The sequence below is a fragment of the Coptis chinensis genome, chromosome 2 (assembly GCF_015680905.1).
Source record: "Coptis chinensis isolate HL-2020 chromosome 2, ASM1568090v1, whole genome shotgun sequence".
Taxonomy (NCBI): Eukaryota; Viridiplantae; Streptophyta; class Magnoliopsida; order Ranunculales; family Ranunculaceae; genus Coptis; species Coptis chinensis.
This window is the reverse complement of record NC_141457.1, coordinates 45,850,992-45,923,080: the sequence shown is the minus strand read 5'-3', so window position 1 is coordinate 45,923,080 and position 72,089 is coordinate 45,850,992. Positions and strand designations below refer to the sequence as shown.

At 37.6% G+C, this 72,089-nt stretch overlaps 3 protein-coding genes and 1 long non-coding RNA gene across 7 annotated transcripts; 2 read left to right on the top strand and 2 right to left on the bottom strand.

Moving 5' to 3' along the window:
- Positions 1-30,926: 30,926 nt before the first annotated feature.
- On the top strand, positions 30,927-36,178 carry LOC147516239 (gibberellin 2-beta-dioxygenase 2-like). 2 transcript variants are annotated; one of them, XM_086594560.1, is made up of 3 exons: positions 30,927-31,545; positions 32,733-33,096; positions 35,712-36,178. In XM_086594560.1, the coding sequence occupies exons 1-3, from the start codon at positions 31,163-31,165 to the stop codon at positions 35,970-35,972; spliced, it is 1,008 nt and encodes a 335-aa protein (XP_086450686.1). In that variant the 5' UTR covers positions 30,927-31,162; the 3' UTR covers positions 35,973-36,178. The 2 variants fall into 2 exon arrangements, with proteins under 2 accessions (XP_086450686.1, XP_086450687.1); XM_086594561.1 differs by having other exon boundaries at positions 30,928-31,545; positions 32,736-33,096.
- A 2,091-nt stretch (positions 36,179-38,269) lies between these two features.
- On the top strand, positions 38,270-39,948 carry LOC147516238 (uncharacterized). Its single transcript, XR_015210985.1, has 2 exons — positions 38,270-38,978; positions 39,057-39,948. It is a non-coding gene; the product is annotated as an uncharacterized LOC147516238 (long non-coding RNA).
- A/N-INVA (Plant neutral invertase family protein) lies at positions 39,231-46,989 on the bottom strand. 2 transcript variants are annotated; one of them, XM_086588919.1, is made up of 7 exons: positions 46,605-46,989; positions 45,779-46,137; positions 44,569-44,734; positions 44,162-44,373; positions 40,805-41,298; positions 40,591-40,639; positions 39,231-39,971 (listed from the first exon to the last, which is right to left on the bottom strand). In XM_086588919.1, exons 2-7 carry the CDS (start codon positions 45,956-45,958, stop codon positions 39,645-39,647), a joined length of 1,428 nt encoding a protein of 475 aa, XP_086445045.1. In that variant the 5' UTR covers positions 45,959-46,137; positions 46,605-46,989; the 3' UTR covers positions 39,231-39,644. The 2 variants fall into 2 exon arrangements, with proteins under 2 accessions (XP_086445045.1, XP_086445046.1); XM_086588920.1 differs by lacking the exons at positions 45,779-46,137; positions 46,605-46,989 and adding an exon at positions 44,846-44,996.
- A 134-nt stretch (positions 46,990-47,123) lies between these two features.
- Positions 47,124-64,474, bottom strand: ZIP4 (Clathrin adaptor complexes medium subunit family protein). Of its 2 annotated transcripts, none has more exons than XM_086588923.1 (8): positions 63,590-64,474; positions 63,434-63,521; positions 63,249-63,359; positions 63,091-63,180; positions 62,621-62,868; positions 54,437-54,646; positions 54,135-54,342; positions 47,124-47,979 (listed from the first exon to the last, which is right to left on the bottom strand). In XM_086588923.1, exons 1-8 carry the CDS (start codon positions 63,622-63,624, stop codon positions 47,944-47,946), a joined length of 1,026 nt encoding a protein of 341 aa, XP_086445049.1. In that variant the 5' UTR covers positions 63,625-64,474; the 3' UTR covers positions 47,124-47,943. The 2 variants fall into 2 exon arrangements, with proteins under 2 accessions (XP_086445049.1, XP_086445047.1); XM_086588921.1 differs by having other exon boundaries at positions 47,124-47,913; positions 63,590-64,467.
- Between the last annotated feature and the right edge of the window lie 7,615 nt (positions 64,475-72,089).

Below are 72,089 nucleotides of genomic sequence, written 5' to 3'. Positions count from 1 at the left end.
AAGGAATTTGAATGTTTCATTAGTGCCTTTATCCAAGAAATTACCACCATTCATGATATCGAGCGTTTCTTGTTGATGATCAGAAAGACCATTATAGAAGGAACGAACGAGGACACCAGTGTCGAGTTGGTGCTTGGGACATTCGAGAAGAAGATCATTGAATCTTTCCCAAGCTTCTGTAAAGGATTCTTAAGGATGTTGACGAAAGAATTGAATCTTTTGAAGTATCTCTTTGGTTTTCTTCTGAGTGTAGAATTTAATCATGAATGATTGTACTAATTTTTCCCATGTGTCGTAAGAATGAGGTGGTTCACCTACTAGCCAGACCGAAGCTTTATCAGCTAGGGTAAAATAAAACAACCGTAGCAAGACTTGTTCGTCGGAAACGTTGGGATGATGGAAAGTATTTAGGACTGTCTGGATCCGACGAAGATGATTATATGGTTTCTCATGTTCCAAACCATGGTAAACGGGTAACAAATTGAAGACGTTTGGCGGGATTCGAAAGTCCAGATTAAGGTATGCAAGTTTGATACAGGAAGAATGTCCTTCCTTTAAAGCAGTGTAGAAGTCCGAAAGGGGCTTCTCGACTATAGTAGTCGTTTCAGCCATAACTAGAGGAGTTAATGGCAACAGATTCACTTTTTGAGGTTAGTGTCAGAGGAAGAGCTTGTTTGAGGTGATAATTTACGTAATTGCTTATCGTATTTTCTTCTACGATATGTCTGTTCAAATTCTTTATTAGTACCAGACTTTAATCTTATGTAAGCATAAAATTAGCTAAGGCATACAAGGAATGAATTTTTACATGATTAATTCAATTACGTGAGGATGAAGATGGACAACGTAAGTTTGAGCCTCTACTAATGATAACATTTGAACAATGATTACGTTGGCATAGACAAACAACCAGGTCACTTGACAGATTGAGAACCTCGATTTTTGCAAGCTTCCTAGACACTGTTTGAATATGAAATATTTTATGATTTTTTTTACTATTCACGAATAATACAAACAAATATTGCAATACAACACATACTAAAACACAAGTTATACAAAGGTACAAAAATACGTAGCTGATAAAACGTTGATTGACGTTATTGGTTTTATACTTAAGTCCGAGGTCCACAGTCCAAAGTCCGTATAGTCGTTCGTTTAGTCAAGTTATCTTACTCATGTGGGTTTGGTAGGATAGGTCGAGTAAGGGATCGTCCAAACCTTAGGGCTCGGTAAGGTGTACAACTGGATTTACAACTTTTGGTGAGTAGGATTTTAGGTTTTTTAGTTGGTTTAAGTAAATTAACGGTAATGCAAATAAAATATGGTGATTTCGACGTAAATAAACAAGATAGAGAAACAGGGAGAGGGTTAATCATACTCATGCAAGAATCATTTTTTAACAGTTTATATTACCACATCACTACAGCTCTAATTCGTCTCGAATTCATAGACAAACCCGAGATGACATCGAGTATTGATCCCTAGCGAAATGCCCACATCTGTGAGTCGCATCGCACTAGCATAAGGAGTTGAACTAATATTTCATCTCTGGAATATCATTTCAGCTCCTGGTTTGATTCTACATTAGTTGGACAAATTAAAGAGCTGTCTGACACCAGAGAGTCACGCGCGAGACATTTTGGGTCTCTTGCGAGACTGTTCTGGAGCATCAGCACTCCAAATTTGTACAGTCTCAATCATTTTGGGACCGGATGTATAATCTACACCTAATTCCTAAGCAGTGATTCTAGAACATTAAAGTGTCAATCCGGATTCTCACACGAGTAGCATAACCCTCCCCCTGAAGGGGAGGGGGGGGAGGGGATTAGCTCATGGTCATTGCTGTATACATTAAATAAATAAATGTAGGACAGGAATTAAATTTGAAAATAAATGACTTTTATTAAGAAGAAACAACTTACAGTATTGAAGCTGCTGGAAGAGAAAATGACGGAATATAAAGTACTGGAATGAAGCTACATACGATAAATTAAAGCTAACTAATTACTGAGCAAGGCTAAAGCATAAAATGCTGAAGGACAAATATTGAAGACCCCCCCTTACATATATATAGGATGGTCTCTCGTGAAGGGATTAATTTGGTTTCGTCCTTATGCCAATTTGAATCTTTCAAAACTTTGAAATACAAAGTTTTGTCTTTACCTGGTTTAATTTGCTTTTTGTCTTTTCCTCATATGTATTTGGTCTAAAGTTTTGTTCATGGAACAAAACTTTCAATTAATATTTTGTCCCTTCCTTCAATTCAATTCAAACATTGAATTGATATTGATACATGTCATTTCCTATTGCAAGGTAGCACAAATTTGTGACCATCACTTGCCACCTACCTATGCTGACTCGTCATGCCTTTTGGGCCCGCAGAGTGGGTCCACTTAGGGGCCATTTGTTTTTGCCTCTTATAAGACCTCAAATAGAGATAGAGAGTAGAATCCTTTGTATATAAAAAGAGGAAATTAATGATAGAGAGTAAAATATGTTGACTTTAGCTCTATTTTGTTGACTTTAGCTCTACTTTATTGACTTTAACACTACTTTTAAAGGGATAGGGAGCCATTGGACTCAGCCTAAGATGTGGCCCAGTGATTTTGGACATTTTTTTGGTTTGTTTTTTGCCTCTTTTTGGTTTGTTTTTTGCCTCTTATAAGAGGCATTCTACTAGAAATGTCTTATAAAAGGCTCCAATTCTATAAGTACCAAAATTGGATCTACTTCAATTCTATAAGTCTTATAACTTGAAAAATAACTCAAACACCCCCGTCCATATACCCCTAGCCTCATTTCTCTCTTCTTTCCTTTTCATTATCTTCTTCTCCAAATAACTCTATTGCCCTAGCTACCACTACCACCACCAAACTATTAAAACCACCACCACCACTGCTGCCACTACCACCACCATCATCACCACCACTGCTACCACCACCATCATCACCTCCACCACCACTACCACCGTACTATTAAGACTATCACCACCACCACCACCACCACCACTGCCGCCATTACCACCACCATCATCACCACCACCACTACCTCCACCACCACTACCTCCACCATCATCACCTCCACCACCACTATCACCGTACTATTAATACTGTCACCACTACCACCACCGTGCTATTAAAACCACCACCACTTCTACTACCACCACCACCATCACTATCACCGTGTTATTTAGATCAATATCATCACTTCCACTACCACTACCACCACCACCACCACTACCACCGTGCTATTAAGACCAATATCATCACCACCACTACCACTACCACCACCACCACCACTATCTCTGTACTGTTAAGACTATCACCACCACCACCACCGTGCTATTAAGACATCCACCACTTCTACTACCACCACCACCACCACCACCGTGATATTAAGACCAATATCATCACCTCCACTACCACCACCATCGTACTATTAAGACCACTACCACGACCACCGCCAATTAAGGTAGTTTCCTAAAATCGATATTCTAATTATCAAAATTGATTTGAAACCGAAAATCAAACTATACACTTGTTTCAAATTAATCTATTCAAGTTAAATGTGATGTAAAGCAGGGTTATATTTGTCAAATAACCATCTATAGGATGTCATGTATTTGTTTTTTCTATTTTTACAAGTGCTTATAAGAGGAACTTAAAATGAAAAACAAACCACTTTATAAGAGCATCTTATAAGACCCTCTTATAACACATGGTCTTATAAGACCCTCTTATAATTTAACCCAAAAAAAAACAAATAGCCCCTTAGTGTGTCTAGTGGCGGAGCCAATTTTGGCGTTTTTACAACTTTTTGTCTTTGCATAGAGTTCGTCGCCCTGGTCGCTCTGGCAGTTCACTAGCCAACGTCGGCGTCCAGATTTATAAGATGTGAGCTTCAAAAGTTCGCTGCTTCTTTATATGTGGACACGTTCTGCACTGGTTTTGTTCCTTTAGAAATTTCGGCTCTAGTCAAGCTTTGTTGGGCTTCACTGTGGCTGAGTGGGAAGACTTTAGATATTCTAGTATTCCTGTACTTCGATGCCTATTTTATCATTATATTCACGTTAACTGCGGAAACCTGCAAAAGTACGAAAATATAATTATTACATGATTATTAAACACATAATTGACCAAAACACTATGTCTCTCGGGGTTTAATATTACAGTTTTGGGTGCTTATCACATCACTCCCAAACATCACTTTGCTTGTCCTCAAGCAAAAAAGAGACATTAAAATGATAAGTGGCCAAAAATGTGTTGTCCTAAGCTAACTCTCATTCCGCAGAGTGCGGTTGCATTGGCTGTATGCAACAAGGCCTTGAACCACTAGGAATTCCCTAGTGGATGAGTTATAGCCTCATGAGAGTTTTCCAGAGAAGATACTCACAAACTTCATTTATACTACAACGACTCAGTAACAAAGGCCCGTTTCCTTAATTAATCTCAGATATCTATACATCTCACTAGCGGGGGAAACAAGAATGAATTCCTTCAAAATTTAAGTTAATATACATACAATAATCAAAACATCTATATATGAGTATGCATGCAGTGATCTTTGCAATGAAATATACGAGCAAAGCCGTTTCTGGATCTTTTGGATAACGTCCTTAAATAGGTTCTCACATGTATGTGTCGAAACACAATTTCTCTCTTATTTTTTCACTCAAGTTTTGCTAACTCCAGTGTGCAATGGGCACACGTTTTCTCACATACTCAATGACAATCAGAGGAGCCGAGGTCGAGAATTCACATCTACTACTTATTATCACACTATCCTACTCCTAATTGAGCTAGAGGTCTTTATTAGGTTTTATGAGGGATTAGGTGGTAGTGTAGAAGAAATTGGAATGGAAAATTCAAAAATGATAAGTATGAGAGAATAAGGTTTTCGAGATATTTATACTAGAGAAATCCTTATTTTCTTTCCTGCTTCTAACATAGGTTTCCATACTTGGTTTTTTTAAGCTTTTGTATTCCCTTTTGATTTGATTTTGGGGGAAATTCTAACTCTGATATTTTATTTATTTAATTTTATTTTTGGAAAAATATTTCTATTTTTCTTTTTCTTTTCTTCTGAAGCAGGTAACTGATTTTGATTTGTGACAAGTTTTTCTCTTCATTTTTCCGTACTTCATCCTATTTCTCATACTCATCATCTAGGTAGGCTTATTTATTTGTGGTTAATAGATGGGTAATGAATTATTGGTGGAATAGAAAGGGTTAATGAAAGGTTCAATGAGGCGACTAGCGATAAAAAATTTCTACAGGTGTGAATTTTTGGCTATATCGATCCAAAGAAGGCCTAAATTCTCGCCTAGGATTTGGGTAGTGATCAAGTAAGTAGACGTGTGAAATTCTCTATTTGGAAAAACTACTCCTCTGTGTCATTACTCACATATCACACATTTTGAGGCTTTTTGGTTAGATTCTTACAGGATATGGAAACCTAGTTGTCTAACCGTGGGTCCCAGAAACTTACTGCTGTGTACATTTAATGATAGTCAGTGCATGAATGCTCATGAAAAGATATAAAAACTATTGTATACGTATTAACTCAAGTTTCTTAGAACAAGTCCTAATTCAAATGCTAGGGTGAGATTTCTAAATATTTTTCATCACAGAAAAAGAAACGAGAATTTGTCACTAAATACGTTTATTTAGACATAAAATAAAATTATATACAACTATGAATGCTTAATTTTTGCGAAAGGTTCTCACCACCCCCAAACAGTCGGACACTATGTCCTCAAAGTGTTAAGAGGAAGAAAGAGTATACCTGAGAGGCTTTGAGCAAAAATATAGCTGACATCTTCCACATAAATTTATTGTAACACACTATATATTATACATCATAAAAGTGAAAGCACACTGTTAGATTAGCACACTGTTAGGTTATTTATGTTTCATAGCAAAACATAAAACAAATATGTACATCAACTCACATTGCCCCAATTACGAACTGGGGGATGGTCCATCCTTGCTTCGTCTCTGTAGAAATGTCATTCCTTTGCGTTACGCCAATCTATCATAGCTTTCCAGACTTCGCTCTACTTCCTCTTCTTTGAAATGTCCAGATGAGCTATCATTTTATCGTCATCAGGGAAGGAACGAACTTTCTTTAGATACCTAGCAGGGTGCCGCCATGTCCGAAATCGCAAAAAATGAATTATCTTGTTTGTTGGATACATAGAGTCGACCTTTATCCAGTCCTGAAAAGTGGCCGCAAACTGTGGGAAGTACGTCCTCACTATCCTGTATGTTGTAATTGACAAGGTGATATAGTGCTGCCAAAAAGACCGAGTCCTCTTAAGGTTCTCAATTACTTGGTCTGCGATGTCGAAGGCGGTATGTTGCTGGGCCAGGGCATGGAACGTCTTACAAGCTAACTTTGAGGCAGTGGAAAAATGTCAATCCCCCATGATGTTCAGAAGAATAAATAACATGGCAATTCCAACATTCATGGTCATACTGGCTAGTGAAATAGTGATGTCTGGCCATCGGCCAGCTTCTGCACGTTCAATGACTTAGGCAAGGCCATCTCCATAACGGGTGGTGAAATCTTCCCAAGAATAGTCATTAAAGTTGTTTTCTATCATGTATTGAATGGGGATGTCTGGCTAAAGAGGAGGAAGGTCCAGAGCCATTGGCAACTATTGGCTCGTAAAAAGGGTGTCGGGTGTTACCAATACGGATTGTAAATCCGTTCAAAGGGAAACCCTGTCTAGCAGGTAGATCTTTCATATGATCGTAAAAATAAGTTGCCAAACCTGGGGAGTATGTCTGCTCCGGGTGTAGAATAAGGGAGTTCCAACTGACTCGAGTGATGAAGTCTCTAAAAACATGTCCATATGCTGGAGAATTCAACAACGAATGGAAAGATTGTTCTAGAATCATCTTTGGAGCTGCCATTGTAGAAGACGTGTGAAGAAAGATGCCACCTGTTAGACAAAGATAAACAAATATTAGAATATGATGAGAATGATTAAGCAAAAACAAATTACCATAGGGAATTTGCACTATATTTAAAAACTAAAAAGAAAATGACAAGAACATAAAATTGCAAAATTTAAATTGTGTCATGGGCCCAAGTAACGGCAAGGATCCTTTTGTGAGAGGAATCCATTTATAAGATTCTCGATGCCGTCAATCCGTGCAACAACCCGTTGCAACATTTCACTCTGTGTCTGGTAAATCTTGGCGTGGTTCTCCATTATGAGAGTGTGATTTGCCGAGAACAGGTTGTGGCTGTGCAAGAATTGTGCTTGTTCCTCTTCTTGTATTGTCCGCAAGTCGTGAAATTCAAGGAGACTGGTGATGATAATGTTCTGACGTTTGTATAATGTCATTAGTCCTTGTTGAATTAAACGAAGGCCTTCCATAGGATTAAATACATTGCATAATGCATTTTCAGTGAAGATGTTGTGAGCATAACAAGCTTCTTCGGTTTCTGCACTGACTTTTTCCTACATCATGATAAGTGTGACAATGGTTGGCAACGGAGCTGCCTTTTTCTTGGCACATACGATAGCGTTCCAGATAAATTTAATAATGCAAAAATCATTGCAGCTAGTCTTCAAGACCCAGAGTAGATGGAGGAGGGGTTTTGTTATTTCGGAAGTCTTAGATGTGCCGAGCACATTATGAGCTAGCCATTGGATCACAGATAATTGGTTTCTTTGCAGGTTTTGTTATTTCGGAAGTCTTAGATGTGCCGAGCACATTATGAACTAGCCATTGGATCACAGATAATTGGTTTCTTTGCAAGGATCACTGATAAATAATACGGTTTTTCTGGTTGTATTCGCCGTGAAGGATAGTTGCAAACATCAGATGTCTGATATTGTCAAATGGTGAATCCTGAAGGTGTACCCCTTGGTTTGTAATGGGAATTTGAAGTACCTAGGAGATAATTTCCATAGTCAATTCACACTCGCATCCGTTTGCACGGACAAAGAATTGACCGTTTTGGAAATAACCGTGTTTATAGAACAACAGGACCAATTCTCTAGAATAAAATACCTGCTTATGATGGAAAAGAGGGTACCATCCTCGACGTAAAATTTCTGTGTCAAAAAATGGATGAAAAAGACCATTTTGGAAATTTTCCATAAAATTTTGCTCGGGCACGAAAATTCGAGTGAGGACCATTAAAGATGGATTGGTGAAGAAAATTTAATGGAAAGGGGAAGTTGAATTTTTAGAGGTGTCTATCCTTGCTATAAATAGGCACCAATCCAAAGATGTTTAAAATACGGATCGAGGTGTCACAGAGTAGTTAGACCACGTGTATCTTCTAAAATATGGCGCAAACGTTGATGCAGTGTGGATGAGAAGAATGGGGCATGTGACAAGGAGTGCCTTTTTTTTTTTTTTTTTAAAGGCAAAAATATATACATATCTACAAGGTGAGTCTTTTAACGTCAGATCCTCAAGACGAATCGAGTCTTTTAATGTCAGATTCTCAATACGTTTGCGAGTCTTTTAACGTCAGATTCTCAAGACGATTCCCAACCCGTGGGAGAAACGGAGCGGCGAAATTTATCTTATCCCCGCGAACCGGTGTCGACAAAAGTATACCTTAAACCGGGTAGTATCGATAGGAAGTCAAGACACGACGTAAGGGTGTTTGACAATGCATACACCACCCCATCCTTCGCGCACGTCGTTTACAAGCAAAAGTACTACGACCATTCCCTATTCGTGATGAGTGAGACTTACACCAAATGATTAGCTGAAGTTCGCGAGGCAGATAGTAGAAAAGAGAAGAGAAGGAAGGAGGTGAAATTTTAGATACCCATCGTTTACCGACAGGCACGTTTGCTCGTGTTGCAGAAGACATTTATACTCAGTTCTAAAATAGAGTTTTCGTGGACTAAGGTTCCGGCGCTTGGAACCACACACTTCAAAGAACTTTTAAGATCATAAAATAGAAGATGGCCCGGCTACCAAAATGGCGTACCCTCTATAGAAACAAGATTGAGTACACCAAACGAAACATCTAGTCTATGTAGACCGGATCTTGAAGAAGAGTATGTTCAATATATGGGGAGCGTAATTCGTGGTAATATTTGAGGTGTTGCCCATTGACTTGAAATTCGCTATTATCTTGTGGATTAAGCAAAAAGATTGCCCCATAATGAGTCACAACTGACACAATAAACAGACCAGACCATCATGTTTTCAATTTACCAGGAAAAATGTATAATTTGGAGTTGTACAGTAAAACTTTTTGGCCAATTTTGAAATCCTTACGCAAAATGAGCCACAACTTTTTATGATCGGGACGTGATCAAGAGGAAGGAACTTCCTCAGTAACTAGGTAGTTAACGATATCCGCGTACCATGGAGAGGAGAAAATGGAGTACAAATATTCGTCTGGGAAGGAATCATAGATGGCTTTAGAATCACTATCAATGTCACCAACCAGCCTTGATAAATGGTCAGCCACGACATTTTCGGTTCCTTTCTTGTCTTTGATTTCCAGGGTGAATTCTTGCAAGAGAAGGATCCAGCGGAACAATCACTATTTCGCAAGTAAGTATCGTAGTGCGGCATGGTCAGTATATACGATGGTGGATGATCCAACTAGGTAAGGGCGAAACTTATCTAAAGTATAGACAACAGCTAGGAACTCTTTCTCAGTTGTTATGTAATTACGTTGAGCATCATTAAGAGTTTTGCTAGCGTAGTAAATGACAATGGGTTTGTCATCACGTCGTTGGCCTAGTACGGTGCCAATAGCAAAGTCGCTAGCGTCACATATCAGTTCAAATGGTTGAGACCAATCAGGGGGTTGAATGATAGGAGCGGTAGTTAGGGCGGTTTTTAGAGTTTCAAAAGCTTGTTTACAATTGAAATTGAAGTCGAATACCACATCTTTAAGCAGGAGATTGGTTAAGGGTCGAGCAACTTTAGAAAAATCCTGAATGAATCACTTGTAAAACCCAGTGTGTCCTAAAAAAGCACGGATATCATGAACTGTACGTGGGAAAGGTAGTGAAGCGATTTTAACAATTTTAGCTTTATCAACCTCTATCCCGTCTTTCGAAACAATATGACCTAGAACAAGTCCGTTGGTAACCATGAAATGACACTTCTCCCAATTAAGTACCAGATTTTTCTCTTCCCAATACGTTAACACTTTAGAAAGGTTAGATAGGCAGTCGTCAAAGGAATTTCCATAAATGGAAAAATCGTCCATAAAGACTTCCATATAACGTTCCACCATATCAATGAAAATGTGAAGCATGCAACGTTGGAAGGTGCCTGAGGCATTGCAAAGACCAAAAGGCATTCATTTGTATGCAAAGGTTCCAAAGGGACATGTTAAAGTTGTCTTTTCTTGATCAGCGGGATCGATGACAATTTGGAAGTAGCCGGAATAGCTATTAAGAAAACAATAGTAAGCATGACTGGCTAAACGTTCTAGCATCTGGTCAATTAATGGGAAAGGGAAGTGATCTTTACGTGTTCTGGCACTAAGTTTGCGATAGTCAATGCAAATTCTCCATTTTAATGGAATGCAAGTGGACTAACCCAGTCACTATCATTTTGTACAACTTGAATGCCGGACTTTTTAGGAACAACGTGGATAGGATTAACCCAGTCACTATCAGAGATAGGGTATATGATACCTGCATCTAGTAAACGTAAAACTTTCTCTCTCACCACCTCTTTCATGGCGGGGTTAAGGCGACGTTGTGGTTCTCGCGATGTTTTTGTGCCATCATCGAGATGTATGCGATGCGTGCATACACTTGGGTCTATTCCTTTGATATCATCTAAGGACCATCCGATAGCGGAGCGGTGTTCACGAATGACACGAATCAAACGTGCTTCTTCGTTGGTAGTCAAGTGAGAAGAAATTATTATAGGGTGACTACCATCGGGATCGAGATGCATATACTTCAAATCAGAGGGTAGAGGTTTTAAATCCGGAGTTGGAGGATTAGGGATCAAGGATTCATGAGCTTCCATCTCTTCAATGGAAAAGATTGAGTCTGGTTCTTCTGAAGCAGTTGGCAACGCAGCAGTAGGATCAAATAGTGGTATTGACTCTAATAATGCGTGGACATCCTTAGTGTACGAGTCATCGTCAAACTCAGAATTATCAAAAGAAAGAAATTGGTGTACCTCGTTTGGGGGGAAAAGAGTTTTCGAAATATTCATGTGCCAGACTATCAACCAAGCTAATCTCACCCTCCATTATAGGATCGGGAAATTGTTTCATTAATTTGAACACGTTGACTTTGACAAAAAGGTTCCCGAAAGACAATGTCATTGAACCGTCCCGACAATTGATGAGAGCGTTAGCAGTTGCAAGAAATGGACATCCCAAAATGATAGGAATGGAGTCACAGGCTACTTCGGTATCTAGAATGACAAAATCAACTGGGTAGTAAAAATCTTGGACCTTGACTATGACATTTTCTACTATGCCCTTTGGGTACTTGATGGAGTTATCCACGAGTTGTAGAGTCATACTGGTAGGTTTTAATTCATGAAGACCTAACTGCTTAAATAAGTAGTAGGGAAGTAGGTTAACACTGGCACCTAGATCTAAAAGTGCGGTAGCGGTATACTTGTTGTCCAACGTGCATGGTATAGTTGGTCGACCTGGGTCCTTGTATTTAATCACACCATTGGTAGTAGTAATATAGGGAAACTGCTCAGTGAGGAACGCTTGTTAAGGAACATTCGTACGTCGTTTGGTGGTGCACATGTCCTTCAAAAACTTGGCATGCTTAGGCAAATGCTTAAGCGCATCTAGAAAAGGTAAGTTTATGCTCAAATTTTTAAAGGTTTCACGAATCTCATCGAAATGTTCGTCCGGTTTGTTCTTTGCCAAACGGGTAGGGAATGGAGCTTTTGGGCGGAATCGCGCATATGGATCAGTGGCGCCTTTCCCTAGGGACGTGGATGTAGATTTGGAAGGAACAACTTCGTCCGCTATAGGTTGCAAGGTAGGAGTTGGAAGGACGTCACCCGCGGCTTCCGTTGATTCGACGTCTGGCATACGTATGTGATTGTCGATGGTTCGGCTAGAACAAATAGTGGTAATGGCATTTACTTCACCCTGGCTTGGATTACTAGATCCTGGTGCATTGTTGAGTTCAAAGGCAATGTTTGTAGGCTTAGGGTTTGGAACTGCTTGGTCAGGGAACACGCCCTTTTGACTTTTATCATGTGCTAATAGCTGAAGAGATTGTTGGATAGATGCTAAGATTTGATTATGTTGATTCATGTAAGTCAAAAAAAATTCAGTTGTTTTATCGGCAATGGATTGTACCAGTGGAGCAGTAGGAACAAGTTCACGGTTATTATTTACGGGCCGATTTTGGTAGCCATATCCTTGATTAGCGGGAACAAGGTTGCGGTTGTTTTTGTACCATATATTTGCGTTGTTGGGAAAATTACTTTGCCCTTGCTGGAATTGCGGAGGATTTCCTTGACTGTAGGAATTGTAGTTCACGGGTGGTCGTACAAGAGCGTTGTTGACACCTGGAGGAGCTTGTTGTTGGGTAGGGGGTGCCCAAGCCAAATTCGGATGTTGTCGCCAAGGTGCATTAAGGATGTTAAAAGCACAAGCCTCTTCAAAAGATTGGGGAGGGCACTCGTATACCAAAGGACAATAAGAATCGGCGTGCTCAGGACTTAAACAAAGAGGACATGGGGAAGCATTGGCAGCCATGACCTGTTTGGGTTTCTGACCATTTACTTAAACTGAAAGAGCATTGACCTTTTTGTTTAGGGACTCAATCAGAGTTTTTAATTCTGGATCAGGTTTGACCTCAAACATAGACGTAACTTTGGTAGGAGTGTCTTTAGAAGATCTGGAAGAATCAGTGTTTCTCCAATGGGTGCTTCGTGAAGCATGTTTCTCAAGGAAAATGTATGCTTCAGTAGCGCCTTTGTCTATGAAACAACCATCGTTCATGATATCTAATGTTTCCTTTTGATGGTCAGAGAGACCATTAAAGAATGAACGGACTAATACAGCGGTGTCGAGTTGATGATGGGGACATTCGAGAAGCAGATCAGTAAATCTGCTCCATGCTTCCGAAAATGATTCCTGGGGATGTTGGCGAAAGAATTGAATCTTCTGAAGCATTTCCGTAGTTTTCTTCTGAGTATAGAATTTTATCATGAATGCTTGTACGAGCTTGCCCCATGTGTCAAGGGATTGCGGTGCTTTGCCTGCGAGCCAAGATGAAGTTTTATCAGCTAAGGTGAAGAGAAACAACCTAAGCAAAACTTGTTCGTTAGTAACGGTCAGATGGTGGAAAGTGGTGACTACTTGCTGCATTCGACGAAGGTGATTGTACGGTTTTTCATGGTCTAGACCATGGTAAACAGGTAACAAATCGAAAATGTTTGGCAGAATGCGAAAATCTCCTATAATCTGATCGAGTTTAATGCAGGAAGCAAGTCTTTCTTGTAAGGCAGTATAGAAATCCGAAAGGGGTTTCTCGACTGTGGGATTTTCCTGAGCCATAACTAAGGGAGATAATGGAAACGGAGATACTTGACGAGGTTGGGTTACGGAGGAAAAACTATGTTTAAGAGATAATTTAAGTAGTTGTTTATTGTATTTCTGACGACGATATGTAAGTTCTAATTCCTTATTAGTATCAGACCGTAGTCTCATACAAATACAAGTTTTAATTCTAGGCTCATAAGGAACAAATTATGATAGGAGGCTTTAGAATTAAGGAAAGAGGGAGGTGAAGCACGCCTTCCTGAGCTGTTGCTAACTTAAGCAGGTAAGCTAGGATAACGTGTGAATATTCCAGCAACCAGGTCACCTGAGAGAATTGAGGGAGGTTGTTCGTGCTAGCACGTTCCTTAATTAGGCAACCTCAATTTTTCAAGTTTCCTAGACATTGATGGAATAGGATGATGATTTATGATGGTGTATTATGCTGGGTATTATTAAGATGATTATGATGAAATTTTAATTATTAGGATTTGATTTATTTATTTATTATTTATTTATTATTTTTTAGTTTACGTAATTAATGTATTTATGGAGACGTGATTACGAAACATGCAATTAAAAACGATAAATGCCAAAATAGAAACTAAACATACAATTAACACATGCCAGTTTTACACAGGAAGTCTACACATGCAAATCTATATAACTTATACGTGAATAGAATCATGTCCTACTCATGCAATAATCTATAGCTACCGATAAGTGCAACTATATGTGAGCTAGGGGAATGTCGGAACGAACTCATGCAAATGAATACCGCGTACGTGAATTGATGTAATATACACATACAAAAATATTCTAAGCAGGTGGTTTGAAATTATGCATACATCCAAATATATTCGAATCATATTAATCATATTAACGTGAATATGTAATGACGAACCACATTTACATGTAAGGAGTTCTCATGCCAACACACAAATATGCAGAGTAAAACAGGTTATAGCAACAACCAAATAATATCCTCGACAAAGTTTGAGGAGTTTAAGAATTCGAAACCTGGCATCCTGCGATTCCTCGTACAACGATCAAATTAAATCCCGAGCTCGTGAACTTACTAGATAGTGTATAAACAAGACTAGAGAGTCCAAAATAGTACTAAAAAGGAAAGTGACATGTACCTGAAAACTGGAGTGTTGATACTCCAGGTTAGTCTCATGCATTACTAATTTAGTATCGTCCGAGACTCTTTTGTCAATTCAGTACTTCAAGTTCCTACGGAATACTTAGATTGTGCTAATAAAAATAAACAAGATCTGGTTTACAGGTATCTGTTAGTAGAAAAAGTTGGGGCAAACAGGTACATAACACATTAGTATTGCAAAAGAAATGGAAATAAAAAAAATGAGGGGGTAGGGGAGGGGGTTTATATTTGATGTATTCCAGTTATTACGTTAAATGTCGAGAGTCCTTCCCTGGCAGCGGCGCCATTTGATAAAATGTTGATTGACGTTATTGGTTTTATACTTAAGTCCGAGGTCCACAGTCTAAGTCCGAAGACCCAAGTCCAAAGTCCAAAGTCCGTATAGTCGTTCGTTTAGTAAAGTTACCTTACTCACGTGAGTTTGGTAGGATAGGTCGAGTAAGGGATCGTCCAAACCTTAGGGCTTGGCAAGGTTCACAACTGGATTTACAACTTTTGGTGAGTAGGATTTTAGGTTTTTTAGTTGGTTTAAGTAAATTAACGATAATGCAAGTAAATAACGGTGATTTCGACGTAAATAAACAAGATAGAGAAACAGGGAGAGGGTTAATCATACTCATGCAAGAATCATTTTTTAACAGTTTATATTACCACATCACTACAGCTCTAATTCGTCTCGAGTTCATAGACAAACCCAAGATAATGTCGAGTATTGATCCCTAGCGAAATGCCCACATCTCTGAGTCGCATCGCACTAGCATAAGGAGTTGAACTAATATTTCAGCTCTGGAATATCATTTCAGCTCCTGGTTCGATTCTACATCAGCTGAACAAATTGGAGAGCTGTCTGACACCAGAGAGTCGCACGCGAGACATTTTGGGTCTCTCGCGAGACTATTTTGGAGCATCAGCAGTCCAAATTTGTACAGTCTCAATCATTTTGGAACCGGATGTATAATCTATACCTAATTCCTAAGTAGTGATTCTAGAACATTAAAGTGTCAATCCGGATTTTCACACGGGTAGCATAACCTTCCCCCTGAGGGGGGGGGGGATTAACTCATGGTCATTGAAGGAATAATTAAACTTGATGTATACATTAAATAAGTAAATGCAGGACAGGAATTAAATTTGAAAAGAAATGACTTTTATTAAGAAGAAACAACTTACAGTATTGAAGCTGCTGGAAGATAAAATGACGGAATATAAAGTACTGGAATGAAGCTACAGACGATAAATTAAAGTTAACTAACTACTGAGCAAGGCTAAAGCATAAAATGCTGAAGGAGAAATATTGAAGACCCCCCTACATATATATAGGTTGGTCTCTCGTGAAGGGATTAATTTGGTTTCGTCCTTATGCCAATTTGAATCATTCAAAACTTTGAAATACAAAGTTTTGTCTTTACCTGGTTTAATTTGCTTTTTGTCTTTTCCTCATATGTATTTGGTCTAAAGTTTTGTTCACAGAACAAAACTTTCAATTAATGTTTTGTCCCTTCCCTCAATTCAATTAAAACATTGAATTGATATTGATACGTGTCATTTTCTATTGCAAGGTGGCACAAATTTGTGACCATCACTTGCCACCTACCTATGCTGACTCGTCATGTCTTTTAGGCCCGCAGAGTGGGTCCACTTAGTGTGTCCAGTGGCGGCACCGATTTTGGCGTTTTTACAACTTTCTGTCTTTGCGTAGAGTTCGTCGCCCTAGTCGCTCTGGCAGTTCACTAGCCAATGTCGACGTCCAGATTTATACGATGTGAGCTTCAAAAGTTCGCTGCTTCTTTATATGTGGACCCGTTCTGCACTGGTTTTGTTCCTTTGGAAACTTCAGCTCTAGTCAAGCTTTGTTGGGCTTCACTGTGGCTGAATGGGAAGACTTCAGATATTCCAGTATTCCCATACTTTGATGCATGTTTTATCATTATATTCACGTTAACTGCGGAAATCTACAAAAGTACGAAAATATAATTATTACATGATTATTAAACACATAATTGACCAAAACACTATGTCTCTCAGGGTTTAATATTACAGTGTTGGGTGCTTATCAGTAGCATGTAAACAACTTATAATCAACAAATTGTAACATGCGATGTAAAAACAAATCTCATATTACGAATATGCTTGGAAAACTCAAATTATAAGTATGCTATATACGACAACTCACGAAACATGCGTCTGTTTACACAATATATACGACACTAGTTAATGCATGTTTTGTACAAAGATTTAATTTTGTCAATACTCATTGAGATTTCGAATGTCATATAGAGAGTAGCTTTACCCCGTAGGGCTTAGAAACAACTTACCCAACTCGGATTTTAACCCTTGTTGGAATGTTCTCCTCTTTCTTGACAAAATTGAATACTTATACAAAACATCTAAACCATACATACATACATATATACGAAACAATCCAAATCATGCATACAAATATTATAATACACACTATTATCATGCAAGAAGTTACTCCTCTAGCAAGTGAGTTGAGGAGTGGTAGAAAACGGAACCTGAAAAGCGTCCCACAACTCCACCTTATAGATATATAAATGATTTCGGAACTTCCTCGCAAGATATGGAACACTAATATCCCCTCCAGGAACAGATTTTACTGCCTCAGGTAGGTAGTGATATCATATGAATTTTGGAGGACTTGACGTTCAAACGTGGGAATCTAATTCCCCGAACAGTAGCAGGCGCGACTAAAAACAACTACTACAAGTCACGCACCGACACTGTTAGATTGGGGGACTTGCGCACGCCACCTTTTTAGTCGCGTCCCGCGACTGGAATATAGTGCTAGATAAGAAAACCTGCGACAAAAAAAAAACAAAACAAAAGTTAAAAAATAACAGTAGACAAAAATAAAGTAAAAAAAAAAAAAATAATAAAAAATGGAAGGGAGAGAGGAGGGGGATTCCCCGTGATGTAGACGAGCTCCGTTGTCGCACTTCGGTAGATGTTAGGATGGCAGCGGCGCCATTTGATAAGTATTAAATTAGATGTTACTCCAACTCACACTTATATCAATTACCTTACTCTCGATTCATGTTGAAATATAGTTCGAATAAAGGAATCGTCCCATGCCTAACATTAAATTAAGCACTTGTTCACAACTTAGCTAGACTACTCAAGAGAAACCTTAAATGAGAAAAGGTTTTTACACTTTACTTCTTTTAATTATAGTTACAAAAGTTACTAATAACAAATTTATTCTAAAATGACTAAAGAAGATAGAAGAGAGAGAAGTATGGAGGATTGATTTACCATGCATGTGATTCAAACTACTACTAATGAAAGACATATTTCAATTGTTAGTTTCCATATTCACTTTGATTCATAGACAAATCAAAGTGAATAATTAAACTTTGATCCCTAGTAGATTTTCTAAATCTCTAAAGAGATTCTACTAGCATGAGAGATTAAATTAGCACCTTATCTCTAGAGCATTTCTTCAACCTCTAGTTTGTTTTCTACTTCTAACTATTTTGTAATTGAAGTAAAAATTGAACTTGTTAAATTTTAAGCAATTGAGTTACATCTTCATTAGTAGAGTTATCTTCACATGGGTTTATCTAACCCTCCACAAGGGATGAGTTAGCTCATGGTGAGATAACTACAACTAATGAAAATGAAGAAGAAGAAGAAGAAGAAACTTCTTATTTCCTAAACTATGGAATTATTTTCCTAAAAATGAAACTAAAAGAGAGAGAAGAAAAGAGTGAAAGGCTACAAGGCCACAAATCACAAGTAAATTCGCAAGTTTATTTAGGCCACTTCTCCTATTTATAGTTTCAAAGGAGTGAAATGGGTGGTCAAGATTACATCGATCTTACATTTTCAATCCAAAGGTTACAAATTAATCTACTTTTATAATGAAATTTATTTAATCTAAGTGGGGAAAGTGAGTGAATAGTAATTCTCATTACAAGATAAATAATTAGGAGTGGTTTGTGCATTTATTAAGTGGAGAAAGTGGGTGATTACATAAGTTTCCACTTTGATGATATCATGATGAATAGTAATTAGATTTTTACTTTGTTTTGGTTCGGATCTATTTTAGTTATCAGTCTAATCACTTGATAGAACCTATATGCCATTGCGTAGAGTTTGTCGCACTTATCGTTTTGACACGTCACACGTCCAAAATGGAGTTCGGAGTCAAAAGATATGATTTTCTGAAGTTTCGTTGACTTTTCTGCAAGCCTTGACCAGGGTTGACCCGGAATTGACTATTTTGACCAGGCTTCATGGGCTTGATTTAAGCTTCCAATGGGCTTCTTTTGGACTTGATAAAAAGGCTTTGTTTCCAATTAACATATTCACCTTGTTTCCATGCCAAAATGCCGGTTTTGTTGAAATTTCATCGTTTACGTGTCGAAACCTGCAAAAGCATGGAAATACAATTAATTTGCATTTATTACACACATAATTAACCAATATGTAATGTCTCTACAAGGTTTATATTACAATTTTTTGTGCTTATCAATAGGCATGACAATATTAGACTGATAGAACAACCGTAGAAATGATAGACAATACTTTACGAGATAAATGGCTAACGAGTGAAGCTTTAAAATGCATACAATTTGTAATACATTCTCTTATTAGCATTTCTTTTTTATCTTTGTTATTTAATTTGCAAGTCTCTTTGGTTCAATATCTCTCGCTCATTGTTGCTACCAAATTTATGTACTAAACCTTTACATGTATACTGGTAATATGTATGTGTATAATGCACATGCATATACCAATTTGTATGTTCTTTTCTTTTTACCGTAGACATGTAAACACATGCATAGACCTGTATATATATATATATATATATATATATATATATATATATATATATATATAATGCACATGCATATACCAATTTGCATGTACTTTTCTTTCTACCATAGGCCTGTAAACACATGTATAGACCTGTATGCATGTAAAATCAATTTGCAAAAATAGACACGCATGCATGTACTACCAATTCGCAAAAATAGTTTCACTCTTAAGTGGAAAAGGTATTTACCCTTTGAAAAGAAATAACATTAAAAAAACTGAAATATTTGGCTCAGACATTGTCTCAGAGATTGCCTCAACCATTTACTATTACTAAAAGACTATTACTAACAACAGACACTCAAGGCTCTATCTGGACCAATTCAATCTCTGTCCAATACTTCATTCATGACTTCCTTGTTTCGCTTCTTTTGCTTGCCTTTATCTTGATTATTGAATGTCATTGATCTCCAACTTCCAACTTCTTGTATCGTCACACATCAATTAATTGGTATGCCATTTCTGCTCTCAATAAGTCCACACCATGTTTCTTCAACTTTGAGGTTAGAAACTTATCGTCCCCATGATTATTGTTCCCATGAAAAGACATATATATATAGTACAATCATTTATGAATGTTGAAAAAGTATTAACATAAATGTCAAAGTAAAATCATTTATTAAAAGAATATATATTCATCAAATTCTTAAAAGAATGGTACTTACGGGGTTTCTTGCTAGTTGCAGGGCATGACATCCAATTTTCTATCCAGACAACACACATGCAAATAAGATTATGCATGTGTGTTAGAACATGCATACAACTTTATACATGTAATTAAATTCGTTGCTCAAATTAGTTGTAAATAAAAGTAAAAATTGAATAACGACATGCAAATTACAAATTATTATTCTAATTTTTTTCAAACAACTAACTCACATATTTACATACAATAAAAATATAAATAAGATAAATCACAAAATCTAGGGTTTTATCTTTAATTGTAATTCATCTTTTTCATTGTATGAATCTTCATTTCTTCCCAAATTTTCATCACTATATATGTTGATCCGAACTTCTCATTGTCAAATTGTTAGAAAAAAGGTGAATAGATTAGAATTTAAATCGGGTATAGAAAGAAATTTAAAGTTGTGTGAGTTTAAAAATGTTAGCTTTCTTAAATTAACAAAGGTAGATGATGAGATGAGGTTGTATGCAAAACTAACAATAATGATTTTTGAGCTTTCACGGTATGGTATGCCTTAACAGAACTGAAAAGTTGGGTTCAAAAGTAATAAAAGGCAATACCGTCTTTGCAACCCGGTTTGTCCTATAGCCTTAATTATTTGTTGAATGAAACTAGAAGCGGAATTAATCTCCATTCTATTCTATGTGCCTGTTCTCTGTTCTTACTGCACTTGAAATTCAAGTGCCAGTCGGCCTTTTCAAGTGGCCTGGCCTTAACAACGATGTGAATGTGAACCATGGGCCTTGAAAGAAAATTTTGTTCCGGGTCTTGATATATATATATAGGTAAGCCGTAAGCTTCATAAAACCATGCGAAGTGTGTAGGTTGAGCTTCGTAAATACCAAGGCCCGGCCTTGGTCTTCAAGCATGGTAGGATTCATAGGTATCATAGACTCACAGTACGTATTCAACTTTCCGAATCCTGAAGGTTGAGCTCTTGAGCTCCGTAAGAACTAAAGCCCACATTAATACTGGAATAGTATCATAGGAATATAGGATCCATAGGTCGACAGACATGGTAGCTAGGCACAGTGGTTAGTAACTTGGTATTATATATACAGAAGCACTAAACGAGCACACAATGTAAAAATGTATATTGTCCTCGGTTTTACTAAAAATTTTCACAAATTATCCTGATTGTATCCAACAGTTGGAGGTTGGCAGAGGTTGGTTTACAGATCTAATTAGGAAGGTTAGTTGGAATGAAAGTAGGAGCCTTATACTGAAAATAAAGAGTTCGAATAGTTTGTGTGGGGAACATTTGTTGGTGAACCGTTTGAGTACAAAATGAGTTCGATCTCTCTTCATTCTATTAGTATATAGTCCTTATAATGTAATGAAATGTTCAAATAATCAATAGTTAGGAGATGGGCATAAACGGATAGCAGGCATGCACAATAAGACCATCATGATAGTTAGCACTTCTCAATAAAGAAGCAGACGTACGTTTAAGATGTCCATTAACATTTTAGGTAATATTTTCTTATGTCGAATTAGAAAAAAATTCCATACAAAATTTGAGCTGAATCAAATTTCTTTTTAATATTAGCAAAAAAAAAAAAAAACAAACTAAAAAACAAACAAACTTGTGATGTGCTATATATTTAGAAGGATTATATTCGCTATTCGCAAAGGACTTTCAGCTATATCAATAAAACCGGGTTTTGGCTGTTGTTAAAAGTTATCTAGATTTTTGCATGTGTTTTTTTGCTTAAAAGTAATTGTATTGCAAAAATGGATAGTGTTACAAAGAAAGTGTGCATTTACATAGAGATGCTAGCATGCTGCAAGCATACAGAAGCCAAAATACACCATGGGATAAATCTGTAATAAGTTAGCTCTTGATGTTCAACGCTTTTCAGAAATAAAAGGTGTGGTGTTGATGAGCACCACCATTCCTCGACTCCTTCTCCCAGAAGCATCCCATGCCTGATAAATTAGAGAGAGAGATTGACTGGAGAGAATATTTACTTGATTGAATTATATGAAGATTACAAGATGTTTATATAGAGATCAATACAAGAATCTAAAATAGGAAGTAAAACGTAAAACAGTTCTAAAACAGTCGGTGGGTTTCTAATCAACACGCCGAGGGTCGCGTCGCTTCGTGTCAAAGCGAGGTGCTGTGTTACTATCCATAGGGCTGGTCGCACTTCGTGTCAAAGCGAGGTGCGCCGTGTTATTCATCCATAGGGCGCTGGTCGCTTTTGTCAAAGCGCCGCTCTCCTCTATGACTGCGAGGAACGACTTCTAATACTCCCCCTCAAGTTGAAGAGTGAATATCAAGAACTCCCAACTTGCGAATTAATCTCAGAAAGGTGTCCTTGTCGAGAGGTTTAGTGAAGGCGTCAGCCACCTGATCTGAGGATGGAACGAACGTAGGAGATAGTAACTTGGTTTGTATCTTGTCGCGTAAGAAATGACAGTCCAATTCAATGTGCTTCGTTCGTTCATGAAAAACTGGATTTTGAGAGAGATGAAGGGCTGCTTGATTATCACAGAACATGTTCATCGGAGAAGAATGAGAGATGCCTAAGTCAGAGAGAAGATACTTCAACCATTGAAGTTCACATGCCAGAGTAGCCATGGAACGATATTCGGCTTCAGCAGAAGAACGTGATACAGTGCTCTGTTTCTTTGTTTTCCAGGATATAGGGCTAGAACCAAGAAAAATGCAATAACCACTAGTAGAACGACGAGTGACCGGGCAGCCAGCCCAATCAGAGTCACAGAAGCCAGAGATGTGTAAAGAACTATTAGCGGATAAGAGAATCCCTTTGTTGATCGAACCTTTAAGATAGCGGAGTATACGATGAGCAGCATCTAGATGTGGAGTCCGTGGGGACTGCATGAAATGGCTGAGATAATTAACAGAATAAGTGATATCTGGACGTGTAACTGTGAGATATAATATATAGATGCCCAATCAAGCGACGATAGACAGTAGGATCCTGAAGTAATATGCCATTATCGGTATGGAGGTTGATGTTTTGTTCCATAGGGAACTCAGAAATACGACCACCAGTGGTACCACAATCAGATAGAATGTCTAAAAGACATTTGCGCTGTGTAAGAAATAATCCTTCTTTGGAACGAGCAACCTCGATACCCAAGAATATTTTAGACGTCCCAAGTCCTTGATATAGAACTTTGCTTCTAAAAATTTCTTCAAGTTCTGAATGAGAGATGGATTGTTGCCTGTGGATCGTAATGTCATCCACATATACAAGGACAAATGTAGAATCGTAAACCACAAATATTAGTGAATAGAGAATAGTCGGGACTTAGACCGAAAGTGAAGCCGGCAAAGGATAAGAGTGGTAGATAGTTTGGCAAACCATTGCCGAAGCTTGCTTGAGTCCATATAAGGACTTATTGAGGCTTACATATCCCGTTCTCCCCGCTTGGCTTAATCCGGAGGTAATGTCATATAAACAGTTTCATCCAAATCGCCTTGGAGAAAGGCATTGTGGACATCTAGCTGATGAAGAGTCCAATGTCTGATAGCAGCAATGGAGAGAAGTAATCGAACAATGACTAGTTTTGCAACGGGTGCAAAAGTGTCATGATAGTCTTGGCCTTCAATCTGATTGTAACCCTTGGCAACAAGATGAGCTTTGTAACGTTCAATAGAACCATCTGAATGATATTTAATCTTGAAAACCCATTTACAACCAATAGGCTTATGATGAAAAGATGACGGAACTAGAGTCCATGTGTTATTTTGTTCCAAAGCTGCAATTTCTGCAGCCATAGCAGCTCTCCATTCTGGAATTTTGACAGCTTAAGAAAAGGATGTAGGAACAACTGAAGATGACACTTTAGACAAAAAAGCTTTATGACAAGGAGAAAAGTTAGTGTCAGAAACATAAAAAGCCATAGGGTATGGAGTGGAAGACCGTGTTACCTTGGAATCCGATTGGAGGAGATTGGCCGAACGAGGGACTGTAGGTGCCTTGGTGAGAGTAGGACAGTGATAATCTTGGAGGAGGAGTGGTGGTGGTTGTCGCATTCTAGTAGATCGAGTTGGGGCAGGAGGATTGAGATGGGATGGCTGAGGATCTTCCAAAAGGGGGGGTGACAGAGCTGGAGGAGTGGGAGTTTGGGCTGGAGTAGGTCGTGCTCCATCCATTGAAATTACATGAGATGATTGAATGTCGAAGGTTTCATTGTCTGGGATAGGTAAGGGAGAAACAGGAAGATGTGATGGGGGGAGATAAATGTTGATAGGGGAATACAGTCTCATGGAAAATCACGTCACGTGAAGTATAAATTTTCTTGGAAGATAAATCATAAATGCGATAGCCTTTTTGAGCGTAAGGATAACCAATGAAGATGCCAGGTTTCCCGCGGTGATCAAACTTATTTTTAATGGAAGTGTTGTGAGCAAAATATAAACAACCAAAAACACGAAGATGGGCAAGAGTGGGAGGTGATGTAAATAGAAGCTCATGAGGTGATTTGTCTTTTAACAAGGTGCTAGGAATTTTGTTAATGAGATAGCCTGCGGTGAGAATGCATTCACCCGAGAAGGATAGTGGGAGGTGGGCTTGAAAAAGTAATGCTCGTGCAACATTGAGTAAGTGACGATGTTTTCTTTCAACAACAGCGTTTTGTTGGGGAGTAGCAACACAACTACGTTGGTGAATTACCCCATGTTTTGAAAAGAATTGTTGCATGTTGTGGGATATAAATTCAGAGCCATTATCGGAACGAAGGACTTGGATTTCATGAAAATGGTCATCAATGTTGCTATATATGGCCAGATATGAGTGAATGTATTGTAGAATGAAATTGAGTATGAACCATGGCAAAAAAAGATTGTAAATGCATGGCAGTTTCAGATTTGACAGTCATAAGATAAATCCATGTAGCATGACTAAAATCATCGACAATAGTTAAGAAAAAACGAGCATTAGAATATGATGGTAAATGAAAAGGACCCCAAATGTCACAATGAATCATTTGAAAAGGTCTAATGGTTTTTATTGAACTATGAGAAAAGGATAAACGAGTTTGCTTAGCTTGCGGACATACAGTGCAAGTAGCATTATTTGAACTAGAAATGAAAGGAAACTACTTAGCTAAAATCTGCAAAGGCGTGGAAGATAGATGTCCGAGGCGATAATGCCATAAATTATTTGTGGAGGAGTTGTGGGATGAGCAAACTGAAGCTAGTTGGAGATGGTAGAGTCCCCCATTAAGCCGTCCCAATCCAATCTTCTTCTTCGTTAACTGGTCCTGAAAAAGGCAAGAATCATTAGTGAACGTGACAGAGATAGGGTGAGACTTGACTAGTTCACTAATGGCCGGAAAGCAAATTAAAATGAAAGGTGGGAACAAACAGAACGTCGTCAAGGCGCAAAAGGGGGGAGAGAATAACACTACCAACATGAGTAATTAAATGGTCTGTTCCATCCGGAAGTTTAAGAGTAGAATGTGTTAAACAAGTATGATAATGAGAAAATAGATGTAATGAAGAACAGACATGATTGGTAGCACCAGAGTCAATGATCCATATGGATTTAGAAAAACACGAGAGAAATATACCTGTCAGGTGTGCTTATGAAGAGGTACTACCTGAATCAAGCAAACTGAGAAGTTGGTTGTATTGTTCTATGGAAAAAACAGGAGAATTGGAGTCTGTAGCAACCGAATTAGCCTGAGCAGGCTTGGGTGGATAATCGTGCAGTTTGTAGCATGTACCAATATGATGTCCAACTCGGTTACAATGATTGCAGAATGGACGAAATGCTGCTCGCCTGGGGCCCCAGATCCGGTGGGTGCGCTACTTCGAGATCGCGGGCGAACCACCAGTGGCGTGGAGGTTTAGACAAACCTCGATTTGAAGAAGCCCCGGTTGGTCTTCAAAATGAGTACTTCGGCAGCCAGCGTCTGGAGCAGATGGAAGAGATAGGGCATGGAGCTCTTGTTGCTTCTCCTCTTGTCGGATTAAAGAATAAATCTTAGACATACGAGGAAAAGGATCCATCAAGAGAATTTGACTGCGGATGGGTTGAAAACGGGCATCTAGGCCTTGCATGAATTTCATAGAACGACCATCTTCAACCTCTTTGGCAAAAATAGATGCATGACCACAAGTACAAGCAGGCATAGTAGATAAAGAACTTAATTCATCCCAGAAAGATTTAAATAAAGTGAAATAAACAGATACCGGACGATTGTCTTGCTTAAGAAGAGTGACAGAATCCTTCAGTTGAAAAACCTTGGGTGCATTAGTTTGTGAAAAACGATCACCTAGATCTTTCCAAATTTCAGATGCAGAGTCGGCATAGAGGATGCTACCACGGATATCTAGAGTAACAGAATTGAGAATCTAGGAAGCAACAAGGTCATCACATCGCGACCACTTGGATTTTTCTTTGGGAGTGCTGGGAGGAGTAACAGAACCATCGACAAAACCAAACTTATTCTTTGCTCGAAGGGCTCTAGAGATAGATCGTAACCAAGTTGGATAATTGTCCCCTGATAACAGAGGAGATACGAGGATAGCCGTGGGACTATCTGAGTGGTGAACATAAAAAGGATCATCAGAAGCTGTAATAGAGTCATTATTTGGAGTAGAATCCATTGAGAATTGAAAAGAGGCGGAAACTGATAGAGTTTAGGATTAGGGTTTGGATCAATATTAGGCTGATACCATGATAAATTAGAGAGAGAGATTGACTGGAGAGAATATTTACTTGATTGAATTATATGAAGATTACAAGATGTTTATATAGAGATCAATACAAGAATCTAAAATAGGAAGTAAAACGTAAAACAGTTCTAAAACAGTCGGTGGGTTTCTAATCAACATGCGAGGCGCGGTCGCGCTCGTGTCAAGCGCGAGGTGCACTGTGTTACTGTCCATAGGGCGCGGGTCGCGCTTTGTCAGAGCGCAGGCGCGCTCTCCTCTATTACTGCGAGGAACGACTTCTAATAGCACTGCATAAGGGCTGGCCCCGAAGTTGACCTCTCTCCAGTTTGAGGTGATCATAATTTATAAGCCACTGCATTTGATTCTTGACTTTGTCCCACAATGCTCGCGCTCTCACCTTCCAGTGAACCTGGACCACTTGGAATGCCTTCACAGCGGCCATCGAGTTCGATTCGATCCATAATTTTGTCCATCCCATGTGTAAGGCCTTGTCAATGCAGTTGACATCTGCCACAAAAGCATGTATCTATCCATAGTCCCCCAATATAGACACCTATTGTTTCACCATCACTGCTTTTGTATACAACTTTCTAAAGTCTTAGGGGGACTAGATTTGCATGTAGAAAATGGTAGCAAAGCAATCAACGATTTAATTAGATTAGCTATTGTGCGAATGGAGATACATTGTTTAAGCAGAATTTCATTTCTATATTCTTATCTTTATTATTTTATTTTATTTTTTGTTAACTTTTCAGCAGAAAATTACACATTCACACAGACTCTTCAAAAACGGAAGCAGAACTTTTAATTATATTATGACCTTATATGGTAGATATTAATGGATTTAAAACCATATATTAGCGTGATCTCTCAAATAATGGAGTTATATAGCTAAGAGCAGTGGACGTTGTTAGGTCTCTAGTGATTTTCAGGCATTGTGGTGTGAGTATGAATGAATGCAACTCTACACCTATCAATGATTGAGACTCTTCTGAATTGTGAACTTAAGGTCGAAATTATATTATTCTTCTATACAGTGGTTCTAATGTATTATTGTGTTGTGGTGTGTCTCCTTTTTCAAATCAGTTACAATGCTATACTCAATTGATCACATCTCATTATATTAGGTAAGGTAAACGATAAAAATTGGATTTATATCCATACTGATTTTGACACCGGCCTATTCACAGATCAACAAAATAAGAAATGAAGAAGAAAAACTCAGATACCATAACAGTACTACTATCACGTTTTCTTTGATTAATTTATAACTGTAATAGGATAAATTATCAATCATAAAGTCATTATATTGTTCCATTATTTTTCTGTTCCATTACTGTTTTGAAGAGCTAGCCATATATGAAAGGTTCATCACTCTGTCTTTCACAATCGAACTATACTTTGTGTGCACGAGAAAGTAAGCACTTCCATATAGGAATTTAGAGAGGTCAACAACCGTTTTCTATATGAAGCTTTAGCTTTCACCATCCCTACATATATATATCCCCAGACATCATACATTAGAAAGGGAAATCATACTTCTCACAAAAATGGTTTTCAATCACGGTCATGTGACTCTGAAGTCTGAACGATTTGCTAAAAATATTACGCACTAGAATGAAGTGAGGCAGAAATTTTTGTGGTCTATTGTGATATAAAACAGAAATTTTTACACCAGTCGGACTAAGCAGTTTTAAATATACGATTTTTTTTTTAAAATGCTTCACATAACTTAAGCATTTTCTTAGTGATGTTCAATACAGGGTAATTGCAGTATGCGCGCAGGTGAACCTCGAGGTATGAGCATATAAAGAACATTGTAATTAGCCTCCAGGGGGCTGATGGACTCAAGCCGGCCAATTGCTATTATGAAAGTTCTTGTTGCCAATGCCTTGCAAGTTTTGGTCTCACTTTTCTAAGCAAAACAAAACATTCGGTCTTCAATCAAATCTATACTATTTTTAGGGGGAAAAGTTATCTCAGATACTTTACTCACCCCATGAACTAACAACATACCTTCAGAGTTTAAGTGGACTTGTGCGTACCAGGATAACTTAAATGTCATTATGGCATTCAAAAAGAAAAGGTGACTCAAATTTCACTATACTTTTATCTAAGAATACAATATACTTTCTTGTTTTTTATATTAAATACAACGTATTTTTTTTCTTGCTTAAAAATATAATGTACTTTCAATTTTTTACAATCGATACTATCTGTTAAATTTGGTTATACAGAAGGTGATTTAGCCATTGTATACTAAGAAAAAGACTTGAATACCCTCAACAACAATTCAAAATTTCAATATATATCGGAATTTGGGTCGGATTTAAAAATTGAAGTACTTTAAATTGATTATAGACAAGGCCATCCACTCTGAAATGCACAAGAACAAAACTTAAACTTCATTCGATGCTTCAAAAGAAACCCAACACTAAGACTTAAACTCAGAACATATCTTTAAAAACAAGACCCAACTTCAAACTTCAATAATGCATGCCTCACCACTAGCTTTCCTTGCAGCCCAATTCTCATTACTCAAAAACTCAACCAAACAACCATTGAAATCCCTCGATCAAAGCATTCCGGTTCCGATTCATTGAGGCCCCAACACCGATAACACTTCGAATCAATGATAACAAAACAAGTTTGTCCTTAAAACTCTCACTTCTCAATAATTTAACAAATTTAGGCAGTACCCTTTGTAAATGAGCTGGTTCTAGATCCTACAAGCTTCAATAGTTGATGTTAAACAAATGGCAGAACCCATTTGTGAATTATAATCTTGTTCAAATAACATTGTCTCCATTAATGGTTTCAAGTACAGTGTATGGCTGGAAGGTATGTGTTATGACCACGTACTAGACAATTGAAAATTTGATTTGTTGTTGAGGGTATTCAAGTCTTTTTTTAGATAAATAGGACATTGAGGGTATTTTGGTCATATTGATAAAATAAAACGGCAGGTGCAATTCTCGTGACTTTTTATAACAGCTAAATCACATTCTGTTCAATCAAATTTAACAGATAGTATCAATTGTTAAAAATTGAAAGTACATTGTATTTCTAGGCAAGAAAAAAAAAATATATTGTATTTAATATAAAAAAACAAGAAAATACGTTGTATTTTTAAGTCATTATGTCTTTATTTTAATGTAAAATTGTAAAGTAGATGAAAAGAGAATTCCTGTTTCATCAAATTTAAATAAATTTGAATACGTAAAATCCTATCATAAATTCATAATGTCTCAAATTTCCGGATATCCTTTCTTTGTGGCCTCTCCCACCGATTGGTGCTTAGGATAGATATAATTAATCGTTACCGGTAGAATCAGGATGCAGTATATGAGGGTGCCCCTGAAAATGAGGCTGCACTCCTAACTAACCTTAAGATTTAATCTTACCCCTTCTAGATGAACAATTGTCTAAAATCATTGAGGAGGATACAAGAGAAATCTATGTAAGATTTTGATTAAGGAATACAGATAGGGGGTCTGCCTAACCCCATAGCTATCATTCAAAAAAAAAAAAAAAAAAACCTTTAAGATTTAATATTACATCGAGATAGTGTCCGACTATGTGTATTTCAATTCAAAGTTACTCAGCTAGGTCAGGGAAGCACCTTCACATGTATTTTTCGTGAAGGTGCCCTCTCTAGTGAATCCTAGCCACAATAATGCGTACATATAAGGCAATTCATTGTTCTCATTTGAAGTGTTATTACGTTAGATACATATGTCTAATTAATACAGGCCGTGATCATACATGAAATCCATATTATATTTTAGCTGTGTTTGCCTTACTGAAATACTTACAACAGGTAAAGAAAAAACTAGAGACTAGAATTAGGATAAGAGAATGGAACATGGAAGACATATTCCATATATATGCTTGAAAAAGTTCAGTCTGATTGTTGAGAATTGGTGTACTATACTGCAAACTGCCCACACATATACTAAGTGCAGAATTTCCTTAAACAAACTGATAAAATGCATGTATCACCAACTAGGACTAATTAATAATGAAATTGAAGATAACAAAAATGTATGTGTAGTGCCGTAGTGGTACAAAAGAAATCCTAACACAAGTCAAAAACCTTAAAAAGTCAACAATTCTGTTCAAGTATGAGTTTTCAACTCGTGCTGTTGTTCACCAAGCTTACAACTCTTTGAATTCATTAACTGTTATAAGCCCATCGTCCTCTCTCTTCCCTTGATATATATCCACTTCAACCTTCACAAATTCTACGAACCCAAATTGCAAATCCTCTTTTCTTTGCTTAACTTAGTTCATTTCATTCTTGTATCTTCACCACCAAAAGGACATGGTGGTAGCCTCATCTCCTACACCAAATAGAATTGAAAAGATTAACTCCTTTGATGTTCCTATAATTGATCTCTCATGCAAAAGGTCCTTGGTATCAGAGTTGGTGGTGAAAGCAAGTGAAGAATATGGTTTCTTTAAGGTAATTAATCATGGCATCTCTAAGGATATAACTGATAGGATGGAAGAACAAGGACTAAATTTTTTTGCCAAACCAGCTTTGGAAAAAAGGCAAGCTGCGCCTCCTAGTCCTCTTGGTTATGGAACCAAGAATATTGGTTTTAATGGAGATGTTGGCGAGGTTGAATATCTTCTTCTCCACACCAACACTCAATCTATCTCTCAAAGTTCCAAATCCATTTCCAATGAACCCTTAAGTTTCCAGTAAGTCATCTTCGATCATTTTACTTTCATTTAAGCTCGATCTCTCTCTCTCTTTTGCGTGGGCGCACATATGCACGCGTGCACACATATTTTTATGCCCATAACTTAGAATTGAAACAAAATTTTGATAAGTGTATTCATTTCTTTTGCACATTCTTCTTTCTAAATTTATGGTAATATTCATCAAAATTCACAAGTGGTTGTCTTAGGTTACTTTGAACTTGTTCGTAACTTAGAAATGGACCCTTAGGAAGTTTTGACTATTTTTTTGAAAAATGGACAGGAAGATTACTGTTCTATAGAGTTGAACAAATTAGTTTTGTGGACCAATGGGATCAATCACCTCAAAATTTTGGTTGGTTCTAGAGTCAAATCTCTTTGTCGGTCCCATTTGGCATTAGCTTTGTTGCATACTTGGATGCCTGTATATATATAGTTAGCAACTTACATCGCTATGTCAATCAAATGTATTAATGAACTCGGCCTCTCGGTGCGTCTAACCATATATAGCTACTTATCTCAATCAAAATGTAGACAGTACATTGGCAAAAAGTACACACCACATATCGTTGGGACTCTAGCTGCATTTACTCCATCGCAGTACCCAGTTGAAGAAGAAGTTGCATGTTTTCTTGTTCTTGGAGAAGAATTTGGAGTACGTTAAGACAGATATAGTTTGGCCCCTAGACAAAAAATGTGGGTGCATGGGGCATTGTCCAAACCTGTTTTCATGTTGGAGCTCAAATTTGTTTAAACAGAAATAAACGGCACAAACTTTGTTTTATTTCCAGCTAAAATAAATTCAAGAAAGCTTAGATTTCAAAATGAAAGTATGCAACCGAGCATAGTACTGTTATAACAGCTCACACAGTCACACCTATCTATGTACAAGAAAATTGAAAAAAGGGGGCTAGAATGACTAGTAGGAAATCAATAGTGACCAATGAAATCAAGATAGGAAAGTAACGGAAATTCATTATGAAGGATTGGCCGATTGGTTACTAAAACGAGTAAGAATGTTGATAGCTTAACTGACATGGAAGACACCCTTTCTAGGCCCTCTACCTAATACGAAAAGTGCTAGGAACAATGGGAGTGAGTTGTGACTCTGTGAGAGATGAGTTTTAGAGTAAAAATTTGTTTCATTCAATTCTTTGTTCTGCTTATAACTTCAACTTGACTGGCAGCAGCTGTGTTGTGAATGATTACATAGAGGCAGTTAGGAATCTTGCATGTGAGATATTGGAATTGATGACAGAAGGTCTGCATGTCCATGACAACAAGTGTGTATTCAGTGACTTCATCAGAGATATTGATAGTGACTCACTCGTCAGGCTCAATCACTATCCACCTTACAAGGACATAATGGACACATCACCATCATCACAAACCAATAGAATTGGATTTGGAGAGCATTCGGACCCTCAGATCTTGACCATCTTGCGTTCCAATGATGTGGGGGGACTACAGATCCTGTTGGAAGATGGAACTTGGGTCCCTGTCCCTCCTGATCCTATAGCCTTCTGTGTTAATGTAGGGGACACTCTGCAGGTCAGTATCATATCCCACTTACTAATCATGCCTCTGTTACTAACTACTTACAACTAATAATTGGAATCAGTTATATGCATTCATTCCAGATTTCCAGTCGGACTAATTGGTGATCTAGTCTTGGGAGCTGGGACCCCCTCAACTAAATAATTTCAGCATTTTGTCTTTGTTTCAACGTTATGTTTAGAGTTAGACTCCTATTAACTCAAAACAAAATCCCAGTCATGCATATAGTCATATGCAAGCTAGCAGCTAGCTAGCCTAAGTGTTGCAGAAAACAATGAATACTTGTGAACTAGTTACGTAAAAGCGTAATCTGGAATCAAAGGTATACAAACAAACGTAGGTTGTAGTACAGGTTAGGGTCTGTCTAACCCGTCTAATTTGTTTTTTACATAAAAAATATTCAAACTAACCGCATGTATCAGAGTATGTGCCTATATTTCAATACAAATCAACGGTATCCAGTGTTAAAGGTAGATCCTGTTAAGGAGTCTGAATTTGAAGGTCATCCTGTGACGAACATTAGATCCAATTGGTTGCGAGTAGTGCTACACAGACCTACTTGGTAGAACTACTATTGCGACTCACTAGCGACTCACTATTTGGATAATATTGGTTTGCATTGTAATACACATACACATATGACTCACTATTTGGATAATATTGGTTTGCATTGTAATACACATATACATATCTCTATATAAATCAATAATTAGGACTTTTAACACATCAGTAAATTCAAATAGTAGGTCAAATAAGTGGTTGGTATAGCATTACTGATTGCTTGCACTGCTATGATATAAGTGGGAATACAAAAATCACATAAAGCAATCGTAGAAAAATATGCTCAAAAGTCACATTGCTTTAAGTAAATTGTTGCCAGCTTTGATGTTCTTAATTCCTATTGATGTGATAGTCTACTCATAATTATGCTTTAGTTCCTGTAATTGAACATTAGTTAGGCACTTAGGCCGAGTGATTCAAGGAGTCCTTGCGTCTCCTTTGGTCATCATAGCCTCATAGGGACTATTAATTCAAAGTACTTTTAATTACCAAAGAAAAACTCGAAGTCCTTTTATACCTTGATTGGTGATCATATCATACGAGTATGCGAACCATGCTACGCATTGGTGTTTTTTCAAAATTTTAAATCTGTCGCTCTAATATCTCTCTGATAGTATGATTTTTTGAATTCTAGTTATAATCTAAAAAATAATATAAAAACATTAGGAGAGGTTGAATATAATTTGAGTGACGTGAATGAGGTTTTCTAAATTATTTTAAATAATATGAAGCTAATTCTAATTTCAATAAAGTGAGAGAGTTTTTGGTAAATTATTTTAAAAGGAGAGAGCTGATTAGAATAATTAAGGGAGGTGGTTCTAAAATCATAAAATAGAGAGATTACAAATACACAGTTCGGTTGAGAAATTTTCCCCCTAAAGATCCGGCTATCATATAGTGTAGAGATAGGAGCTCACCTCATCATTAATTATGGTATTTGTTACTTACGGACCACAATTTGTGTTGGACAGACTCCCACAAAAAAAACTATTATTACAAATGTGCCATTGGTCTCAAAAAATCTAAAATAAAAACAATTATTACAAGTATGCCATTGGTCCCAAAAAAGTTGAATTCGAAAACTCCAAACTTAAACGACCCGGCTAGGTCATTTGGACTAAGTCCCAAACGACTTAGCCACACCGTTTGGGACTTAGTCCTAACGACCCGGCCACACCAATCAAGAGCCCAAAAAATAGAATTTTAAATTTTTTTCAAAGTTCAAATCCCAAACGACATGACCACACCGTCTGGACTGAGTCCAAAACGATGTGGCCATGTCGTTTGGGATTCGGACTTAGAAAAAAATGGCAACACCGTTTGGACTTAGAAAAATCTCCAATGATATGGCCACACCGTTTGAACTAACTCTCCAATGATATGGTCATACTGTTTGGACTAAGTCCAAATCCCAAATGACATGGCCACATCGTTTTGGACTCAGTCCAGACGGTGTGGCCATGTCGTTTGGGATTTAAACTTTGAAAAAATAAAGTTAAGTTTTTGGGCTCTTGACCCGGTGTGGCGAAGTCGTTTGACTAAGTCCCAACGGTGTGGCCCAAGCGTTGGGACTTAAATTCAAATGACTCCAAATTCAGATAGTTTAAGTTTGGGGTTTCGAATTCAATTTTTTAGAGACTAATGACACACTTGTAATAAATTTTTTTTTTTTTTTTGGAGTATGCCCAACCCAAATTGGGTCCAGCACTAATAGGACCCTTAGTTATTGTGCTTTGACTGAATACCGAGGTTTTACTAAAGAAATGGGCCTTCTTTTGAAAATGTGGGGCACACTAAAAGGAGCCTGTGAGAGATCAAATTATGGGCGGACTTGGGCTGTTTTTGAACTTATGGGCTGTTCAGGCTTCAGTTTTTAATTTTTCAATCACTATTAATCTATTATCCAAGAATTAAGTCCATAATAATAAGTCAATAGCAGACATTGTCAAATTTACATTTGATCATATTTTCTAGAATAAAGCTGGTAACATTTACATGAGAGATCAAATCAAAGTTCTTAGCTGACACATATCTACTTATGCATGTAGGTTTTAACAAATGGAAGGTTCAAGAGTGTGATTCACAGGGCCTTGGCTAACTCAGTTAAGCCTCGAATGTCAATAATGTACTTTGCTGCTCCACCTCTTCATGCATGCATCTCTCCTGTGCCAAATACGATTACACCTGAGAAATCAAGTCTATATAGACCTTTCACTTGGAGTGAATTCAAGAAAACGGCGTACTCTCTGCGACTAGGTGATACTCGCCTCGACCTGTTCAAGGCGCAAACTGATGAAAACTTTGCGTGATGAGCTTCAAATGTGGAGGTATCTTTGTGGCCAAATGGAAATAAATCTTAATGTACCATTGGGGATTTTGATAATTGTTTTATTCCCAAGTTTTGTCAGTGGTTGTTTATTGTTTGGAACGGAAGAAGAAATTTTGCACGGGTGCTTCAAAATTTTGCATTCATAGGATATTTCTTTAATAATTAAAAATCATTTTGAGTGTCTAATTTCTAAGTTATGGGTAATTAGTAGGTAGACTCCAGTATAACATTTGACTTTTTAAATAAAGGGAGATAATAGTATTTAGGAGAAAATGTGAGCACCCTGCTAGCTTCACATGTATATTTCTAGTACTATACGTCTCTATGTTTTAACGAACTAACACTAATTCCTAAGGTTGGTTCCGATAGGGGAACATGGACCTCCTAAATGTCTATTCTCTATTAAAGCGAACAGCGATCACAATGGTATAAAGCTTATTTCTGTTGGGTGGTAACAAATGTATCTCTTCCCTGTCAGAACAGTGCCCGGCCCAGACATATAGTGGAGCGAGCATCTAACTTAGCAAGATGAATAGCCTGTTTTTGCGAAACTAGCTTCGAAAGGGGATTTAAAATTGTGCATACCACTAGGAACTCAATTTAATAAATCCACATCACTTAAGAATTTAATCCATAAAACCAATGCTTTTTTTCGAAATGTATCCAAGTTTTAATCCAAGACACGGCCTCTAGCATCATACGTAATATCTGAAGATACAAAAACAGGTACAGTAAGCCACCAAACTGATGAAAATTGCAGTAAAATAGACAAATCACTAATTTTTAAAATTTTTTTTAGTAAACTAAAAAAGTTTTTTTAGCTCAAATTAAATATAGAGCCCGACAGAATTAGAGATATGAAATAACACTAATGAAGAGAGTTTTGATGGGCTGAAAACCACACAGAACAAGGAGGGAGAATCTCAGCAACCAACGTGCCATCTTTTGAATTTGAGTTAGAATACTTGGTCTTACTATCAAGATCCCCAATGAGAAATCAAGTCACTCAATGCATTGAGATGCTTCACCAGGTATTTCTATTCAGTAGAGCGACTCAGCTGGGTGATTATTTTTTAACAAATAGCACCTAATGTGGCTTCTGTTTGGAGGTAGCTCAATGCCTCAATTCACCTTGAATTAGGAATGCTCTGAATATTTAATATGAAATGGTAGGAGTTTTCTAGCCCCTAACCTTGCCTTCAAAATACATATTTTAATAGCTGACACCAAATTAAACTCAAACTCAAACTCAATCTATACTGTATACTCTTATCTCCCGGCCGTATACACAACATATTGGCTGTTCAACTTGCGTTGACTCATACAAAGGACTTCAGGTGGCCAACCCGCCAAATCTACATAGCAACAAATGAATGAAACATTTTCAATGTCCAGATCCAATTTACATTCCAAGAATGTGGTTTGCGTGGGAGAACCACTTCCAATTTATCCTTAATACAATATATGTGCCCTTCAGGTTGTTCAAAGACTACTCATTCATTATATATGAGAAAATTAAATGGCATGCTTCGTATGGATTTAAGGCTCACTATAAATACGTATTAGATGGTGACATATCAATGTTCCATGGCCTCACTAATGTTGTTCTTGGAAGCTCTACTTAGACAACACCAAGATGACCTTCAAGCTCCCAAACAAGAATGGACGGATCAAACATTATGCAAGCCACAAAGAAACAGGTTCAACATAAAGGAAATGGTCTTCAGCAAAAACCAAGTCAGCACGATGAGGTCTAATACTAGGGAAGAGAATAAAGCATGGGAAATAGCTGAATGTTGCATCTGGCCTTGATACATCACTTGGCTAATGTTCTGATAAATGTTTTTCCTTACCTTTCCTTACTCGTTCATAAGCAAAAGATCAGCTGTGGATGTTTCAGGATTTTAAACATTTTGATTCCATTTGTAATATAAGTTGTTGCAATCCCTGAATCACAGACCATTGACAGCCAATATATTGTAAACTTTATACATTGAAAACAATGTTATTTAGATTTATGTAGTTTCTGGCCGAGTTTAGAATCATTTCATTTATCATATCATCCACTTTTAGCAAAATTTATTTATCATACTGATTGAAGAATGATAGCTACAGGTTAAGGATGATGAAGGGTACAAAATATTTGCAAACAAATGATAACATTATATTGTCCACAACTTTTGGATATATATGATCTAGCTCATACAGAACTAGGCTACACCTTAAATCAGGATAATTAATTATGAACTAAAATGAGTCGAGTTTATCCGGCCAGGTTAAGTTTTCAATTATGTAAGACTTTAAAGTTTACTCAAAATCAAAAGTGTTACTTTGTACAGATGGTTATGGTTTACAATAGGTAGAACTCATACAAGAGTTGATTTTTGTGGATGGGGAAAGCCACCCCCTAATCTATAGAGACACACTGTTGAACGAGGAACATGGAGTACGCAAAACTGTACAAATATATGGAGATTCCATAATACCCGGAAAACATTTGGTGGTCTGCTCTGATGATCATTCCTACGTTGAACATTTTAATGACTTGTGTGTCAGTGTCACCATTTCAGTGTCTGAATCTGAAATACTACTCTGTAGTCTTAATTGATCTCATTGTCTCAGGACCCTCATTATCCCAAATCTCAACTTGGTCAGCCACAGAACACACTATCCACTCACTGTTCAGAACTTCAGATTCAGCAAAATCAATAGTCACTGCCCATCAATACCAACTTGCTGCTGCTGGATAAGATTATAAGAAAGCATACCATGTGACTTCTGTTGTGGTTCAAGAGAGAGTCAGGATACTACTGTTTGTTGACAGTGATTTGGGTCATTGTTTGCAAGTAGTCCAATTTGAATTGATAGTCCGCAGTCCTCCTTTACACACACGGGCACAAAAAATTAAGCATTCAGTCGTTCAGAAACCTGTAAAGATGTAATTACGTTCAGAGGAATAGAGTCAGAACGCCATTTAGAAGAGAAGGTGCAGGTTTTGCAGACTTTTTTCTTTCAAACAAGTAGCAACAAGTTCACAACTGACTTGCTTTTCTCTCTTGTTTAGGTTCGTTGCATGCTTTTAGGTTGACCCTTGATTTTTTCGTTGGCTTTGCACGCAAAATCTGAAGTGGAGCAGAAAGAAAAGTACAAGTGCACAATAATAGACTCACAAGATGTTCCAAATTTAAGAGAATTATTGCATGCTTATCAGTTATCAGTAAATCAATAACAAACAAAATACTTCGCAACGAAACTTACTGAGTCAATGTCTGTAGAATTCCCTGTGATCCCCCGAAGTTATAAAAGCTCTGAAGCTTAGTAAAACATTGCATCAGTGTAAATATTAAAATTTACATCAATAAGAAGAGGTTACAACACACATGTATATAACATACCCTAGTGTCCATTTGCGTATTATGGTGGTCAGCCTAGATGAACTACCTGAGCTCTACTATCAAAAGGAATATGGTACAACGGTGTGGGTGACAAGGAAGAAAAATGTCACAATAAAAGATGGGAACAACTCTTTTTATTACATGACCATCCCCGTAACATTTTCAGTCAGAAAATGTTCTTATTTTCTTCGTACTACTTGCTGTACAGTATAGAGGTAGGTGTAGAAGTGCTCGTGACCTACAAACCTAAACGTCCACTACACAAGAATCTGTGATCTGGCAGCATGGCGGGAGCATTGTATGCGCCCACTTTTGGCCAATGCACACACACAATTCTCAAGAAGCTCAGGATCCTCCTCCCAAACTAACAAAGAAGCAAGCTCTGGATTCTCCAATAGCATTTTCGAGGTCAGGAACCCAGCAACAGTCCATGTTTGATAGAGTCGTGATTGCTTCCCGATAAACCTTCCATTTTGAGTATCATAATATTCAGGCCACTGATCCACGGAGAGCCTCTTCGAGGCTAAAGAGACTGCTTTTTCGGCTAATTCTGGCCTCCCCATTTTTATACAGGCCAGTGTAAACTGCAATATATATATATATATAAGAAGAATAATAAAGGAACAAATAGTGCAATGACAAATATTAAGACAAATATTGCAAAACTTGGCATTTCCTTCCAGTGTTGTAAACAAGGAAAACGGCAGTACGGTCATCTAAGAATAATTAATGGTTCCCATGCATGTATTTTTGGTTTTTCATTGATCTAGTGATCTTTTCCCAACAATAAACATAGCTGCCAAGTCCATCTTATTCAGACATTTTCCACCAAATTTATCGTTTTGTTGGGTAAGCAAGTGATGATTTTTTGGTAAGCAAAGTGGTTGATTTTTCTTCTTCTCAGTGAAGGCATGTCTTGAGGTGTTGTGTTCCCTCTAGACCTTTCAGTTGATGCACACGTTCACATCCCACCCCCACTCAGCAATAAAGGAGCTCTATGGACACTTGGGCTCTTATTGGAAATCAAAATAAATGGGTAGACATAATGGTGATATTAATCAAAAATCACATTTCCAGACAAGGAGATCTAATGCAGAAATAATTACCCACTCCAGCTACATACATGAATGGCAGAGACTGCAGCTTCTCACTGCACTTACAAATCGGTATAATACTACTACTACGCATAAAATTTACCATTACCTGCCAAAGGAGTGTCGGCCATGATCCACCATTATGATATGACCAAGAGCTGCAAGAACGATAAAATCCAATATCAATGTACAAACAGATGTAAACTCCTCGAGCAAATAGTTATAACCGCCTTTCAATCTTTAAGAGTAAAAGTTTTTGCTCAACTTATAGAAATAGAGCGGAAAAGTAAACAGTATAGCGACCAAAACATGACAGAACTCACGTGTTTTTTGGGTCACTGCCAGTGATTATACTCCACTCCTTGTATTCCAAGGCAGGATAACATATCTTAAGAGGCATGTTTGCTACTAAATCGTCCCATTTAGCTTCAATCAGATTCAAAATACCTCGGTTTTGTCTTGGAGTGGCCAAAGATGAGACAATAGACCAGAGGTTGCCAAGTGTGAAAAACCTAAAATCCATGTGAGCAGGTTGTAGATTACCGATGAGATAACCACCTCTCTCTGGCACCCAATCCACCAGCCATGCAGGAATTTGATCAGGATAGATATTGAACTTGTTGGTGGCATCTGTAGAGTATTCCTCCGTTTTGTAACGGTATATCTCATTTATCTTTTTCATGTCAACCCAATAATACTCTCTGATGTGGAATGATAATGCACTGAGTCTATTATTAATAGCCTGCACTAGATTCCTTGAACCATCATCAACGGTGAGCATCTCACGGGAACTCCGTAGAGCCGCATAAAACAAGGCCTGTAAAAGAAACCTTTAAACAAGATGACAACCATAATGAAAATGTCATGTCACATAAGAAAATGAGAAGATTTCACAAGTTCAAAAACAGAAAATCTTGAACATTTGCATGCTATGGATGGTTGGTTAAGAATGGCGTGCATGTGTACTACCTTGCAGCTAAGAGCAACTACAACTACTAGTTTAATTAAAACGGGCCACCAAGGTTTGAGGTAACAAGATAATTTGACATCATAGCTTTCTTGTTGCACAACAAGCTGTAAATCTCCCCAGATTGCTCCTTAAGTGAGGTTTCCCCCACTCAAGCATCCTCCAAAAAGGAGATGGTCTCACCGGTTCCAGCTAGATATTTCTCATCATTTTTTGAGTCGACCCATCCACTTGTACCCTTCCAAAGACTGCTCCCAAACAGATTTTTCGGTAACTTCAAGGTCCACATACTCTCCCCCTCACCGTTAAGTGTCCACCCGTGTCCACCACCACTTTCCTCCATAGAAGTTCCTCATCCTAACCATATCTTGAAAGCCATTTTAAAAACAAAACTTTGTTCATAAGTAAAATGTGCTAGAAACCCAAACCTCCTTCCATGGGTAAGCAAAGTCTATCCATTTCACCATGGGCATCTTTGTCTTCCCTTCCATCCCACAGCACAAGAATCTTCTAGAAAGCTTCACCAGATGAATAGCAACAGCCATCGGAGTAGGAAATAAGGACAGATAATGATTTCAAATAGTAGAGAAAGTCTAGTTCACCAAAGTGCACCTCCCCCTATAAAAAGACACCTTGTTTTCCATCCCGCCGACTTACTCTCCATTGATCTAGAAGGTACATGGCATCTGATTGTGCCTGGAAACCATCAGCAGAGGACATAACGTACAGTGGCATCAACAAATTTGTCTATCTAGGGGAGGGCGGGAGCAGTTTTCTCGGACACACGTTGTTAAGGTCAGCGTAATCAAAACACACCCTCCAAGAAGGAAACTTAGTTAATCTCACAAATTGAACGTCTAGGTGCTTCTCAAACCAACTTGAATAGCTGCAACAAGATCTGGACCTATCTTCCTAAATTTCACCTAACTAACAGGTTATGCAGTTATGCTGTGGGAAATGGGGATATGATGTTTACAGAAAAATCAATCCCAGGCATATCTTCAAATCTCTCAGGAAAAACATCCTTGTATTCATTAATGAACTCAATGAGGTCTGCCCTTAGTTGTGCCACCAGCGCCTTAGTAGGGGGTGTCCTCCTATCTTCCTGTTCCAACATCCAGAAAAAAATGTCCTATTCTGCAATTTCCATGCCTTATCAATCTTCACAGATGCGAAAGTGGATCTGGCATTCTTACCAAAACCATAACACTACTTGGATGCTTGCTGTCCCTATGAATCACTACCATCTTACTTCTAAGTCAGAACTTGACCATGTGGGTGGTAGGAGCTAGGTACAGCCTTCAAAATTAGTTTCTGGCTAATTTCGCAGATGTTGATGTATTATCTATTATCTGATCTCAGTATTCTATGTTTTATGGATAAGAAAAAAAAGAGTATTGTTTGGGAAATGAATCACCTAAACACACTAAGGATTCTGTAAGGGATGTTTGTGGAGTAGAAGAGACTTAACCTTTAACGGCTGCCTACGTATTCAAGAGTGTTTACTATAATAAAAAAGCACGTAGTTCTTTGGTAAAATAGAAAGGGTATTTATATGTGTAGGAAAGCAGGGCTTCCTGTTGAAGTTTCCTTAATTGTTAAAATCTTTCTAAAGGACTTATAAATACATAGAGGAATGTATCCAAATGGTTTTGTTTCTAGGTGAGAAGCTACTGAAATAAGTCCAGTAGGCACCACTAGGCAGCACAAGTGGGTGGTTCAAGTGGGCAGCAGTAAAGGGCACCCTCAGGTACCCAACGAGCGAGGGTACCAATATGGTGGTTCGTACAAGTATACCTCAAAGGATAGGAGATCACTGGAGAAGTAGGCAACTGAAAAAGAAGGTAAGGGAGACGCGAACGGAAAAGCAGAGTGAGGAGGGAGAGACAGCTGCTGTTAATTACAAACTGACAATGGAACCAAGAAAGAAGGCGAAAGACTTCAAGCCGAACGGACACTTAATTTAATTTCCCCATTCCGCATAACACTCACTAGTCACTTCTATCGTTTCTATTACACCAAATGCCATATTAATGTCAAGTTTCCTGATGGTATCTGGGCCATATTAAAGAAATACCTTCTATCCAAAGACAAATAAATTGTAGATACTTAATGGCCATAACCAAGTATCTAAGTAATATTGACACTGGTAAGAGTTTCAGTATCCGACAAGACGAACTACAAAAAATCTGAGGTCAGGTGTTAGAGTTTTAGGAGGACATCTCCCTATGCTACTTTAGTTGTGTGCGGGTGGGCCTAGGCCCACTGGGGGTTCGGGGGCAGCCGGCAGCGCCCCCGATCCGAATATTTTAGGCAATTTCTATTATTGTAAACACTGATTTTTATATATATATCGAAGTGATACAAGGCCAAAACTTAATAAGGCCGTATCCTCTTTCTCTCCAAACTTCTTCTCCATTAACGTAGATACAATTTCACTTCAGGTACATAACTTAAATATGAATTTGTGTTCGGTCTATTTGGGTACGTATACAACACGGATTATTTTCAAATATGGAGTGTTGATGTCACATAGCCGAGTATTCATGTGAGCAATAGTGTCAATGTGACACTGCTGCTTGTTGAGTATCTGTGCATCCATTATACATACATACTAAACATGGATTACATCGAAGTTCTATTGAGCAGTCCTAGTTTTCAGTTTTCGAAAAAGACATACAGTGGAAGGACTACAATACTGTTTCGAACTTACTTGAATCTCGAGGGGATGACCGTGTATACCCATCCGTCGATCTATCATGCAAGAGCCGTCAGTGACTAATAGGGAAGGGAACATGTCAAACCCAGCAGCCAAACACAAATTAAGAATTAATTTAATGCCTGTTTGGATATCCACCCTCTCTTGCAACCCGTGATCACCAGTGATCTTCCCATAAGCTCTTAAAAGGATGATCCACCAGAGACCTATGACAGAGGAAATGATATGAGGTAACGTTGTATAGAATTTAAAAAATAAATAAATAAAATAAATTGTAGCTGTTCTGGTAGAACCATGTAGAAACTGTCATTCAAACTGAATGTTGCGGGAAAGTTCAACAACATTCACAAACATAAGAATGAAGACCAATACTACTAATTAAACATCCAAACTCTACCCACCAGAATCAACAGGAGCAACACGACCAATAGCTGACTCGCCAAAGTCTGGATCAGAAACTTCCTCAAATTCTCCATTACTACCATCAAGAGGCACACTTCTGACTTTAAAACTTGCTGGCATCAACCCTTTCCCGGGGCTGTAGCAGTCCACTGTTTTCTCCCAACTCTGGTTGACACACAGAATAATGTTCATAACAAATTATCAGAATTAAAAGTTAAAAATTAAACTTAACTCTACAAAGCTAAAAAGATAAATCATATAAGTGCACGTCCTCACATATGTGAAATGGTTCAAACAGGGTAGACAATATTAACAGACAACAAACAATTGTAAGCATTTCATTATCTTTTCAAGATGACAACATAATTCATACGAGAGAACTTTCATCTGTGTAAACCGTATATTTTTAAGCTTTGAGCACCAAACTCAAAAACCAATTGGCAACTGGAGGAGCCTCAGAAACGTACACATTAATTTGAATATTAGATAGGCTTTAAATTCCAATGTGGGACTAACATCTCAACACGGCTCCTCACGTGTGGCGTGGCTTGAGCCTAAGACGTGGACATTAGTTTAGTGGGTGACGTGAAGCCTGTGTAGTGTGGTCCTAGGCCTAGCCCGCTTTGGCCTCTTAGGGGGTCGGGCTGTGGTATTATTAGGCCGGTTCTGCAAGACGTGCATGTGGCCAAGTCAAGCCTGGGCTAGGCTGACCTGTATATATGCCTTATATGGGCCTGAACTAAAGTGTTTAGGAACAGTCCCCCGGCACATGTCAGTTACATGACACAGGCTCCTGCCAGGCCTTAGCCCAGGCACATGCCCGATTTAGGGTCCTGCAAGGAGTACAAACCTTATGCCCTACGCTCATGATGCAAAAGATTTGACCATGGGCCTAGACCATAAGTCCATTTTATCTATGGTATAGACAACAACAATTAATAATTGAGAAAATTTAGGCTACAACCTTTCCCACAGTATCCATTGTCCAATTAGGAACAAAAAAAAAGTAAATGAAAATAATTCAATTCGTGGTGGGAAGACATTGCATAGGCATGGTCAATCAGATCATTTTCATTATGCAAGTAAGAGTTCTTACTTCTAAGCTATTTACACAATGGTTCAGGCGGTGCATTACAGCCAGTGGAAAAATAGAAAGTATGCAAGAGAAAGTTCTACAAGAAACATAACTTTGAAATAGAAAATCCTCACCTGCAATTGCAAAGTATGCAGGAGAAAGTTCTTCACAATCTCCCCTTCTCCATTGAGCAAGAATGCCAGCGCTGACGGAATAAAATCACGGATAAAGACCTGATCGTAATTGACAGGGTATTTGTCAGCTGGATTATTTGCTGCAATCGTCCCCACAGGGTTACCACAATAGTTCACCATTGAATTCCTAAGCACAATCCACGCCTCATTTTCGATCTCCGACCATTCTTTCTTCTTATGAGCTGGACTCTCTTTGCTTACATTTGAATCCCCATTACCTCCTCCTTCTCCTCTAGGCTTCACATTCAAGCCACCTTGAACGTATAATTTCTCGAATTCCTTCTCATTTACACTAGCTTCTGCAAATGTCGAACAATGCCGAACACAAGAAAATGTGATTCTCCTAATTATCAAAATTCCTCTATATCTATCCACATTACAACTACCTGAAAAAACTATAGATTGGACACCACACTTTATGCGATGGGGTGTCCAGTTTTCATCAACTACACGTCTAAATCCTAAAATTCGGGAAGAAAAACGAGGATCACGAATCAATTCAGATCGAAAATTGACATGAATCGATGTTGGAAATTTACAAAATGATGTGGTTCTTGAACAATTTAAAATTCTACCAAAGGGTTTCATGGTGGAAATTGCCACTGCCCGACAGCAAGAAAACAACAACAATAAAAGAAGGGTTCAAAATTTTCTAAGAGAGGACACTTTGTATTATATACAGCTAATCTTAAAGTAAAATTGGAACACTGAGCTCAATATGAAGATAATGGAATACAAAAATGAACAAAAAGAATTGAATGCTTACAGTTGATGAGCGGTTAGACGGCGTGGTGCTAAATCTAAGATATGTATATGGCTTTCCTTAATTTGTGGAAATATTTCCGTTCTCTGCAAAATGTCTCCCCACCACCCATCGTTTGTCCAAGTATCATATTCATTTTGGTGAGAAAACTAACTGCTACTTCATTTTTGTATGATTTTTACTGGCTTATATGCATGGATTTAATGGTTTGATCAGCTTGTTTTGGAGTTGATTCTAATCACATGCACATAACAATAACTCCATCAAGATTATACACTTGTAACTTCTCTTCATCAATTGAATTGAATAATTGAATGTTGTTGTTCACTATGAATGTTCCATCTTTATACTCCCAACTCATTCGATTTTAACTATGGTGGAAGAATGCAAAGGTGAGGAGGAAGAACAATGGCGTGGACGAATGGTCAGTAGTAATGAAAAGCTTTACGCCAACAGAATTCTGGGCTGAAGCAACCAAGCATTAGCTCAGAAAGATGGGTAGGTTTGCTCATAAAACCGAGGAACATAAACTAGTACTAGTATATCAAGAAAATACATATAACAAATGAATATAAATACAAAATTACATGCGACTTCGATCCTAGATAGATAGAAAGCATCTTAAGGGTATCAAAGAACGATAAGTTTGTCCACAAAATATTGTTCTAAATAGAACAACATACATTTGGCACAACTAAAACCTCTGAAGTATACACGTAGCTTTGGTTCACTGCCCCCTTCATTGGACACCCTACTTGATGCAACTGTAAGCCTTCTAAACAACATCACAAGCTTTCACCTCCAATGGCTGGCGAAAAAAGTCTTCAGACCCGGCCAACACATTTCATCATGCCAATCATAAACCATGAGACTCTTTCTAATCAAAGCGAGATCTGTATCCCAATTCATACCAACCTCCTCCGGAACAAGATGATGCACATTACATATCTGACATTCTTCTTGTCATTTCGACTGCAATAGAAACTTCTGGAACATATTTGATGCCTTCAATGGGACGTGCCCTGAAAAAAATGAGCACATTGCACCAGTCGAGAACAAAACCAACTTACGACCTGACTTCATACTTTCCTGCTTGGGTAAGAGCTCGGAAACCTTTGTAAGGGGGGCTGGGTGAATTCTTGAGATCTAGTTTATCTATTTGGAGGCCTGAGAGAGCAACACCCATGATCTTGAAAGCCACTTGAAAGGTGGGAAATACATGCAGCCTTTCCAGTCCTTTTTCGAGCACCAAGGTCCCAGACATAGATGGAGCTTTATCTTTTGGAATCCGTCCGATGGACCAAGTGCAGGTCTGCAGGTACATTATACACTGCTCAAATGCTTACCAGGAAATACAGCTTGTTCTTTCATCATAAACCTGGGAATTAAAATTAGTCTTTGTTCTTATATCTATACAAAAAGAGGTAAATTGTGATAGTGGTGTCTTTAGAACAACCACCACCCCATGCCTACCAGACACAACAGAGATGAGAGGTCAGTTAATTTATCAGTGCTGGGTAACTCTCTGTAAATACCTACTTAAAACTTTTGAAATGGGTCACCTTTTGCGGAATAACATTCCTGTGTGGTAAGTAGTGTAATAGGAGGGAAAACATGGAATAGGAAGGAGTGAAGGACATGATGTAGGACAAGAAGCATGATTTTGGCAACTAGCATCATTCTATTTTAGTGATTAGGAATTGATTTATTAGTAATTTACTTTTGTATCTTAGGACAATTAGAATTAGTTTTTATTTTCTAATTACTTGAAGTCCAAGGAACCGCATCTATAAATATGGATTCTCTATTTTGTTTTTAGTGAATGTGATGGTGATTGAGAAAAAAATTGTTGGTGTGGGGCGGTGGTGGATCGGAATCCAAAAAGAGGTGGCTAGATACCAATTAATGAAGAACAAGGTAGTATTTTAGAAGAATGGAATGTGGAAATGTCACTTAGAGAAGAAAAGAAGAAAAGGGACCAAGAGATTAGATGAATAAATTAAGAAGAAGATGAATACTATGGATAAAGAAAGAGATTATGAGAATGATAAACTTGGAAGGGCAATTTTTTTATTCAATTGATCATAATAGTTAGTTCCACAAAACAATTAAAAAACCCATATTTATAGATATGGTTCCTTGGACTTCAAGTAATTTGAAACAAAAAAACCCAATTCTAATTCAACTAGGATACAAAAAATAAACTACTAAATAAATCAATTTCTAATTCTACAAATTTTCTTAAATAGAATAATGTTAGTTGTCAAAATCATGCTTGTCCTACATCAAGACAATACAAAATCTAAATCGAACACCCAACCTTCTGATCTGGACTCTGGCACACTACTAAATACAGTGCATAGATGATCAACGAAGATTACTACATTATGTTATCTTTTCATATGTATAAATTTAAACACAAAAAACTCAGAACAAACTCATTGAAACTCCCAAGGATGAGTCCAGGGATTAATTTTGGAGACCTAATTTTTCAGTAAGGACTAAGGAGCCTAACTGAAAATTAGCTCTCTAAAACTGCAAAGAAACACCATATACCAGATTTAAGATAACAGTGGATGAGCAATGCAGAATTCATAATTGGCAATCATCTTTGAGTGAGGTTGACAGCTAGCAATGTTTTTTTTTTCCCATTAACTAAATTAATAAGGACTCCTTCACACCAAATCAAATTTCATACGGCATACTCATTGATTTTGCAGCACAAAACTATCCCAACCCACCATAAATATGTCAAAGCTAATTCCTCGCATAGTATATACAAAAACCACAGCTCCCTATCATACTCTTAATAGAAGAGAATAAGAGATAACTCGATAAATTTGATGAATATCCATGCATTTCTTTCAAGCCATATATCCAACAACACGCATGGAAAAGAACCTGCTATGATAATCTCCCTACTGACCAAAGATTTCACATTTTCAGCTTTTCAAGATGTTTGCAGTACTTGGTCTTAGGTCCCAACGCACTCTTAAAGTATCCAAAAGTGACCTCCATCTTCGAAAGGGACATTCGACAAAGAGGTGAATGACAGGTTCCTCAATCCGACCATGAAACACACATCTATTAGCCATTACTTTTCCCCTCTCTTCAAGTTATCAGATATAAGACTTCTCCCTCATAGCCCAGACGAAAAAACAGACTTTTGATGGCACTTTTCAATTCCATATTTGATTATATGGTAAGTCATGAAGCTCAAGGTTCAGCTGCTGTATTCTTTCAATTCCTAGTAGCTCATACAAGGACTTGGTAAGGAAATTTTCAACTTGATCCAACCACCTCCTTGTAACAGTGTCATCTACCAAGCAACTCCAGTAAGAGATACCACATCCTGCATTTCCCTTTCAAAAAGTCTAGGTAGGAAATTCAACTTCAAAGATAGTGAATTACCATCTAGAATTACATGCTGCTCAACACGACCTTCTTTGTTGCTGGAAATGCCATAAAGTTGGCTGAAGCCATTTCTTAGCGGTTGTGCCAAGCATCATTTGTCATCCGAGAACTGTATTCTTGATCTATCACCAATCTTCTAACACAAACTTTCTCAATGTAGTCGCTATTGTTCATAATAGCGTTTCAACGTGAACCTCCTCATGTGGGAAAGTTCTTGAATGTGAACCATTGCTTCCACTCCATATTTATCATGTATTACCTCCTTCCCACATGATTGCTTTTCATCACTGTATTGCCAATTCCACTTTGCAATCAAAGATCTGTTCACATCAATAAGCCGTCTAATACCCAAACCTCCACATTCCTCAAGAGTGCAAACACTCTCCCATGCAATGAGATGGTATCTGTTGAGATGTTTAGTTTGCCCCACATGGGATGTTCAAAGCCTAGCAGAATAGTTTAAATGTACCCGCGCATCTCTACTCATCACCAATTGGTTTTGAGTTGGATGCCGCGATGTTTAAAATGGTATCAGAACAAGTTTGTGTTTGGCCAAAAAGGCATGTTTACTCCATGTCCATGTAACCCAAGTATGTTATCTACGTGTTAGCTCAAGTAACGCCACATGTGAGGGGCATGTTGGGAAATTATGTTTAGTCCCACATGGGATTTTAAAGCCTTGCAGTATAGTTTAAATGTTCTCGCACCTCTCCACTCATCACCTATTGGTTTTGAGTTGGATGCCATGATGTTTAAGATGGTATCAACGCAGCCTATTGTGTTTGGCCCAAAAGGCTGTTTACTCCACGTACCCAAGTATGTTATCCGCGTGTTACCTCAAGTAATGCCACACGTGAGGGGGCAGGTTGGGATATTTCGTTTAGTCTCACATATGATGTTTACAGACTTGCAGTAAAGTTTAAATGTTGGCCTCTACACTCATCGCCAACTGGTTTAAAGTTAGATGCCCTGATCCTTAATAGTATCCAGGCAAACCACCCTTACCTCCCCACACAAAGTATGTCATCATCTTCTCGAGGAATATACTTTTGAGGAATTAGTATCACCGGCATGTAATATAAAGAGAGGCAAGAGATCGTGGACTTAATGAGTACAATTATCCATCCCTTTTATAAGTACTTCCTCGTCCATACTGCTAGTCATCTCTATACAAAACTTTCAAACAATGGCATCCATGCCACTTTGGATTTGTATGGAGCCACTAGACGAATCCCTAAATATTGAGCTGGTAATGGACCAACTTTACAACTCACCATGTTTGCCACCCAAGAGTGAATAAGAACCTTGATAACCCATAAACGACACTCTTCCCAAATTGATATGAAGAGCCAAAATTGTTTGTACCTCATGCCATATGAAAATTGTTTTAATTTTCTTATCTGCTCCTCATTGTCAATGAGTCCAGTTGTATTGTCAGCCTACTGTAAAACAGGAACAGTTGTACTCGCAATTGCTTAATTTCCATTAATCAAACCACCTGCTTGAGTCTTCACCAGCATTTTGTAAGAACTTCAGCCACTAGTATAAACAACAATAGGTTCTCCTTGACAAAAATCCATAGTGCTTTTAAACTACCCTTCCTGTAATCATTGATCATAACGAAAAAAAATGAGACGTCGATACACAAGCACGTATCCATCGCCTGTACCTTTAACCAAACCCAAACCTTTCCAACAGATAATCAAGAAATTTCCAGCTTACAATATCAAAGTTACAAAGAGGTTTGCAGGCTCCTCCAAGAGTCGTTTGCAAATTGCAACCAATACTTCATCAATAATCTGTCTTCCCTGTACTGATGAACTCTGAAATTTAGAAATGGAGGGAATAACATGCTTCAGGCGAATAGTTGAGGTCTTTGCAATCATTTTATATAACCCCCCCAACAGACTTACGGGCCTGAAAGTCCGTGACATGGGATCACCATCCAGCTCCGGCACCAAGGTAATGACTAATGAAAGTGTTATTAGATCTCCAATTTATGAAATCTGCAGCTCTCTCACCACTCCGCTATTACTTCTTTCATAAAGATCCAGCATCGTTTGTACTCTCCCACTGGGTTACCGTCAGGTCCAGGAGACTACTCATTTGCAAGGCTATTAAGGGAGTGTTTTACTACATGTTCATCAGAGTCTCATTCTACCCATTATGCCATCTCGCTATTAATGGACTGGAATGGTATTCCAACCCATCAAGAGTAGACCGATCAGAAAATTGTTCTTCAGTAGTTTTCCTATAAAACCCAATCACAAGCGACTTGATCTTCCTTCGATCCTGCGTGAATTGCCCATCGACATACAGACCAGTATTTGCATTGGATCGATACCTTGCACTGGCAATGCAATGATATTAACCACTACATCTTTCTCCTTCCATTACCCAACTCATTTTGGCACTTATACGCCAAAATTTCTGCGTTTATACTTAGTTCTTGAGCACTTGGGTTTGTTCTCTCCTCCTCTTACAATCTTTCCAACTATCTCTGTAATTCCACCCGATCAACCTGAATTTCGGCATCTGCATATTACTGAAACAAAACGTGAAGTTTTGACCACCATTGTTCCATTTACGCAAACAAGATCATGGTTCTCCAGCCAAAGTCAAATCCACGCAAGCTCTACAAAATCTCAAGTACTCTACCCAATCTGCCGTAGAAAGGAAGCGGTCAGTTTCTCTTCATTGCAGATACATTATCATAATTAGAGTGAATGAATTGCCCCATTCAAATTAAGTCCATCAGACCATGATTGCTCATAAGCTCATTAAAACAGTCCATACAAATATTCCATCTGCCTTCTCTCCTCTCTGCAGTGAAATGGATTGCGTTCAAATTGCCCTGTAGAAATTAATGGGTAGCTTCCATAATTGGGGACATCATTTAATTCCACCTAAATTTATCTTTATCAGCTTTGTCCACTGGCCCATATACTGCAGTAAACATCTAAGTGAAGTTATCTTCTACGGTTCTACCATCGCAGACATGGTCAAAGCCTATCATACTGATCACTTTCACCCTATCGGTATCCGAAAATATGATCTGACCGCCATATCTTCCAGTAGAGGGACAAAACTCCCAACATGACCTGATCTCTCTCAAAGTATCGCATTAATCGTTCATCACAATGCTCCCTTTTAATTTCCTGAAGAGCATGAACCAATGGCCTGAATTTTAAACAATTTTCCTCAAACGCACAGACTCACCTTTAGAACTAGATCCCCTCATGTTCCATGTTGCCAAGGTATAATACATCAGAAAGGGATTCATCCCTTTGAATGTCTCCCATGCCTCCGTAGCTCCTCCTATACATCATCAACTCCTCTTGTGCATGCTGACTGACAGATTCATCACAAATATCATGTGCACATCAGCAGCCCAGCCCACCCCAATTTTCTTACTCACACCTTCTAACCTCTGAAATCTGCATCCACGCCCACCATTTTGGTAACTTCTGAAATATCATCATCAAACAAGGAGTTGTTACCTCTATTTTCAATTTCGTCGCCGTCAGACAAAGAACCCCAGTCTTCATTATTTTTTTAGCCTCCAGAATCCACCACTCCTTGGATGCACTTGGGCTTCCAGCATGTAAAGGCCCCACCCTTTCATTTTCCCCGCCTGCTAATATGGACTCATCTACACATAAAATATTTCTTCACTACGACAAGATTACGCTAGGCGCTTGCCATCAACCAGTCCCAGACTCTGCTCCAGCCAGGTTCCACCCAGTCCTGGGCTCACTACATGTCTATTTGTATGGGTACGGAGTTAAATGTTTCCTAGATGACTTCTCACCATATCTGAACAAAACAGTTTTTACATGAAGCTCTTCTGAAAAAAATTAGCTTTTTCTGATGTTTATAAAACATAGTTTGGGGGTTAAGTTTTCGATTCAATACATAGTGTAAGCTTTTCGTCTTAAAATCCTTTTATGCAATTACAACTTTTGTAGAGTAGTGCCTGTAATGAAGATATTTAGGAGGTAACTCCCATGAAATCATTTCTCAACCCATGTTCATGTATCCCGGCAAACGTGTCACCTGGTGTCAGTTTCCACTTTCTAGAAAGAGAGGGTCTTTAATAGAGCAAAATAAATCAGATACCTTATCAGCAAGGATATTCACAGTTCCATGGTTTGAAGTCAAATCTGCTGATGCAACACAAGGAGGAAGCCGAAACTGCACCATTATGGAGTCAACTGTCTTTCCAGAATCATTTCTTGTACCGACTAAAACACTCAGACGGCATGTCCCAGCATCTGAGGATAGTTGTGGCTTTACGTATATTGGAGTATTTTTCAACTTTTTAACCCTGTAAAAGGGGTATTGATGAAAAGCTTTGCCTAAAAGGAAAAAGAGTGCTGAGAACACCAATACCAAGAAGAATTCTGCAGCTTCGCACATACCTATAACTCATGAGCTTAAATTGACCATCAGGAGGTACAAAAGAAAGTACTTGATGTGATTCCCATGGCCGAAACCGAACACAAGGATGAAACCGAACATCGTTTAGAACAGAAGGGTTTGCAAAGGAGAGAGTCAAATCAGGGAGACCTGAGAGTTGACACTTCACTTGAACTTCACCGTATATCTCACATTTCACCAACATTCCATCTCTGCGAGACAAAATTAAAGAGAAAAGCAGTTATGCGTTATTTGCATAAAGTGAAAACACATATAGTTCTGCTGGTTGCTTTTGAACACAGACCTGTTGTAACAACTCCCACAAACTTTACCAACTGAGCTAGCTAGTAAGTGCAATTCGATGCATGCTTCTTCTTTTCTTTGATAGTCAGAATATTATATCCTAACCCCTAAATCCCCTTATTCCTATTGAAGGTGCAACTGGATGAATACTTAAAGGGTAACTATCTATAATGTAGTCCAATCCGTGTCCGCATACTTGTGTGTGAGTGTCTGTGTCTCTGTGTTTGTGTGTGACTGTTATTATATTTTATTTTCAGATTAAACAAAAGATTATTGGGGTTTTTAGACAGAGACCACCAATTGGGGTAGTCATTTGATATAGACCCCCAATTTTTCAGATATTTGTTTTACACCCCTAATGTAACTGGTCGACTGGGTCAAGTGGTAGTCTTTTATTTCGTGACCAAAGTACCCTTGTGAAGTTTTAATACTGAAAATGCCCCTGACTGCCTGACTGGTGTAGTTGTTATTTTATTATTATGCTTTAATGGAAAGTGGTGTAACTGTGCAGTGTGGTGTGTAGCCATACGCCTGTACATGAATTCTGTAAAGTCCCAAACACAACACAAGCCCGACACCCATTTCAGTCACAACTGGGTTTGATTCAAACCGACCAATACAGTTTCTTCTCTACCCATTTCCCTTCTTCTACACCCATTTTCATCAGATCTGAAACCACCATTATTATCAGCCATTGAACACGCAAGAACACTTGAAATCGAAGCCCCACATCCACAAGTCGCAACATATCCACACAATAAAACGAAAATCAGACCTCCAACATAACCACCATGATCGCGAACCCAATTTCAAACCAAACATTACCAAAACCAGATTTAAACATCACGAAATTGGCGCTCCAAGAACACCCAACAACACGAAATTTGTTTCCAACTAGCTTCATGAAAAAAACATCTCCAAAGAACAAGCCACAGAAACCAAAGAACCCACGAATCAAAAAAAAAAGAACCCTGTTACAGGTTTTGTTTATATTGAGGAAGATAACAACTAACTACTTTAAATCTCTGTTAATCTCAGTCGTATGTTTTAGTTGCATCTTACTTTGGCACGTGTCCAAGGGCATTTAGGTCTTCACAAGAAAACCCAACAATAAACTGATGGTCAACTTGCATTGACTGAAAGTTGACCCAGTCAACCAGTGAGATTGGGGGTCTATGTCTAAAAACCCAAGATTATTTGTGAGACAATGACCACAAAGATTTTTTGTGAGAAACCTCCAAAGGGAGTAAAACTCATTAAGGGCCAGCTTGCCCCCAACATTATCCACTACAGTCAATCTTTTGTGAAGACAACCATCCTGTATAGAAAGACTCTACACTTTTAAAGAAAATTCATTCTCTGGTTTGCAAAACCCTTTTGAGGGGAAAGTCATTGTGTAGGGTACATCTTTACCTAATCTAATTTAGACTGAAAAAGGTTTAGAACAGAGCTGCAAACTTTGTGAATGGTTGCTACTATCTCTTGATTCCAACTTCTTCAGCACCACCTTCAAGTGATAAAGCAGCCAACCAAAAAAAATATCACTTCTCTCAGCAAGTAAGTGAACAAGTTAATGTCTCAATCGAATCTCTTGATGGGGCACAAGAGGATTGAGTAAAAAACAATTATCTAATGGAATTAGGATTATTTAGTATTTAGTAGTACTATTTATTTCGTAACTTAGTTTAATTAGTAATTAGCATTCTAGTAGGTTCTATTTTAGTAGTTGGTTTCTATTTAGGATTTCTTGGAGATTGTACAAATAAGACCTTTGGTCTCACAATTAAGTTGGTTGATTTATTGAGAATATTATAGTGATTTTCGAATTAAAAGTGTGTTGATTATAGGGTTTACTAAAATCCCCTTTTTCCATCAAATTAGGGTTAGAATTAGCCTTAGTTTATGAATGGTGTGTTGCTTCCGTTTTTAATTCACATAACTATCTCTTTCAAAAGCGTTCAATTTATTCAATGAACTCCAATAGTGATGCATGGGTATGGAATTAATAGTATTTAGTTTAGTTAGTTTCTATCTTTATTTGTTATCTTAGTAGTAGTTTCCTATTAGGACTCTAAATAGAATTAGGAACAAGGTTTATTATATAAAAGCATCTAGGCCTTCACTGTTAGGTTGGTTGTTTTTGGATTGTTTAATTAAGAGATTGAATTAAGAAAATTCGTTTTCCCTTTGAAACCCTAGTTTTTGAGTGTTTATCAATTTTATTCATTGGTGTTATTGATTCGAAGTTGCTTCCGCCTTCGTATACATCAAATTGGTATCAGATTTTAGGTTTTTTCCTGGTTTGCTCGTCATGGATACTCAACTAAGAGGACGTGGACGACCACCAGTAGTGAATACAAGATTGGTTCGTGTTGAGAAAGAATTGCAAGCGAATTCGACTAATTTGCACGACATAGAAGAGATTTTGATGAAGCTCGTACTTGACTATCAGCCCAAACAAACCATCGAAGTTGTGGATAGACAACGGGCCGAAGATGACCTCCAAGATTCCCACCACTCTGGTTCTGAAGTTGCGTTAGTTGTTGAAGCCCAAAATACTCTATCAAATCGACGCTGCAGTCATGCACCCTCGCACAGAAATTCTCCACATCCATCTTCCATTGAAAGCGATACATAATTGCTTGTAGCTTCAAGCACTAAATCACCATCTTCTTCAATTCGTCGATTGGGACGACCTATTGTTGATGGAAGTGGTCCAATTTTGAATCCCACTGATCGGGGTCGATTTCCTCGTGCTGATTTAGCCTTCCTGAGTCAAGATTGCAGAAACAATCACAGAATTCGAGTTCCCCATGTTGATCAAACTTTTCAGCATAAAGATTTTGCTCAAGAAATTTATTATGACACAGATCTTGATGCACATGCAATAAGCAATCGTCGAAATCCGTCAGGCCTTGGTCGTGGTCAAAGACCTGTTGCTGCTTCTATTACTCATGCTCCTCTTCTCCAGCAGACTTTCATTCAAGCAAAGAGACGATCATATTTGCCTAATTCATGGGCTGGGCAAACTAATCCCACTTGGGCTTCTAATGTGCAGGCCCATGGAAGACCACATGATACTTTCAGGGCTGCAAATTATATTCCAGTCCAAGCAAATACTAGGCCTGCCCGCAAGAAAGTTGTTACTGCTGACCAGGGTGCACCCCATTCCCCTGGCCTAGAGGATTCGCCACCCCCTTCGCCGCGCCAACACCGCCGACAGCCACGCTGGTTAGCACCAGCTTTTGATCCTTCGGACCCTTCAGATTCTTCATCTAGTCCTTCTCCACCAAGCCGCAATAACAACAATGGTCGCAATCATAGGCGTGGGCATCAACAAAAAGTGCACCATAATGCAGGTAATTTTGATATTAATCGTTTATTGCGCATTTTGGAGAAGAATCAGATGGGTGATATTAAATTAGACGTGCCTAAATTTGATGAAAAATTACAGCCTGATGCTTTTGTTGATTGGTTAACTAAGATTAAAAATGTTTTTGATTATAAAAATTTGGTGGATCCTAAGTGTGTTAAATTAGTTGCGACTAAATTAACAGGCTATGCACTTGTTTGGTGGGATGAACTTCAATTGACACGTGCTAAATTGGGTTACAATAAAATTACCACTTGGGATAAGATGTGTCGAGAGAGCTGCAAAGAGAATTTATACCTCATAATTATGAGAGGGATTTATTTATGCGCCTCCAAAATTTAAAGCAAAAGCTTAAGAGTGATTGAGTATACTGAGGTGTTTCTTTTATTGGGCACCAGGGCTGATTTATCTGAGACAATGGAACAAAAGGTAGTAAGATATTTGAATGGTTTCAACCAATCAATACAGAAATATTTGATATTTAAAGATATTTTTGATATGTCTGACGCTATCAAATATGCTCTTAAGACTGAAGAATTGCATAAATCTTCTGTTTCTATAGCTACACCACATCCAATTTCTATTCCCACTTTTGAGGCTATATGTTTTGAGTGCAGCAGAGTTGGACATAAGAAAAGTGATTGTCCACAGTTAAAGAGAGTGGCATTAGTCCATGATGATCATAGTGAGATGGGTGCTACACAGTTGCCGCATAGTATGACTCAGCCTGTTGTTGTTACACCTCCCGATTTTGGTGCTCCTGCTTTGATGGTCCATCGATCCTTGGTTACTTTTTCCACTGATAAACCTTTTCGGCGTCGTTTTGCCATTTTTGAAACTCGTTGTATTGTAGGAGACAAACTTTGCAATGTCATTATTGATAGTGGTTCTAGTGATAATCTTGTCTCACAAGAAATGGTTAATAAGCTCCAATTGAAGACTGAACCGCTTCCAGAACTATACAAAATATAAAGCTTGAACAAGGATGGTGAAATTGAGCTTACTCGTCATTGCTTGGTTCCTTTCTCCATTGGCTCCCTTTACGAAGATGAAGTTTGGTGCCCTGTGATTCCTATAACTATTGTTTGCCATCTATTATTGGGGCGACCATGACAATATGACCGAGATAACTTATGATGGCGCTGCCAGTACCTATTCTTTCATTTTTCAGGGCCAATAGATTGTATTGACTTCACTTCCTCCTACATGTACTGTTCAAGGATTGTCACAACGTTCTGTTTTTTTTCTCCTTAAACTCGAGGACGAGTTTGCTTTTAAGCCGGGGAGTCGAATGCATGGGCATGGAATTAATAGTATTTAGTTTAGTTAGTTTCTATCCTTATTTGTTATGTTAGTAGTAGTTTCTTATTAAGACTCTAAATAGAATTAGGAACAAGATTTATTATATAAAAACATCTAGGCCTTCATTGTTAGGTTGGTTGTTTTTGGATTGTTTAATTAAGAGATTGAATTAAGAAAATTCGTTTTCCCTTTGAAACTCTAGTTTTTGGGTGTTTATCAATTTTATTCATTGGTATTATTGATTCGAAATTGCTTCCGCCTTCGTATACATCAAATAGCTTGCCCAAAGTCTGCACAGAATGCCCAAACCTTTTAAAGTTTGAATGATGTATTTTCTCAACTGTTCCCATGGCTACGAAACCAGGTAGGGCTAATATCCTTAGATATCACAGAATGTCAAGTATATAGATTATAGGGAACTGAGTACCATAGGAAATCGGATCTTCTGGTTCATACCTCTAAAATAGAAATTATGTCTTACAATTTACTTTTTCATATTTTCAAAAACAATACATCGAGCTGTCGGAAAGAATTTGTAATGAAAGATTTGAGACGATACTTTATCTTGCTTTGCAAATAGAACAGAGTTCTACCAGGATTTTAGTCCATCAAACCCGATACACTGAAAGGTTGAAATAGTTTAAAATGGACAAAGCACGCCCTCTTAGTGCACCCATGGTTGTTGTGCAGAGTTTAGATTTATATAAGGATCCATTTCGACCGAAGACGAACATAAAGAAGTTCTTGGTCCTGAAGTATCCTACTTGAGTGCTATTGGAGCACTTCTAGCACAATGCCACAAGTCCATACATTGTATTTTATTATAAGGATATTATTGTGTACCTACACTTCAACACTGGACTAGTGTCAAACCCACATAGAGATATTTTCATGGATTAACAGATATGAAACTATTTTATCATTGTGATTTTACTAACAACTCTAATCTAGTTGGCTATGTAGTCTCGGGTTATCTATCAGACCCTCATAAGGGTCACTCTCAAACAGGTAAAGTTTTTATTAATACTATGCAACTATGTCTTGGCAATCGACAAAGCAAAGAACAGTTGTAGCTTCCTTCAATCATGCAAAGTTAATTGCACTAATTGAAGCAACTAGAGAAAGTGTGGTTAAGAACCATCATTCAACATACAAAAAGAAATTATCAATTGACCTCAGGATGAGCCGACAACAATTTATGAAGACAATGATGTGTGCATTACCTAACTACAAGAAGGATTCATTAAGGGAGATTAAACCAAGCACCTTTTGCCAAAGTTAAAGTGATCAGAGTTGAACAAAATCGATCCAGTGACAACTTAACTAATTTACTCGCCAATGCACCTCTCAAGGCAACGTTTCAAAAGATGGTACACGAGATAGGCATGTGATGGCTCAGTAGTCATCAGAAAAATTAGATATTGATGTAGTTATGTTATATTGAGGGGGATTGTTGTTTAGGGAGAGCATTTATATGTTTTACATGTTGTACTCTTTATCCTTCGACTAGGATTTTCCCATTGAGTTTTTTCCTTGCCAAGGTTTTAACGATGCAACATATTCCATGACTTTCTAGAATGTTGCTTTCAAGAAAGTTGAACTCTTTTTCTTTAGCTTTAGTTTTTTTTTCACTAGATTTTCATTAGCGAGATTTTAATGAAACAATAATCATTGTATGGTGGTCATCCTAAGGAGAATGTTATAAAGACATGGGCCTTATGTAGATGTCCACCATGAGACAATTAGGAATTCACATTGAGATATATATATTATTAGGGCTTCACTTAATAGAGAAAGGAGACACATTCTCAAAGGTTTCTTTTCTTGTCTATGGAGGCTACTTGTCTTGGAAGTAACTCCTTTACAATCCTTAGACAAGAAAAAAAAACCTTTGAGGGTGTCTCCTTTCTCTATTGAATAAAATTCTAATAATATATAACTCAATGTGAAACCCTCGTGGGCTCATGGTGGGCATCCACATAAGGCCTATGTTTTTATAACACTGCCCCCTTGGATGACCATCATACAATGACTGTAGCCCTATTAAAACCTTGCTAAAGAAAACTCAATGGGAAAAACCAAAACTAAGGAAAAAGAGTAAAACACACAAATGTCATTGAATATTTTGCCTTGTTAAAACCTTTGTTGGGAAAAAAACCCAAATTCTAGTCAACGGAAAGTGCAACGCACAAAAGACATAAATGTTCCCCCTGAATAGTACTCCCCCTCAATGTAGCAGATTTCCATCAATATCTAATTTGTCTAATGATTGAATCGTAGCATGCCTATCCCACATACCATCTTCTGAAATGTTGACTTGGGTAGTGCCTTGGTAAATAAATCAGCTAAGTTGTCACTCGATCGAACTTGTTTGAATGTGATCACTTTTTTTCTTTGACACTCATATGTGTAAAAGAACTTTGGTGGAAGGTGCTTGGTTCGAGAAAATTTATGGATCCATCACTGTCATGGGTCGGACCTACTGTTTATAATCTCACAGACCACTTTAATCCATATAAAAAAAAGGATACTACTTTAATAAAGGGATTGATCATTAATCAAATTAAGAGGGCCACAATTTCAAAAATGATCCACCATAGGAATGATCTTGCATTATCATGGGATCATATCCCAATGTAAAGAGACAGAACAAAATTTAATTGAAGGTAGGATCCATCCCAGTTTAAGACAACCTTTTCCCTTTAGCAGTCTACAGTACAAGATGTTAGTACATAGCTTTTAAATTATTCTTTAGTTGTTGATGGTCTAATATAAACCAATCGGATTGAAGGAATTCATCATTGAAATAAACCATAAAAGGAAATAGCTAATAACCTAATATGCTTATTGACTAACTGAATTTCCACAAACTATCTATTGGAACAAAAACTCTAGGATTCCTATCTCATTCTCTCACTTCTAATAAAAATGGGATATGGCCTAATGGATTACAACTGTGCTCAGGAAGCTAGACACTTTCAATTGAGCAATTTGCTATAAAATTGTGCCAACTGATGTACAAGAGAGCTTCCACCATCACTACCATAATCCATATTTTTCCTATATATTGGAATAATCTCAATCAATCAAATAAATGGGCCTAAAACTTGTATATTTTGTGGTAGTCTGAATCGAATGAGAGGTAATCCTCGTCATTCTTGAGTGTGTGCTCTTGGATTATCTAAATCAATGGATTTCACATGTGTACCTGCTTATAATTGCATCCATTTCCTCAACAAGATCAACATAGACTTCATTTTTTGCATGCTTCAAATCCATAGTTCTCCAAGGAATAGAAGATGCTGTTGCACCAGGAAGGGTATTGCTCACGTTGGAACCGTTACCAGTCACAACACTCAAAACCTTGCTGACAATATTTGGTGGAGCTATCATCTCTCTTAAGATGTTTGGCTCTGTTGTAAGAGGAAAGCCGTTGTCTATCATCTCATCTAGAAGCTGCAATTAACTCCAAAAATACCCGTCAGTTTCCCAAAGTTTCAGGTAGCTTGGAGCACACAAAAAAAGTTTGGGCCAGAATGGAAGAGCAGGTGATTGAGAGTCACATAGAATACTGAAGAATGATGGATTAGCTTCAAGAAATGATAGTATTTCTAGTGTCATTATTGAATATATCATGGGAAAAGAAGAAACTATATCTAATTGAGTGGAGACAAGTACCTCATAAACAATAATGAAATTATCCTTGATTAAGTCTTCATTCAAACCACCAAGATATTCCGAGAGAACGTCTGCTACTCTAGAAAGAAACTAGAAACCAAGAAATTTAAGATGGGCCCTACAGTTTTATAAACAAACATTAAATAAATAAAACGAACCTCAAGAGCCATTAGAGGAGCCATTTCAACTTGTGTACAGGCTAAAAAAGTAATCCCTTCGCGACCGATTTGGAAAAGGTAATGTGTTGGTGATGCAATAACAGGTGGAAGCTAAAATATTAAAACAATCAAAACACAAATCAACGGAAACCCAAGATTGGCGGTAATTAATTTTTTTTTATTACCTTGGATGAAATGGATTGGTCCCAAAACCAAGAACATATAGACCGGTCCACTCGGTGCCCGGTTAACTGTTTCTCCAGCATCACCTCTCTGTGAATAGAAAGAAGAATTTTTAGAATAAATAAAACAAAATGTTTAGAAATGTATGACGTGCTTACCCGGAGTCAGATACCAGAAAAATGCACTGCAACATTTCTCTCTCTCTCTCTACTGATTTTTCGATTTTTCTGGCTTATCAACATTAATGTTGGGCTGGGTTGGGCCACAAGCCCAATTGAATCCTATCCTATTAACTTACAATTTTGCGTTAAATTATTTTTAGAAATCACTCAAAACACCAAAGTCCTAGTTTTAAATTTTTAATGGCTCACGACCCAGCATTTGAATTAAAATCACCCCCAAGGACTAAAGAAGTTGGCCTGGTCATTTATTTTTCATCTTATTCCCACTTTTACCCTTCTGTTTGGTTAGATTCGGTTTAGAAAATAGAACAAAATCACGATAGAAAAAACCAAAACCCCTTCTTCTCCGATTTTTCTCCAACCGACCAGCTTTTAAAATCAAAATAAAGAAAGAAACCGATAAGCCTTCTCTGAGTCTGTTGAGAACAAAAAGTTTAGGATTTTTTTTAGAGATACGAAAAGAAGCAAAGATGTGAAATTATAAGGGTTCTTTTTTTATTTTTGGCGAAGAAGAACAGATGGGGCAACGGGCAAAGAGATTGTGTTTCTAATGTCTATCAACTTAAGCTATAAAGCCTTTGGGCTTTCGGCTTTGCATGACAATAATTGGTGGGGAAATTTGCATTGGTTAATGGAAGAAAATTTACCTGGAATTTTTTCATTTAATCCTAAGAGTTTAGAAGATCTAAAATTATTGTGAATATACTGCTGGTTCCTCCTCGTAGGATGAGGACTTGCCTGATTAGTACTAATGACAGTAATGAGATTAAGAAACGAATTCTTGATTGTAATGCTACTCTTATGTATACTGAATGTGAGAATGTTAAGAAAATAGAGAGTTTGGATTATGAATGTTAGATTTGTGAGCATAGTACGAAATAAATGTTCAAAACTTTGTCAAATTTGAAATGCTTGAGTTTGATTATTTCAGTATACTTGTTTCGAGTCATCCCCAAAGTTCATAGTTCGGTAGCTATAAACACTCATTGTTCATAGCTATGAGCTATGAACAATGAGTGTTTATAGTCCATACTATACGTACTATGAACAATCAATGTTCATAGTCATGAACTATGAATATTCTTTGTTCATACCACAATTAGATTATGAACAATGATTGTTCATAGTCATGAGCTATGAACATTCTTTATTCATATCACAATTGGACTATGACCAGTGATTGTTCATAGTTTGGTAGCTATGAACACTCATTGTTCATAGCTCATAGTGTTCATAGTCCATACTGTACGTACTATGAACAATCAATGTTCATAGTCATGAGCTATAAATATTCTTTGTTCATGCCACAATTGGACTATGAACAATGATTGTTCATAGTCATGAGTTATGAACATTTTTTGTTCATATCACAATTGGACTATGAACAGTGATTATTCATAGTTCAGTAGCTATGAACAATTAGTGTTTATAGTCCATACTGTACGTACTATGAACAATTAATGTTCATAGTCATGAGCTATGAATATTCTTTATTCATACCATAATTGGATTATGAACAATGATTGTTCATAGTCACGAGCTATGAACATTCTTTATTCATATCACAATTACATTATGAACAGTGATTGTTCATAGTTCGGTAGCTATGAACACTCATTGTTTATATTGTACGTACTATGAACAGTCAATGTTCATAGTCATGAGCTATGAATATTCTTTATTCATACCACAATTGGACTATGAACAATGATTATTCATAGTCATAAGCTATGAGCATTCTTTGTTCATATCACAATTGAACTATGAACAGTGATTGTTCATATTTCGGTAGCTATGAACACTCATTGTTCATAGCTATGAGCTATATGAACAATAAATGTTCATAGTCCATACTGTGCATACTATGAACAATCAATGTTCATAGTCATGAGCTATGAATATTCTTTGTTCATACCACAATTGGACTATGAACAGTGATTGTTCATAGTCATGAGCTACGGACATTCTTTGTTCATATTACAATTGGACTATGAACACTCATTGTTCATAGTATGGTAGTTATGAAAAATCATTGTTCATAACTATGAGCTATGAACAATGAGTGTTAATAGTCCATACTATACTATGAACAATCAATGTTCATAGTCATGAGCTATGAATATTCTTTGTTCATACCACAATTGGACTATGAACAATCAATGTTCATAGTCATGAGCTATGAACATTCATTGTTCATAGCTCCATCATAGCTCCAATAGGGATAAACACGCTTTGTTCATACTTTACAACAGGTATGAACAATGAGTGTTCATACTCCAATAGGTATGAACAATGAGCTCACATGTTTTGTATATGAACAATGATTGTTCATACTATATACACTGGTCAAGGGTATACTTGACCTTTCATCTACTCGGTCCTTGAGAGTGATTATGAAAAAAGCTGGGTTTGGGAGTGATTATTTCATTCAATTTGTCCTTGAGAGTCATTCTCTGATTAACTTAAGGTCGTCTAGGTTGCGGGCAGGGTGCACCCAAATTTGGTATGGGGGCACACGATTTTTAACCACACATTTTGAAGGTCAAAACTGGAATAACGTGGTGAAGAAATTCCCATTGCGGTGACTACCATTTACTGTTCATTTTTGCAAAACTAGAAAGCAGAAAGGAGAAAGAACACAATTGAAACCAAGTTGGAGGAGGAAGATGATGGATGTAACCGGACTAATCTGGGATTTTGTCTTTAGGAGAAGCTCTTAATGGGAAGCTATATCCAACGACTTATCAAAAAGCAGGAATCAAATTTTCAAAAAAGTCAGTAGGGAAGGAGTTTGAGCGGAATTCAAACTCTCTATCCAGCTATTAGAACTCGCCACGTAGTCTAAAACAACTTTCTCCTTCCTGGCTTTTTAGATTATTACCCAAACGAGGTCTAAACCTGGTGAAGAAGCAAATGCCAATAAACTTGGGATTGATTATGATTACATTACTCCTTCTCCTGACAACCATATGGGAATCCATAGGCAATAAACTAGAAACCCCGTCCCCGTTCTAATATATGCTTTGTTTTTGTTTTTTGAATTTATGACCGATCACTCTATTTGAGTAATTCATGTTTTTTTATTGGATGACATTTTCAGTAAAAGTGGTTCGTAAGAACTTTCGATCAGTATGAACTACTTTATAGTATCCAATTTTTTAGATGCTACAGATTTATCTATCTTGAATGGTCTAATAGTATGAGTGTCTGTTTTAATCTTTTGTGATAGTTTCTTTCTTAGATGGATTCAATTGGTCGTAAGACAATCACTTGACATAACTACATGAACAAGTTGATATGACAGGTACAAGTCTTCAACCATAAGTGTATTCAAATATTTTTGTTTGACAATTGGCATATTTTTTCTTTTGCGATGGTGTTATTTGCTAAGGTTCAGGACGCGCTATAATGCCTTGATCACAATGTGTGGTTAGGATTTAATTAGGAGTCTTAATTGTTAATTGTGAAAACCTACAAACCTTTCGAACTGTGTATAAATCAAGGGTCGGGACGTGTACTGACCCGATATGAGAGCGATTAGAATTAGGAAGCAATATTCTTGCTAATGCAAGGGTCTTATTGTCTGGTTTTGTATTTTTTTTTTTCTGTTTTACTGATTTAGCCTTTAATTTATATAATGAATTTTCAGTTTATGGCTTTTTTTTTGTGCAACAAGGGCAAGGTGTCATCCATAGTAACATCAGCTAGATCACAAGATTAAAGCCTTTTTTTGGGAGGTAATTATGTTTCTGTGCTTCCATTATGAAAGCATCATCTTTATGCTGATTTTGATGCTTTTAGCCTATTAGTGCTTATTACAATGGAAATCACTCTTAGAAATATGGCTATTGCTATGCTTATTGTTGAGGTTTGGTTTTAATTCATTTTTCTTGTTTGTTTCTTTTAATAATTACAAGTTTACAAGTCTGAGGTGAGGGGGGCGATAACGAAATGTGGAGGCTAGGAATGATGATTGTGAGATAGATCTTGACTAACACATGTTTAGAAATCAAGAGTTATCTAACACAAATTCTTGGTGTTTGAAAGGACATAACAAATACATGAATGTTTTAGTCGCTTCCATGTTGGAAGTATAAAGGCCGAGAAATATGGAGTTGCTTATATTTTATTGTTACGTTAAACTATGGTGTGCGATTTCAGACAGGAAAAACACCCTGGGAAAACTGCTTTCAAGTCCCAAGTTTCTTGAAGAACTAGCATCCAAGTGTTCAATGAACTCCTGAAAATGAATTTTCAATATAGTTGGAGTTTTAAAATTTTATTTTTTAATGTGTAATTTGCTGCAACACTCTCTTACATGATGTATTCAACGGTGTGGATGCGCGCCTCTGATCTCTTACTAGCATCAAGATCGACCATTGTTGGTAAGTCACAATCATATCTTAAATGACTTTGCATTGTAAGTTAGTAAGATCATTTTGTATATAAATGGGATATGAGATGAATTGCCATATAAATACATGCATGTATATATTTTTTTAAACTAAAATATATCTTACACAGGACTTTGCATGCAATGAATCCCCAGTACGTCCACATTACTTTGCCAATAAATAATTGCAGGTGTGCCAACTTGGCCATCTGTTGCAGCAGTGCAATTCTACAATGAAAATGGAAAGATTATTATTTAGTGATAAAGATTGTTGTGGAAATGGGTGTTGTGGAATGGCCTCTATTGGTTCAAGCGTACATGGTTACTTGGAAACAAGTGAAAAGATAGCGGAGATAGTGACTAATGGGTATATCAGAAGAAGCAAGAGAGTGGAGGATGAATGTATCCCATCGAACCATGTATGAAGTGTTAAAGTTCTCTATCTTTGTTTTTTGTGTTTTGTTTTTTTTTGGTGAATTATTTATTTATTTTTCGTGAGGCTGTAATGTAAAGAACAACTACTACCATATGTATAAAAACATGATAATACTCCTATTTTCAATCTAATGGTTTGTGATACTAGATTTCAAGTGATGTCTATTTCTTCTAACCGGGTTCGATTGTTCATACTATATTATTTGCATGTTCTATTGCACTAAACGATATAACTACACTACACGACTATACGTAGCATATAATTTAGTATCCAAAACAAATTAAATATTGTACAATAAAAATAAACTCAATTAGTAATGCAAGTTGTTTGTGATGGCATTAGGTTGGTAATAGTGTACTGATAAACACCCAAAACTGTAATACTAAACCCCGTAAAGACATAGCATTTTGGTTAATTATGTGTTTAATAATCATAAAATAATTATATTTTTGTACTTTTGTAAGTTTTCACAATTAACGTGAATATGATGATAAAACCTGCATCACAGCACGGGAATATTGTGTATACTTGAAGTCTTCCCACTCAGCTCCAGTGAAGCCCAACAAAGCCTGACTAAAGCCGAAGATTCCAACAAGACAGAACCAGTGTAGAACGGGATCACGTGCAAAGAAGCAGCAAGCTCAATTCCGAAGCTCATATCTTTCAAACCTGGACTCCGATTTTGGCAAGTGAACTATTAGAACAACCAAGGCGACGAATTCTACACAAAGATAGGAAGTTGTAAAAACGCCAATATCCCGGGCTGCCACTAGACACAACACGTGGACCCACTTTGTGGGCCCACAAGAAGTGATGAGTCATCACGTATAGACAAGTGGCAAGTTATGGACACTTTTATGACACCTTGCAAGAAAAGACAAGACAAAACAAGAAATGCTTGACTAGACTTGTGGGTAGAAAAGGTGTGCTAACTTTTGTCATAGTTTTGTCATAGTCTTGAACTTCTAATTAATTAGATCTGTTTTCTTCAAGTTAAATTTCCAGATCTTACTTTGCTTCTTCTTACTTTTTCATTTCATACATCAAATACATCAAATCCATCCAAGGACCATGAGCTAAAACCCTCCCAAGGGGAGGGTTAATGATGCTCATGTGAGGACCAGGCTGCATTTTAGTAGTCCAGAATCACTAATTAGGAAAATAGGTTTTGATTATACATCCGGTCCCAAAATGACTGAGTCTGATAAAGTTTGGAGTGTTGATACTCTAGATCAGTCTCATGCGAGACCCAATTAACACTAGGTCAAGTCTCGTGCAAGATCCTATGGTAGCTGTTAGCCCTCTAGTTTGCCTAGCTGGTGTATAATTAAACCAGGAGTTGAAGTGATATTCTAGAGATGGAATGTTAATTTAACTCATCATGCTAGTGTGATAAACTCAAAGATGAGTACATCTTACTACTAGGGATCGATACTCAACGCCATTTCGGGTTTGTTTATGAACTCGAGACGGATTAGAGATGTAGTGATAAGGTGCTCTAAAAGTTTGTAACTAATCTTGCATGATTATGATTAACTCTCTCTCTCTCTCTCTCTCTCTCTCTCTCTCTCTCTCTCTCTCTCTCTCTCTCTCTCTCTCTATCTAGTTTACTAAGAAATTAATCTTTGTAGTTCTACGTTAACTTGCATTCCAAGTTTTAATTGAGAATATTTTTAGCAACATAAGAAATAACCTAAAATCCTACTCACTAATTTCCTTGAAGTTGTAAATTCAGTTGTGAACTTTGCCTAGTCCTAAGGTTTGGAAGATCCTTTACTCGATCTATACTACCAACCCACGTGAGTAAGGTAACTTGACTAGTTGGACATTTTACAGACTTTGGACTCAAAAATAACAAACCTAAAAAGTTTGATTATCAAATGGCGCCGCTGCATGCCTAAGGACTCAGGATATTTAATATAACAACTGGAATACATCACTGGAGAACCCCCTCTCCTAGCCTCTCCTCTTTTCGATTTTTCATTTATTTTGCGATTCTACCGCTTCTCTTAACTGCTTGTAACGATTTTTATTTTTTTTCTTACAGGTACCCGTGAACCAGATCGGAATTATCATCCTTGGGACATTCTAAGAACGTTGTAAGAAGTTGACTTACTGCACTTATCTCATAGTCTCGGACGAGACTTTCACGGGTTGCGAGCGAGACTGCCCTGGAGTATCAGCACTCCATTTTTCAGGTCTAAATCACTTCTCTTCTCAGTGTTGTTTTGGACTCTCTGGACTTGTTTAGCTAACTTCCAGTACGTTCACAAGTTTAACTCGTTTCAAGAGTTAATTCGGTCACTTAATTCTAATAGGTGGAGTTGCGGGACGCTCTAGGTTTCACATTCTTCCACTCCTCGTCAAACTTTGTCGAAGAGTTTGTTTAGTTGATTGCTATAACCTGTTTTATATTGCGTATTTGTATGCTGGCATGCTAAATAAGAACTCTTTGCATGTATAGAATTTTTCCTGAGTAGGTGTGGTTCGTCATTGCATATTGACGTTAATACGGTTAATATGATTCGAATATATTTGGATGTCTGCGTGATTTCAAGTGGCATTACTTTGCATAAGTTCGTTCTCGATATTCCTCTACCTCGCATCTAGTTGCACATGTAGGTTATATTTTATGTATGCATAGCTATATATTATTGCATTGCGTAGGACGTGCATGTTTCTATTCACGTATGAGTAATATAGGGTTGCATGTGTAGCCTTCCTGTGTATAACTGGCATGTGCTTATTGCATGATTAGAATATTAATTGCATGATTAGTCATCTACTTTGGCATTTCTCATCTTTATTTGCATGTTTCGTAATCTAATCACATGTTTAGACTACATATACGGTTGCGCGAATATATTACCTGTGTTTTTCCCCTTTCTCCATAATACATTAATTACGTAATTTTTTTTAAAAAAATCCTAATAATAAAATTTCATCATAATCATATTAATAATAATCGCATCATCCTATTCCATCAGTGTCTAGCAAACTTGAAAGAATGAGGTTCTCTAATTAAGGAACGTGCTAGCACGGATAACCTCCCTCAATTCTCTCATGTGATCTGGCTGCTGGAATATTCACACATTATCCTAGCTTACCTGCTCACGTTAACAACAACTCAGGAGGACGTGGTTCACCTCCTTCCTTCCGTAATAACTAATCATCATGTCATAATTTGTTCCTTATGAGCATAGAATTACAATTTGTGTTTGCATGAGACTACGGTCTGGTACTAATAAAGAATTCGAACATACATATATCGTCGTCGCAAATACGATAAACAACTGCATAAGTTATCCCCTCGGCATAGTTCTTCCTCCGTAAATCAGCCTCGTCAAGTATCTCAGTTGCTATTACCTCCCATAGTTATGGCCTAAGAAAATCCCACAGTAGAGAAACCCCTTCCGGACTTCTATACTGCCTTACAGGAAGGACCTGCTTCCTGTATTAAACTGGATGAGATTGCAGGTGATTTTTGCATTCCGCCAAACGTTTTCGGTTTGTTACCTGTTTACCATGGTCTAGACCATGAAAAACCGTACAATCACCTTCGTCGGATTCAACAAGTAGCCACCACTTTCCACCATCCGACCATTACTAACGAACAAGAGTTTTGCTTAGGTTGTTTCCCTTCACCT

Excerpts from the sequence above, each read along its gene's own strand:
- LOC147516239 (XM_086594560.1), top strand. The coding sequence starts at position 31,163 with ATGGTGGTAGCCTCATCTCCTACACCAAATAGAATTGAAAAGATTAAC. Across the intron at positions 31,546-32,732 it reads AATGAACCCTTAAGTTTCCA|CAGCTGTGTTGTGAATGATT; the intron begins GTAAGTCATCTT and ends CTTGACTGGCAG. Across the intron at positions 33,097-35,711 it reads ATGTAGGGGACACTCTGCAG|GTTTTAACAAATGGAAGGTT; the intron begins GTCAGTATCATA and ends TTATGCATGTAG.
- A/N-INVA (XM_086588919.1), bottom strand. The coding sequence starts at position 45,958 with ATGGTGAACTATTGTGGTAACCCTGTGGGGACGATTGCAGCAAATAAT. Across the intron at positions 44,735-45,778 it reads TGCATACTTTGCAATTGCAG|AGTTGGGAGAAAACAGTGGA; the intron begins GTGAGGATTTTC and ends TGTGTCAACCAG. Across the intron at positions 44,374-44,568 it reads TGTTGCTCCTGTTGATTCTG|GTCTCTGGTGGATCATCCTT; the intron begins GTGGGTAGAGTT and ends CCTCTGTCATAG.
- ZIP4 (XM_086588921.1), bottom strand. The coding sequence starts at position 63,624 with ATGTTGCAGTGCATTTTTCTGGTATCTGACTCCGG. Across the intron at positions 63,360-63,433 it reads ACCAATCCATTTCATCCAAG|CTTCCACCTGTTATTGCATC; the intron begins GTAATAAAAAAA and ends TTAATATTTTAG. Across the intron at positions 63,181-63,248 it reads CTCCTCTAATGGCTCTTGAG|TTTCTTTCTAGAGTAGCAGA; the intron begins GTTCGTTTTATT and ends CTTGGTTTCTAG.